The following is a 67793-nucleotide window of genomic DNA, read 5'->3' as shown; positions in this document are numbered from 1 at the left end:
CCTTTAAGTTTTCATTTATGTGTGTAAATAACTGATTTGTTTTGAGAGTATTTATAATGCTTTCTGCATCATCTGGAGATGCACAGCGTTCCAAGCAGGGGGAGTAATTGGTGAAAAACAGCACACAAGTGTTGCGGTTCTGGGTCCTTTGTTGAACCTCGTCAGCGTTATGAAAAAGAACCCAGCGTTCAGCGTGGATGCCACGATCAGGCCTCGCTGCAATTATATTGTCTGTGGTGTTGACCCCTCGCTCATCCATTATTACAAAGAAGTTGTAGATTTGATCTAGTTGTTCCTGAAGTGTAGTTTGAAATGTATTGCTGTTACGACACACTTCTGGGGTCGTGGTGATGAGGAACGAATATTGACCATTCAAGTTGATCCTGTACACAACACAGAAACACTGTAACAGTTACAGCGAATCAGGTCACACCTGTGAGCAGTAGAGTTTAATACTTTCCTTCTATTGGAATTTCACAAGTGGTCTGAATACATAACAGTCGAAAGGAATTTGCTTACATGTTTCTTGCAAATCTAATATTTTCCTCCAGAACACCTGGATCAATGGCATCAGCTGTGACTGAGAGCAGGAAGACTAGGAGCAGACTTTTTACCCCGGCACACACCTGAAATGCAGAGAAAGAAAGGCAGAGGCCACTGTTGTTTTACTAAACTGAGGATCCCGTTCAGAGTCACAGGGTTAACACTCATATCGTGACAGTGATCACACAGATACAACAAAAGCAGAGGTCTGGACTTAGAATCCAAATTCCCATCCAGAATTGTCTAATTATTGGTAGGTAATATGGTGATTTGCCTGATTAGGTCCATAAGACAACAGAATAACCCAAAAAACAAAGAACTGCTAAACCAGAACCTGCTTCATTTCTAGATTGAGTCCCTTGAGTTAAGTTCTTTCAGAAGAAACAATCAAAGTTATGTGGAAAAACAAGGAGAGGCTTACCATGGCTGCAGGATTGGTGGGTTGTGTTGGAGTTGAGTGGCGCTTCAGCAGTAACCGGATTGTAAAGTGGGAGGCTTTTTAAGGAAGATCAACCTCAGACCAACCTACCAGTGTATCACATGACCCCCATGAATTACCTGTTACCAGTAGATGTATAATTACAGCATCTCTTGAACATATGTAGTTCTGTATTTCAGCTTAATGAAGTTAATAAATTGCATAAACTATATTAAATAATTTTTGTATATGTTAATATAATGGAAATATGTTTGTTTCAGGCACACAGATGTCAATTTTAAAAACATCAGACTTTATGGAGGATTGAAAAAGCCCATTTGGAAACGATTCAGGCCTTTTTTAAGAGAATGTATTTGAGTTATCCTCATACACAAAAAGTCATTCAATGTGCTATACAGAACTGGAATGCAAAATAAAAATAAAATAATTTATTTTATTATAAAATCAGCAAAAGAAACTGAAAGTGCAATAGGAGTGCAAAGGTTTCAAAGAAGGCGGAGGAGAATAGTGCAGTTTGCAGATCTGATATTGATGAGCAGTTTGTTCCAGCAGCGAGCAGCATAGTGACCAAACGTCGTTTCACCATGTTCAGTTTTGGCTTTTTTCACCACTAGCTGAGCAGTTCCTGCAGATCTGAGAAACCTACCAGGAATATATACTTCAAACATATCAGAGATGTATTTAGGACCAAAACCATTGAGGGACTTATACACAATGAGTAATGCTATGAAATCAATTCTGGGAGCCACTGCAAGGACCTGAGAATTGGCGTGATGTGATCTCTTTTCTTGGTTTTGGTTAGAAGGCTGCAGCATTTTGAATGAGCTGGAGCTATCTAATGAACTTTTGGGGAATCCCGGTGAGGTGATCGTGCCCCCAGGACCACAAGAGCAGAACAGAGCCGTGCAGACAGGACAAAAGACACAAGAACACAAGAACAACAATACAACAAGACAAGACAACATTTGGTGCAATCGACAGTAGTTACAGTCTGGATGAATACAGTAGTAACGTGCAAAAATATGCAGAACAGAGTTAAACAGCAATAAACATGATTGTGCAATTATAGCATCAACAGGACAGAGAATGTGCAGTGAAATAAATACAAGAGCATTTAAACAGGTAATTAATCTCTGAGTTGTTTTGGAGGGGGAGTGGGGGGTGTTTGGGGGGTACAGTTTTATGTTTCAGTTTTGGTTGAGGAGTCTGATGGCCTGAGGGAAGGAACTGTTCCCCATTCTGGCAGTCTGGGCCCATATGCTCTCCTCAGACTCCGCAAGAAGTAGAGATCTTGCTCAGCTGGTGTTAATGGTCCACTTGAGTCTCTCTGTGATTTGAACATCAAGGAACTTTGTGCTCTGGACCATCTCCACCGAGGAGCTGCTGATGCTCAGCAGGGAGTGATCATGTTGTCCCTCCTGAAGTCAACAACCATCTCTTTTGTTTTATCCACATTCAAGGACAGGTTGCTGGCTCTGCCCCAGTCCGTCAGCCATCGCACTTCCTCACTGTCTGCTGCCGCATTCTTGCTGATCAAACCCTGCACAGTTGTATCATCGGCAAACTTAATGATGTGGTTTGAGCTGTGCATTGTTGTAGGTCAGCAGCGTGAAAAGCAGAGGGCTGAGCACACAGATGGGTGAACTGATCACCATATGGGGAAAAGTTGGATGATGGGCCAATGGCAAAACCCCGAATGCGGACCCTGTTTCATGCTCTGAGCTGGTGGATGCCCCCGTCCACGCCTCCACAAAATCCAGTCGTGTACCACCTCCACATGGAGCAGAGGAAACGTCATTCACAGCCCTAAGATGATAAAGATGGTAGGAGCAAGAGAAGGGAGAGACAAGGATGCACATTATTTACATGGGGGCCGCCTTAATTCTGCTAGCATGAATCCAAATTGGACAGGAATCAGTAAGAATGGCGGTTCGGGTAACAACGACAACAGAACGGACATCTGGTCCCCAACTTTCCCAGATTTCAAGCATTTGATTAGTACTTGGATTGAAAGGGTGTGTCGGCAAACCTGTGCGGAGAGGGAGAGATGCAGATACGTCAGCATGTACTTGTATCAGTTTTTCTACTAATGCTACCACATAGTCTTATAAAATGGCGTTAACCGTCCCCGGAAAGGATTGCTTTGGGTCTGCCCTTCACCCATGGGGTTGGGGAAGGGTCTAACCATTAGTACTTCAAAAGAAGATAATTTGGCTGTCAAACTAGGAGTCATTCTCATTTCACAGAGGACTGCAGGGAGTAATTCTACCCAATTGCGCTTTCCTGTCTGCTGCATTGCCTTTGTCAGCTGATCCTTGAGGGTTCTGTTTGTTCGCTCCACAATCCCAGAGGATTGTGGGAGGTAGGGAATATGAAAGTTCCATTCAGTGTTAAGGTACTTACACAATTGTTAAATAACCCATGAAGTAAAAGGAGTTCCCTAGGCGCTATCAATGAAAACTGCTATTCCAAACCTCGGAATCATTTCTTTGGCTAAAATGCGGACCACTGCCTTGGCATTCTTGAGCTGTCCTTTGGCAGGCATGTGTGTAAAATCCATTTGTAGAGGCTGGAACGGGGCTTCAAGTGGGGGTGGCGCGTCATGCTTGGATTTTTTACCCCTGGAGTTATTTTTTGAGCAAAATTAAACATGAATTTAAAATAGTGTCCACTACCGTTTTCATGTGCCTTATGCAATACCGTTCTTGAAGATTGTCCTTTCGTGCGACTTGTGAAATGCCATGAAAAGAGGAAGTAGGTGTGTCATGTCCCTTAACCTTAACCACAACCTGTCCATCCTGTGGCTTTGAGCACAAGCCATAGACAAAAACATGATCACCATCTAATGGATGAGTCACAAGATCATCCCTGCACACTGACTCCTCCACAATATGCTGTGTGCAGTCCTGAGTACCGGGCACAAAATCAGAATCTGGAACGGCCAATAACTGATGAAGTAAGAAAGCTGCTGATGACGCCGGAGTAATTTCAGCTATGAGGTTCTCTGTGAAAATGTTTTCAAATCCTGGCCTGCGTTGGGTGGTCATGTGTGTAGAGAGGGTATGTAGCAACGAAACAAGCTGGTGTGGAGTATACAGTATCAAAGGGTGACCCAGAACAATTTTTCAGCATCCTGTACCAACAAAGCCGCTGCCCCCCCCAGCATGTAAGCGTAATGGCAGACCTCGAGTGACAGGATTGAGGGTTTTAGACAGATAAGTCACAGGTTGTCAGTCACCAGTGTGTTGCTGCACCAGTACACCAGTCAGTACCTCACCGTGATTATTTGTGTATAAATGAAAGGTTTGAGTGTAATCTGGTAGACGAAGAGCAGGGGGTTTGGTCTTTACTGTTGTCATTCTATTTCTTGTAAGAGTCCCTGAGCCAATGACCGGGCTTGCCAGAGTAGTGCTCAGTCCCTGAGCCAATGACCGGGCTTGCCACAGTAGTGCTCAGTCCCTGAGCCAATGACCGGGCTTGCCACAGTAGTGCTCAGTCCCTGAGCCAATGACCGGGCTTGCCACAGTAGTGCTCAGTCCCTGAGCCAATGACCGGGCTTGCCACAGTAGTGACAGTTGCCAGGCTTTGAGCGACCGTCCCCACCTCCCCCGTTATGTTGCTTATTTTGTTGCTCAGGCTTAGGCTGTTGCTGGTAATGGGTGGGTGCTCAACATTGCGCCCAGGGGGTGCGTTGGGAAAGGCATCAGCACTTTCCAGTCCTCAAATATGACCGAGAAGAGTTTTCGAGTAACAGTTTCGCTTCCTGTATCTGGGATGTGATGTATAAATACAGCCATGGAAAAAAAACGAGACCACTTTTCCCTTTTTTTCTGTTCAATGTTTGTACAATTTGTAAGTGCAATAGTGTTTGTATAGCAGCTATTCTGAATATGAATATGAATATGGGAGTTGAATGCAAAGTTGGACAGTAAAGAGGGAGACAAAGACCTGAACCATCTAGGCAGAGCGACCGAGCTGGGAAAGTTGTGCAGCAGGTTTGGATGATAACCGATAAAGATGAAAATCTGCTCACAAGTGAGGAAAGTGTGTCAAAAAGATGAAAGAGGTACTTTAAGGGGCAGATGAATGAAGCAAATGTGAGACAGAGAGGGTTGGATGCGATGTGGGGACAGTCAGTCAAGAAGTGTAGAGAGTTAGCAAGGAGGAAGTAAAGACAGAGAGGGTTGGATGCGATGTGGGGACAGTCAGTCAAGAAGTGTAGAGAGTTAGCAAGGAGGAAGTAAAGACAGAGAGGGTTGGATGCGATGTGGGGACAGTCAGTCAAGAAGTGTAGAGAGTTAGCAAGGAGGAAGTAAAGACAGAGAGGGTTGGATGCGATGTGGGGACAGTCAGTCAAGAAGTGTAGAGAGTTAGCAAGGAGGAAGTAAAGACAGAGAGGGTTGGATGCGATGTGGGGACAGTCAGTCAAGAAGTGTAGAGAGTTAGCAAGGAGGAAGTAAAGACAGAGAGGGTTGGATGCGATGTGGGGACAGTCAGTCAAGAAGTGTAGAGAGTTAGCAAGGAGGAAGTAAAGACAGAGAGGGTTGGATGCGATGTGGGGACAGTCAGTCAAGAAGTGTAGAGAGTTAGCAAGGAGGAAGTAAAGACAGAGAGGGTTGGATGCGATGTGGGGACAGTCAGTCAAGAAGTGTAGAGAGTTAGCAAGGAGGAAGTAAAGACAGAGAGGGTTGGATGCGATGTGGGGACAGTCAGTCAAGAAGTGTAGAGAATTAGCAAGGAGGAAGTAAAGACAGCTTTGAAGAAGATGGAAAGGCTGTTGGTCCAGATGACATACCTGTGGACCAATTTTCAAGAATTATGGTGATGTGCTAAACTGTTGTAACTACAGTAATGATTAGTGAGCAGCAGTATGATTTCATGCTGGCAAAAAGATCTTTACAGTTGCAATGTTTGCTCTTAGACTGTTGATGGATAAGTATAGAGAAGGTCAAAAAGAGTTGCATTGTGTCTTTGTGGAGTTGTGGTGCTTGTATGAGTGAAAGGACATTGAGGGCAGTGTGACAGTGATGAGGTCTGCAGTAGAAGTGATAGATGTGTTCAAGGTGCAGGTGGGATTACATCAAGGATCAGCTCTGAGCCCTTTCTTGTTTGTGTTGGTGATGGACACGTTGACAGACAAGATCAGAAAGGAGTCCCTGTGAACTATGATGTTTGCAGATGACACTGTGATCTGTAGTGAGAGTAGGGAGCCAGCTGAGGAGACCCTGATGAGACGGAGATGAATGAAGGTCATTAGGAGTCAGACAGATTACATGAATGGATGGTGAGGATGCAGAGAGTAGAGCTGGCAAAGGTGGAAGAGTCAACAGTTCAGAATAATGGTAAGTACAGAAGAGAGGTGAAGAGGAGAGTGTAGGCAGGGTGGAGTGGGTGGAGAAGAGTGGCAGGAATGATTTGTGACAGACAGGCACCAGAGAGTGTGAAAAGGAAGGTTTACAAGATGGTAGTTAGACCAGCTACGGAGATGGTGGCACTGATGAGAAGACAGGAGACAGAGCTGAAGGTGGCAGAGTTAAAGATGAGAGTGAGGAGGATGGACAGAACTTGGAATGAATATATTAGGGGGACAGCTCAGGTTGGACGGTTCAGAGACAAAGCCAGAGAGGTGAGATTGCGTTGGTTTGGACGCGTGGAGAAATGCTGAGTATACTGGGAGAAGGATGATGAGGATGGAGCTGCCAGGGAAGAGGAAAAGAGGAAGGCCTAGGAGCAGGTTTATGGATGTGTTCGGAGAGAACATGCAGGTGGTTTGTGTGAAACAGGAAAATTCAGAGGACAGGATGAAATGGAAAGAGATGATCAGCTGTGGCGACCTCTAAAGGGAGCAGCCTAAAGAAGAAGATTCAGAGTGGTTTTGATGTAGAATGGTTCACTGACAAACTTACAAACTTATAAATTTCTTTATAGTGACGGTAAATAGAACCAGGCATCAAGTCTCCAACACAAATAGTTGCTGTCACCACCACTGTAAACAAAAAAAGCAGACCCAAGTTTCTCTAGACAGGCACAGTTCATGACAAACCACTCTAATGAATTTATTTACATCTTAACAATGGAACTAGACATGTTGATAAATTCTTCTTTAACAAAGACCAGGAATGCAAAGAAGTCTATCAAGTACACACAACGTCCATACCAGATAATTTCATGATCTCCCAGTTACCACAGTTAGTACAGTGTTTGTGTTCAGAGAAAACGATAATGAGAAAAAAAGTGTATTTATGTGCATTATTACATGCAGGTTACATCATCCCACAATGGGCCCAATGCTAATAAAACTGGCAAATCTAGCTAAACATTCTAGAAGACACTAGATAAATATTATAGAACATATTGGACCTCAGCCACTAGCGTGCTTGGATTAAACTTTTTTTTTTTTATTAAACACATTTATTGGAACATTTTAGTAAAAATAAAACTTGCAAACTGGCACATTAAAACCCCTCCAAATCTCAACCAGAAATAAAATGAGTTTCAGATTTGTAAAAAAGGAGTACTCTAACTATTTCAGTCTCTTAAGAGATTTACAGTGTCTTAATGCTTGAAGCTACATCCCGCAGGGTCCCTTTCCTTTCACAGACACAGTGAGGCATTTTCCCGCCTCCTGTCTGGCTTAACCAATCCTTCAACTTAACTTAACTTCAACCAACCCTAATCAGCTTAACAAAAAGGAAACCTTTCCAGCTTGAATGGCAGGTGTTATGTCTGGCTCACGTGGCGAATGTGTGACTTCTGTGTGGCACTTGTGGAATGATTCAAGAGCTTGATATGCGCTGTCACCCCATCGTCATCCACCAACCTCTTCATCCTCTTGTATGACTGACCTGTGGAAGCCTGTGGACCTGGAGCTTTCCTCCGAGAGCAGGATTTTACTGTGACGGTGATGTGCTGCCACTGCTGCTGGGCCCAAGTAACAAATCACAGCGTTTTGGAGCGAGCAAAGTGGACAAAAACAGAAGCAACCTAACGTTTTGATTTTATTGATCTTCAAATAATAAGGTCAATGAACTAAAATGTAACTTTTTTTTTAAGTTAAAACAGCAAATATTTCTATACTGTAGTTTACCATACTGCGCTGAAAGTGGCTTGTATGTTCCTGTAGGTGTTCTTATGGTTACTCTTATGGTTACTCTTATGGTTACTCCACTGCAGAGATGGAGGCGGTTTAGCCCAGGGAGGCCCTGGGAGACCCCATTGTTTTACTAGCCCCCTTGTTTATCTTCTCATGGAATTTTACGCCCATAGTTCATGGAAAGCTACGATAACTCAATAATACGCTACAATAAGACAAACAAGTACAGAATAAACACATTCGCAAATAACATTCATATAATTTAATTCATATATAAGGTCAATTCTGTCCAGAATTTTCTTTTTTTTTACTGGGACCCTAGATCCTTGATATTACACTGCTCAGTTGTGTCTTTCATAGTTATTTTTTGGGAGCATTGGTAGAGATCATGTTTCTGGAGCGTGTTATATTCATTTTCTCTGTTTGTCTCTTTGACAAATTTCTTGTTTTGTCTTTTTCATCAGTTTTTAATACTTTCAAAGATTGGAAGATATCCAATACTTGAAACGTCCACTGTTTCTGCAATCTGATGAGTGCTATGAGTGGTGGATCCATCTAAATCAGGTGTGTAAAGGATAACAGCTGTGTGATCTCTGACACTTAATCACATGTCATTCAGACATGGCGGATAACTTCAGTCATACAGTGGATGTGTTTTCCTCTAAAGCTCATTATGAAACTATAGCTCTTAAACGTTTCTTGGGGCCTGCTGTGATTTGCATTGCACATCAACAAGTGTGCTTTTGTCCAAACAGTATGGATGATGTCCCTCTCTTTGACAGAGCCCCCAATTATCAGCTAGGTAACGGTCCTCAGGCCATCCCACTTTTCACAGTGAGAGGGAGAGTAGAGGCTTGTTGTGTACAACCCATTTACTTTAAAAGACTTTAATTGGTTTAGAGAAGTTCATGACTGAGGATTAGAGACCTTAAATTAAACAGGGATTTCCTAGTATGACATCTGTTGCTGTGACTGTTTTAGTATTTGCAAGATGCATGCGTTTCTTATTCCACAACTGACTCTAGCTAACATTTCGCCGTCAGTGAAGCTGCTTGTGGACTACAAACATGGCGCCGTTTAGCCAGAATTAGGAAGGAGGGTCTCAGCTCTTTATTGGTCTATAGCTCTGTCAATCAGAACCCTTAAATAAAAGAAAATAACCAGGGGACAAAGCAGGGTTTCTTGCTTAGCCAGAGAACTTGTCATACTTATGATATTCCGGGCTAAATGTAAGTGAACGAGGATGAAGTCCATTTAAATTTGGGTACCTGAAATCCATCAAGTTACGGGAATAAGCAAGAAATCCAGCTTTGTGATACAGATCTCTGTACTCCACTTAGTGCAGGGTCCCTGAGTATCAGCCAATTAGGCTACAGTCACTCAGGGCCACTCCCCCCCAGGAGGGTGTGAAATTTACAGCAGGAGGCGTGACGGTGATGCTCCAGGTAACTCACCCTTTTTGTATCCCTGCATGTATATGAAAACAGAGAGGCGCATGCAGAGCAGAGCTGCAGTTACAGTGACCACTGGGATCCACGGGTATAGCTGCGGGCAAACACAGTGAGGCGCAGTGGTGCTTGTGGAGCCACCTGGAGGGAAGGCAGGAGAAGTACATTAAGGTAGATGCTTTACCACACAAACCCCATCACAACATGGTGACAGGAATCACTAGGGGGCGCTGTTGAGCTGCGGGAGAGGCAGGATTAAGCTAAATGTGGACGCTGGTATGAGATATTATGACATGATTTTGGCAACATCTCAGTGAAGCACCAGGGTCTTAGAAATCAAAACAGAGAAGTGAAGGCAGAGCAGAGTACAACTTCCAGTGAAGATGATATCCATGGAAATTCCACATACATTTTTCCTGGTGTTCAAACACAGGGAGGCATGATGTTTATTTGGGTCCATCTAGAGGGCAGGAGGCAGAAGCATATTAACCTTGATCTGTGCTTTAACACAAATCCACACACATACACACACACACACACACATCATACACAGTCTGTTTTAGGTGCTAAAATAACTTCCACATAAATGACTGGAAGAATCAATGTTACATTTATATAGCGCTATTCAAGACACCTAAAGCGCTTTACAGGACAAATGGGGGACCACTTCAACCACCCCCATTGTGTAGCCCCCACCTGGATGATGGGACAGCAGCCATTCAGCACGAACACGCTAACTACACAGTAGCTAAGGTGGTGAAGGGGCAGGAGAGGATTCACCAGTTAGATATAGGGGGTGATTAGGAGGCCAGATCTGAAAGGGCCACAGTGGGCAATTTAGCCAGGGCATCGGGGTACCACCCCTACTCTTTCTAATGATGCCCAGGGATCTTTTATGACCTCAGAGAGGCAGGAGCTCAGTATTATGTCTCATACAAAGGACGGCACCATTTTTACAGCACAGTGCCCCCGTCACTGCACTGGGACTTTGGGGTCCACACAGAGCACAGGATGGGTTAACCTGTCAGCCAGAACAACATCTCTACCAGCAGCAACCCGGCTATCCTAGGTGGGCTCCAACTTAAGTACTGGCCAGACCCAAACCTGCGTAGCTCCAGATGGATTTCCTGATCTAAACGGCAAGTGGTACAGCTGCTGACAAAAATTACAGGTAAAATGCTCACACATGCATGATTATTTGCACATCAAACGTTTCTGCTCCATAGCTCTGTCTATGTAGAGCCAGCCCTGTATGTCTGCAAACTTTCTGCAGATGAGCAGATCTAGTGCTGCATCTCTGAGGCTGGGGACCTGCTGCAGGCGAGTGATGACGCCCTGATGCTCTCGTTCCACCACACAGACTGAAAGATATTTAGAGAAGCAGACCACAGACCTCAAAGAGTCTGCAGCCAGAGTGACTGGCTACATCAACAGGCGCATTGAGGGTGTCACAGTCACAAAAACAATCACCACACTTTCCAACCAGAAGCCATGATTTACAGCAGAAGATCACAAACTGCTTAAAACCCGAGACGCTGCATTCAGAGCAGGAGATGAGGCAGCATCAGGAAGACAAGAGCCAACCTGTCCTGAGACATCAGGCCAGTGAAGTGTGAGCATGATCAAATAAATCAACACTCACTTCAGCAACATGAGACACACGGAGCATGTGGAAGGGCCTCCAGACCATCACAGACTGCAGACCATCACAGACTGCAGACCATCACAGACTACAGACCATCACAGACTACAGACCATCACAGACTGCAGACCCACACCACACACCTGTGATGCTGACCACACACCTAACTCACTGACACACTGAACATCTTCTGTGCACAACTTGAAGGTTGGGGACCTTCTGCAGGCGAGCAATGATGTGTGTATTCTTTCCTTTCTGCACCCCCACGAGACCACAAGCACGGCAGATGTACTGCTAGATATTTCTGTGGGTTTTTACTCTGCTCTTATGCTGTAAATGCCTCTGCTTGTGGTTCACAAGGGACAAGTTCTTAGGTCAGGGCTTGTTTGGTATGTAAACAACTAGAAGTTCATTAGATTTTTTCACTAACTATCTATCTGTCTAATAGCAATCAGTGCCCATATGAGCATAAATATAAAAACATATATATTCACATATTGCCAGATATTTAGCTGAAATTATAGGCTAATACCAATAATACTCAATAGAAATAAATAAATAAATATATAATATATATATATATATATATATATATATATATATATATATATATATATAAGGAATTATATATATATATAATTATAAGGAAAACACTATGGAACACACCCTGAGGGGCAGAGCCTGCCAAGGTGACGATGGGTGACAGCAGTTACCAAAGCAGATGTTCTTTAATGCACGGGTTTACCCAGCCTGAAGCCCAGGGGCCTCCGCTAATAAAGGGCCGCAATGAACCTTATTTAATATTCTGAGGGGGTGTCGACTAAGGAAAATGGCGTCCCTGTTGCCAACATAACCCGGCCGCCCCCGTCAACAAATTTCATCATCACGCCCCCCAAAGCCTAGGGCACTACATAGGCTTCTATCTCTTTTGCTGCGTCAGCGTAGGAAAAACTGGTGGGGGGGGGAGGGGGGGGGGTTTCTGAAACCTCAAATAACCCAGGGGCCTCTGACCATGTTCACCACGTTACCTAACAAGTGTCACACACGTTCCACGTTAAAGTGCAAACTGTCTACTTAAATACAAACTATTGGAATATTTACACTTGCCATATTATTTCTTTAACCATAAATAAACCATGAAACTGAAATGTGCTTGAACTTCTAAAATGTTGAATTATAGTACACAAAGTATCTTCTGAAGGTATAAACATTCAGCTTGCTGGTATTCAGATTAAAGTTCTCACCGATGTGTTTTCAGTTTAAACTCTGCTGTGACAGTAGGTGACGCCTCCATCTCTGTACATCAAAGGTAGCATCTGAAGACCCTCCCACTGGGTGACAGTCAGTCATGGACACGACGATCTCTCTGATCGTTCTGTTCTGTTAGTGTCTGATTACTGCAGAAAGGGAACTGGGTCATTATTTCAAGGCCAACAGCAGATCCTGCTGAAATGAGTCATTTCTTTGTGTGTCTGATATTTGTATTAAAGTTCCTCCCAGATTTGTCATTCCACAATTTACTGAGTGTGATCAATTACACTTTTAATTTGTATTTCACATGTAAATGAATATAAGCTAGACTAAACAACTGTGTTCTTAGTCTTGACTTGAATATTGATAGTGAGCCTGAATCTCGCACACCTGCTGGAAGACTGCTCCACACCTGAGGAGATGTATATGAGAGTCATCTGCAGCTCTTTCTACCCTATAGGTACTAACAGATATCTAACTGCAGCTGACAGTCACGTCACAAAAGATTGTGCTTCATCTAATTTCTGTTACTAAATTCAGAATATACAAAATTCACACTCTGCTATACTAAGCACATGTGAGTGTGGTACGTAGGTCAGTAAGGTATGAATCTATGTCCATATCCAGAAGGCTGTCGGTTTGAATCCTGACATTTGCAGAGTGCAAAGGGAAAATTAAACATAATGTAAATTAAGGATGATCAAAAACATGAAACCTATTTTTATCTAAAAATACATTTTATAACCTCTTTTATGCATGCTTACCTCGTAATATTATAAAAACTTTAAGTTTCCGTAATGACTACAGTAACATAGAATGTAAAATTTAATATTTATTTATGATTCTCATGGCAGTGATGGGGGTAGACGAGTAAAAGCATCTTTTCACATTTGGCCAGACCTTATTGTTTATGTTTGTAGAATATTATTACAGTAAATTTGGTGCTTCGTAGTTTGTTTGCATGGTAATCAAAGCTTAAATTTCCTAATGAGAATCTATTATAGAACCCCAAAAAATGTAAAATTGATTCTTCCAGTCATTTATGTGGAAGTTATTTTAGCACCTAAAACAGCCTGAAATGACCAACTGCTGGGGTCATCATTGCACTGGGCGTTTGCATGGCCACCAGGCAGCAGCACTGTGGTCTGCAGAGACACGCGCCTCAAACTGATACTTTTGCAATCTTCTACAAGTCGGGTGACCAAATAATCCATGTTAGGGAGGACACTTTGAGCTAAGATGGGACAAATAACAGAGAAATTCACAGATTTCAGCCACAAGCTGGAAGTTAATATTGCTTGCATCTCATTCATTTCCAAGTCCTCTGAATATATTCCGGATTATTGATTGATTCCTTATTACATCATCAGACCTGAGGGCTGAAAGCAAAAACCAGGGTCAGATTCCAGCCTCCAGCACCCCAGAGCAGCTGGGTTTAAGGCCCATGCTTAAGGGCCCAGTGGTGATATGATTACTCTGCAAGGCACAGGACTCAAACCTACAGCCTACTGGACATGGACACAGAGTCATAACCCACTGAGCTACATATCACACTGACATATGTATAATATTGTGGCGTGTGGAATCCGCCACTCACCAGCAGGGGGCGATCAGTAGTATGCAAGCCAACTGTAACTATGGTTTCCTCACGGTCGGCTGCAGGATTGCTAACTGGGGAGGAAAAAGGCTAAGTGTGCTGCTAATGCTAACTGTGCTGGGAGACTGGGAGACGCCTGCCCAGAGGGCGCCCCCTCCTGACCAACCCAGACGAAGCAGGTGGAATTGTCTATATCAGCTTACAAAGATGGTTTACATAACAATTTAGGGCACATCTTCCAGTACAGGTGGTGAATTGGAGCCCATCCCAGGCAACACAGACTGGGGACTCCATAGTCCCATAGGATGGGAGAACATTGCAGGACATACTGGTTAAGATGTGGATTATATGTATTTATATAATTCAATACCTAATACATCATACTGTCCCAGAAAATGACGTTTTTCCTTTCAATGGCAATTAATGGAAATTTACTTTGTAGAAATTATGGGAATTTTATATATATATATATATATATATATATATATATATATATATATATATATATATAAATTTATAATATAAATGATGCTAGCATATACAGTATAGTATAGCTATTATATAATACTATATTCATAATTATATATTAGAAAATAAAAAAATATATAAATTATGAAATAGATTAAATAATAGCACTTAGGTACATTTAATAATACTTGCGTAAATTTACATGCACAAATACTTGAGTTTGGGGGTTTACATTCAATAAAAAACATTGTGGGACATCAAGGGACGGGGGGTGGTGGTGGGTGGTCTTCAGAGGCTCCGAGCTCAAACGGGCCTTTTTGCAACCTTCTGAAACTCGCTTGCAGTTATATGATGAATTTAAACAGTAAAACGATGTTAATCAGATCACTATGTGACAGTAAGCCTGCTGGTATTTTTCCCATTTAGGCTATATATTTATATATATATAAATACACACACACACAATACCGTAGGTTTGTTCTGTTTCCCCTGCATAAAGACTCCCGCAGCACTGAGCACTGAAGGCGTCCTTTGTCTTTCTCTAAGCATAAACCCACCCAGATGTGGGATAAAGAGTGACAGACGACCCATCAGACTATATAGGTTTTGGTGCAGGTTTTGTTCTCCTTACATCAGCTTTGATGACTTTATACATTGGCCTTCTGCATGAGACCCATGATGTATCTTGCTACTATATGAAGCTCACAACATACAGTTTCTGTTGAGACTGGATCTCAGGGGGGCTGTTTCAGTTCAGCAGTTTCAAGTCTAGTAGAGTTATGAGGAAAACATTTTCCATCACGTCATTGAACAATGACGATCTGCACAGAAAAATGATTCAACGAAAGGTATTTTTCAGAACCAAATAATAGCAACATTTTATCCGTTAATAAGCACTGAAAATAAAGCAGGTTACACCTTATACAGGTCAACTAGATTTTAATGTAAACATGAAAATCAAAATTATAACTGAATGAGAACATTGAGCCCCTTATGTTTGAAAAGGAACTCATGTAGGAGTGTGTGGTTAAGGTGTGTAACCCAGTCTTGGAGGGTGTGGTTATCTGGGTCACATGACCTGTGGAGGTGTGGCTGAGGTCAGAGGTCACAATGGGCTGTAGGTGACCTCTGTGTAAATGTCAAGCAGTTGTCGTCTGTCAATTTTGTCCTGTATCACAGATTAATAAGACATTTATTAGACATGATGTCATCTAACGTAACGGGAAAATTGTTGACGGCCAATCAAGCAGTGAAGTACCTGGTTCCCATGCGCACCAGCAGGAAGCCGCTGTCCCTCCTCCATAGTCGTATGAAGCACAGAATTCTTCAAACCTGAAATTAAATATTACTACTATTGATAGATATGATTGATATGACTTAGCATAGAAGGGCTAAAATAACAATTCAAATTTTATTTATCGTGGTTTGTCCTGTGTTGTGTTTATGGTTTTATATGGGGTTGGGATTAAATACAGAGGCAGTGTGTTAGTTCAGTTTGATTTGGGGCATAAACAGAGATACACAGTAACCCAATGTGAGGGACTGTGTGACTATTGGCCTATCAGGCAGCTACAGCAGACAGGCAGAGGCCGTGACAGTGAAGCGCTAGGTGACTCACCCTTTTCATATCCCCGCATGTACATAAAAACAGAGAAGGGAAAGCAGGTCAAAGCACAAGTTGCAGTGACGGTGATCACTATGATCATAGGGAATCCCATGGAGATCATCGTTGTTTCTGGTGTGGAGACACAGAGAGGCATCGTGCTTTATGTGGGTTCACCCGGAGGGCAAGAGGCAGAAGCATGTTAGCCTTGATGTGGGCTTCAATACACACAACAATAACAACAACAACAAGTTTATTTTTGTATAGCGCATAATCACAACATTACATCGTCTCAAAGCGCTTTACAGCATCCCCACCCAAAGCCCCCAGTGAGTAAGCCATAGGCGACAGTGGCAAGGAAAAACTCCCTAGAAGGAAGAAACCTTGGGAGGGACCAGACTCAAAGGGGGAGCCCATCCTCCAGGGGCCGGCAGGGAGAGTCAAATAGTCAATAGTCACTGGGGGGCCCTGTTTAGCTGCAGAATTTTAGTGCATGAGGCAGAATTAGGCTGCGTGTGGATGCTGGTATGACATACTGTAATATGACTTTCAGCAAAATCAGGAAAGGATTTTGATCATAATATGATCTGTGTGCTGACAACTTCCTCTGATGGCAACAGAGTTACTGAGATCTTCACTGCACAATGCAGGCCCATTTCAGGACAAAATATTCAAAAAAATGAATCTAATTATCTGCGTACTTGTGTTTTCTTAACTTTGGGCTTTAATAAATGTTTCTCATTAGGAGATTTTACCTTTGATTACTATGCAAAGAAACTACAAAGCACCAAATTTACTGCAGTGTAATATTCTACTAACACCCACAATAAGGTCTGGCCAAATGTAAAAACATGCTGAGCATTAACATGCTTTTAGGAGTTCTGATCTGTCACGTCCCACATTCTTTTCCCCTCGTTGTCTCCGTTGTGTGGCTCTAATGAGCCACATCTGTTACTTGTTTAATCTTCTCTCTCATTACAGCCCTCGTGTGGATCACCCCAGGTGCCTCTCGTCTGCTCACTCGTCAATGATGTATATAGTGCCTCCCTGTCTTGATAATTGATGTTGTCGCCTGTGTGAGCACCCCCAGTGGGCCCTGTGCCTGTTCTTGAGTTCTTCCATCTAGTCCATTGAAAGCAGATATTTTCTGGACCAACAGTAAAGTCCCAGATCAGACTCTTTGATGTTTGTAAGCCAAGGACTATATGAAGTGAATGAAGAGTTCCACAGGAAAGCGTATCGAAGAAGAGGAACATGCAGAAATTCTAAGCCAGTAGAGGCTGATTCTTATGAGAGCATTGTCTGTACCACAAGGCTGGTCTGTCACCTTCATCACACATTTCCACAGATCATTAAACAGAATTAAAATGCATTAAAACAATTTAGGGAAAAAAATAAGGTTTTAAATAGCATTTGATGTCGTAAATACTATTTCTGTAGGTATTAAATATTTTCTCTTTTTTTCAATTTAATCAAAGTACTTGTTTAAATTCAGAAACATCATTGGTTACATTGTTTAATGTCAATTTCGATTGTTCCATTTGCTCACATGTCGCTGCGGGGAGCCTTATAACTGTAGATGGAAAAAAATTAATGTAACACACAATGTGCCTTACTGCAGTAAAGTTAGCTTTCTGTTTGAAATTCAGATTTCAAGCTTTAGCTTTAGTGCTAACCATCCATCTAGGTCATTCTGCTGGGAGTTATTAGCCATAGAAAAGTCAGTTTTCTCTCAAATATAATGGGACTGAATCACATTCTTTCTGTGGAGATTAAAATGCCAAAAATATACATTTGAAAAATCCAACAGCAATGTCTCTTACCAGGAATCACGACCAAGTTAATGAAGATAATCCACAGAGTTCTTAATGAGCAGTTTAATGTAGGGACAGTTTTATTCTACTGAACTCCACACGCCAATCGTATCAGTGAGAAGACATCGCCAGGGTGCTCGTATCTTCGCTGTAATTTATTCTGTTGCACTATAAATAGATAATATTTAATAATTAATCCACAGTTAATAGTCTAATAATTCCACAGTTAATTATGCTGTTTAGAGGAATATCCATATAGCGTTTTATTTCATGCTTTCGTGCTTTTCTTTGGTAAAAGAAAAACAAAATTAAGTGGCCGCTTCCTGCGGGTGTTTGTACGTGTCTGTGTTTGTGTGTCTGTGTTTGTGTGTCTGTGTGTTTGTGTGAGTGTGTGTGTGTGTGTGTGTATCAGGGGCACCGCTAGAGATTTTGGGTCCAATGAAAGCGTATCATATTTTCCCCCCTTTATGGTGCCCCTGGTGTGTGTGTGTGTGTGTGTGTGTGTGTGTGTGTGTGTGGGCGGGTGTTGGACGACAGTATTATTGTTTATCCCAATATTTTCCAATTAGAATATCACATATTTTAAAAATATTTTTCTATGCCTGGAATAAACGCTATAGTCACTCAGACTGCATCTCTGATCAAAAATCTTGCATATAAATCGAAAATCTATTTAATTTAGTTCTATAATTTGCCCAGAGCTTCTTTCTAACATAACCAGACAGCACTGAGTTTGAATGTTACTCACAGAGTAAGATGATCAGAGAGACGCATTTTCTTCTTGTCATTAAGGATCTCGGCAGGTTCCTTTATCACGGGCGACTTTGAAGGACAGAAGCGTGGCTGCAATTTACCAAGAGTTACAGGGTATCAGTGAGAAGGAGGTACTTCCCTGATAAATATCACCATGACACACCCACTGAGCAAGAGGATTGTAATTTTGTTAAAGTTGTTGGTATTAAACATTATTTGTGTGTTAGAAGTGTTCAGACAGAGGGTTTCTTTGTGATTTGTGCTTGTTGTGTGTATCTCAAGCTGGGATGTGTAACAGGTTGTATAGCCCAAACTCGGACATGATAGACGGAAAATAATGTGAAAATAATACAGTTAGCAGAATATTCCAGTTACAGTTGTATCATTGAAAGCTACAAAAACGCAGGACCAGAGTAAACCCACAGTGCTCTGCTGTGAGAGCTATAGTAACAGTAATAATGCATACAGGTACAATCACATTGATCTGGGAAGTAAGGTTCCAGAATTAGGGTGAACTAACACTGTTGTGTTATTGTTGTCTTCCATGGCTGGACAACAAACCTATTTCACAGACAAGAGACAATTAAACAGACAATTATAAGCTACTTTTTCTCCAGAGTGGCATATAAAAGAGAAAAGTCTCAAGGACCCGTGAGCATTGAGTTGAAGGTCCCAGTGGTAATATTATTACTCTGCAAATGTTAGGATTTGAATCTACATCCTTCTGGATAAGGATATATACTCATACCTTACTGACCTACATACCACCCTCACATGTGCTTAGTATAGCAGAGTGTGAATATTAGTAACAGAAATTGGATGAAGCACAATCTTTTGTGACGTGACTGTCAGCTGCAGTTGGATATCTGTTAGTACCTATAGGGTAGAAAGAGCTGCAGATGATTCTCATATACATCTCCTCAGGTGTGGAGCAGTATTCCAGCAGGTGTGCGAGATTCAGGCTCACTCTCAATATTCAAGTCAAGACTAAGAACACTGTTGTTTAGTCTAGCTTATATTCATTTACATGTGAAATACAAATTAAAAGTGTAATTGATCACACTCAGTAAATTGTGCAATGACAAATCTTGGAGGAACTTTTATACAAATATCAGACACACAAAGAAATGACTCATTTCAGCAGGATTTGCTGTTGGCCTTGAAATAATGATCCAGTTCCCTTTCTGCAGTAATCAGACACTAACAGAACAGAACGATCAGAGAGATCGTCGTGTCCATGACTGACTGTCACCCAGTGGGAGGGTCTTCAGATGTACAAAGATGGAGGCGTCACCTACTGTCACAGCAGAGTTTTCAAATTGAAAAGATGTCGGTGAGAACTTTAATCTGAATACCAGCAAGCTGAAGGTCTATACCTTCAGAAGAGACTTTGTGTACTACAGTATAATCAAGCATTTTAGAAGTTCAAGCACATTTCAGTTTCATGGTTCATTTATAGTTAAAGAAATTATATGGCAACTGTAAATATTTCACTAGTTTGTATTTAAGTAGACAGTTTGCATTTTAACGTGGAATGTGTGTGACACTTGTTAGGTAACGTGGTGAACATGGTCAGAGGCCCCTGGGCTATTTGAGGTTTCAGAGCCCCCCCCCCGCCAGTTTTTCCTAAGCTGTCACAGCAAAGGAGATAGAAGCCCATGTGGTGCCCTAGGCTTTGGGGGGGCGATGATGAAATTTGTTGACGGGGGCGGCCGGGTTATATTGGCAGCAGGGACGCCATTTTTAAGTCGACACCCCCTCAGAATATTAAATAAGGTTCATTGCAGCCCTTTATTAGCGGAGGCCCCTGGGCTTCAGCCTGGGTAAACCCGTGCATTAAAGAACATCTGCTTTGGTAACTGCTGTCACCCATCGTCCCCTTGGCAGGCTCTGCCCCTCAGGGTGTGTTCCATAGTGTTTTCCTTATAATTGTGATTCATTTATTGCTCTTCAACTTATATAAAAATATGTTTTATATGTATGTGTGTGTGTGTGTGTGTGTATATACACTCACCTAAAGGATTATTAGGAACACCTGTTCAATTTCTCATTAATGCAATTATCTAATAAACCAATCACATGGCAGTTGCTTCAATGCATTTAGGGGTGTGGTCCTGGTCAAGACAATCTCCTGAACTCCAAACTGAATGTCAGAATGGGAAAGAAAGGTGATTTAAGCAATTTTGAGCGTGGCATGGTTGTTGGTGCCAGACGGGCCGGTCTGAGTATTTCACAATCTGCTCAGTTACTGGGATTTTCATGCACAACCATTTCTAGGGTTTATAAAGAATGGTGTGCAAAGGGAAAAACATCCAGTATATGGCAGTCCTGTGGGCGAAAATGCCTTGTTGATGCCAGAGGTCAGAGGAGAATGAGCCGACTGATCAAGCTGATAGAAGAGCAACTTTGACTGAAATAACCACTCGTTACAACCAAGGTATGCAGCAAAGCATTTGTGAAGCCACAACATGCACAACCTTGAGGCGGATGGGCTACAACAGCAGAAGACCCCACCAGGTACCACTCATCTCCACTACAAATAGGAAAAAGAGGCTACAATTTGCACGAGCTCACCAAAATTGGACAGTTGAAGACTGGAAAAATGTTGCCTGGTCTGTTGAGTCTCGATTTCTGTTGAGACATTCAAATGGTAGTCAGAATTTGGCGTAAACAGAATGAGAACATGGATCCATCATGCCTTGTTACCACTGTGCAGGCTGGTGGTGGTGGTATAATGGTGTGGGGGATGTTTTCTTGGCACACTTTAGGCCCCTTAGTGCCAAATGGGCATCGTTTAAATGCCACGGCCTACCTGAGCATTGTTTCTGACCATGTCCATCCCTTTATGACCACCATGTACCCATCCTCTCATGGCTACTTCCAGCAGGATAATGCACCATGTCACAAAGCTCGAATCATTTCAAATTAGTTTCTTGAACATGACAATGAGTTCACTGTACTAAAATGGCCCCCACAGTCACCAGATCTCAACCCAACAGAGCATCTTTGGGATGTGGTGGAATGCATCCCACAAATCTCCATCAACTGCAAGATGCTATCCTATCAATATGGGCCAACATTTCTAAAGAATGCTTTCAGCACCTTGTTGAATCAATGCCACATAGAATTAAGGCAGTTCTGAAGGCAAAAGGGGGTCAAACACCGTATTAGTATGGTGTTCCTAATAATCCTTTAGGTGAGTGTATATATATATATAATATATATATTATATATATATTTCTATTGAGTATTATTGGTATTAGCCTATAATTTCAGCTAAATATCTGGCAATATGTGAATATATATGTTTTTATATTTATGCTCATATGGGCACTGATTGCTATTAGACAGATAGATAGATAGTTAAAAAATCTAATGAACTTCTAGATGTTTACATACCAAACAAGCCTTGACCTAAGAACTTGTCCCTTGTGAACCACAAGCAGAGGCATTTACAGCATAAGAGCAGAGTAAAAACCCACAGAAATATCTAGCAGTACATTTGCCGTGCTTGTGGTCTCGTGGGGGTGCAGAAAGGAAAGAATACACACATCACTGCTCGCCTGCAGAAGGTCCCCAACCTTCAAGTTGTGCACAGAAGATGTTCAGTGTGTCAGTGAGTTAGGTGTGTGGTCAGCGTCACAGGTGTGTGGTGTGGGTCTATAGTCTGTGATGGTCTGCAGTCTGTGATGGTCTGTAGTCTGTGATGGTCTGCAGTCTGTGATGGTCTGTAGTCTGTGATGGTCCGGAGGCCCTTCCACATGCTCCGTGTGTCTCATGTCGCTGAAGTGAGTGTTGATGTATTTTATCATGCTCACACTTCACTGGCCTGATGTCTCAGGACAGGTTGGCTCTTGTCTTCCTGATGCTGCCTCATCTCCTGCTCTGAATGCAGCATCTTGGGTTTTCAGCAGTTTGTAAACCATGGCTTCTGGTTGGAAAGTGTGGTGATTGTTTTTGTGACTGTGACACCCTCAATGCGCCTGTTGATGTAGCCAGTCACTCTGGCTTCAGACTCTTTGAGGTCTGTGGTCTGCTTCTCTAAATATCTTTCAGTCCGTGTGGTGGAACGAGAGCATCAGGGCGTCATCACTCGCCTGCAGCAGGTCCTCAGCCTCAGAGATGCAGCACTAGATCTGCTCATCTGCAGAAAGCTTGCAGACATACAGGGCTGGCTGTACATAGACAGAACTATAGAGCAGAAACGTTTGATATGCAAATAATCATGCATGTGTGAGCATTTTACCTGTAATGTTTGTCAGTAGCTGTACCACTTGCCGTTCAGATCAGGAAATCCATCTGGAGCTACGCAGGTTTGGGTCTGGCCAGTACTTAGGTTGGAGACCACCTAGGATAGCCGGGTTGCTGCTGGTAGAGATGTTGTTCTGGCTGACAGGTTAACCCATCCTGTGCTCTGTGTGGATCCCAAAGTCCCAGTGCAGTGACGGAGGCACTGTGCTGTAAAAATGGTGCCGTCCTTTGTATGAGACATAATACTGAGCTCCTGCCTCTCTGAGGTCATAAAAGATCCCTGGGCATCATTAGAAAGAATAGGGGTGGTACCCCGATGCCCTGGCTAAATTGCCCACTGTGGCCCTTTCAGATCTGGCCTCCTAATCACCCCCTATATCTAACTGGTGAATTCTCTCCTGCCCCTTCACCACCTTAGCTACTGTGTAGTTAACGTGTTCGTGCTGAATGGCTGCTGTCCCATCATCCAGGTGGGGGCTACACAATGGGGGTGGTTGAAGTGGCTCCCCATTTGTCCTGTAAAGCGCTTTAGGTGTCTTGAATAGCGCTATTTACTGTAAATGTAACATTGATTCTTCCTGTCATTTATGTGCAAATTGTTTTAGCACCTAAAACAGACTGAAATGACCAACTGCTGGGGTCATCATTGCACTGGGCGTTTGCATGGCCACCAGGCAGCAGCACTGTGGTGTGCAGAGACACGCGCCTCAAACTGATACTTTTGCAATCTTCTACAAGTAGGGTGACCAAATAATCCATGTTAGGGAGGACACTTTGAGCTAAGATGGGACAAATAACAGAGAAATTCACAGATTTCAGCCATAAGCTGGAAGCTGTGTTAATATTGCTTGCATCTCATTCATTTCCAAGTCCTCTGAATATATTCCGGATTATTGATTGATTCCTTATTACATCATCAGACCTGAGGGCTGAAAGCAAAAACCAGGGTCAGATTCCAGCCTCCAGCACCCCTGAGCAGTTGGGTTTTAGGACCATGTTGAAGGGCCCAGTGGTTATATGATTACTCTGCAAGGCACAGGATTCAAACCCACAGCCTACTGGACATGGACACAGAGTCATAACCCACTGAGCTACATATCACACTGACATATGTATAATATTGTGGCGTGTGGAATCCGCCACTCACCAGCAGGGGGCGATCAGCAGTATGCAAGCCAACTGTAACTATGGTTTCCTCACGGTCGGCTGCAGGATTGCTAACTGGGGAGGAAAAAGGCTAAGCGTGCTGCTAATGCTAACTGTGCTGGGAGACTGGGAGACGCCTGCCCAGAGGGCGCCCCCTCCTGACCAACCCAGACGAAGCAGGTGGAATTGTCTATATCAGCTTACAAAGATGGTTTGCATAACAATTTAGGGCACATCTTCCAGTACAGGTGGTGAACTGGAGCCCATCCCAGGCAACACAGACTGGGGACTCCATAGTTAGGATGGGAGAACATTGCAGGACATACTGGTTAAGATGTGGATTATATGTATTTATATAATTCAATACCTAATACATCATACAGCCCCAGAAAATGAGGTTTTTCCTTTCAATGGCAATTAATGGAAATTTACTTTGTAGAAATTATGGGAATATATATATATATATATATATATATATATATATATATATATATATATATATATATATATATTATTTATAATATAAATGATGCTAGTATATATAGTATAGCTATTATATAATACTATTTTCATAATTATATATTAGAAAATGTAAAAAAATTATAAATTATAAAATAGATTAAATAATAGCACTTAGGTACATTTAATAATACTTGCGTAAATTTACGTGCACAAATACTTGAGTTTGGGGGTCTACATTCAATAAAAAACATTGTGGAACATCAAGGGACGGAGGATAGTGGTGGATGGTCTTCAGAGGCCTTCAGAGGCCCAATGTGAGGGACTGTGTGACTATTGGCCTGTCAGGCAGCTACAGCAGACAGGCAGAGGCCGTGACAGTGAAGCGCTAGGTGACTCACTCTTTTCATATCCCCATATGTACATCAAAACAGAGAAGGGAAAGCAGGTCAAAGCACAAGTTGCAGTGAAGGTGATCACTATGATCATATAGGGAATCCCATGGAGATCATCGTTGTTTCTGGTGTGGAGACACAGAGAGGCATGGTGCTTTATGTGGGTTCATCCGGAGGGCAGGAGGCAGAAGCATGTTAGCCTTGATGTGGGCTTCAATACACACAACAATAGTCACTGGGGGGCGCTGTTTAGCTGCAGAATTTTAGTGCATGAGGCAGAATTAGGCTGCGTGTGGATGCTGGTATGAGATACTGTGATATGACTTTCAGCAAAATCAGGAAAGGATTTTGATCATGATATGATCTGTGTGCGGACAACTTCCTCTGATGGTAACAGAGTTACTGAGATCTTCACTGCACAATGCAGGCCCATTTCAGGACAAAATAAACAATATATAACATAATAAACAAGTGAATCTAATTATCTTTGTACTTAAGTTTTGTTTTACTTTGGGGTTTAATAATTGTTTCTCATTAGTAGATTTAACCTTTGATTACCATGCAAACAAACTACGAATAATATTGTAATGATAGGTGTGTGTGTGTGTGTGTGTGTGTGTGTGTGTGTGTGGAGGGGGGAGGGATTGGCATGGAAGGTTAATTAAGTGGCGACACCTGGGTTGTTAGGGATGTGGGATTAAAAGAGGGAGAGCCGCGCTGAATGGGAGATTTTGCTTGTTAAGTACAGCACTCGTTGGTTCTGGGAGGGAGGTGCCGCTCGTATGCCGTTTAGGGCTGCCGGCGGTGAAGCCACATAGCGGGCTGCAGGGGCAGGTTCCGGTGTTGTAGGGATAGGAGAGTTAGGACGGGGGTAGTTAGGAGTGCATGATCGCTGCAGAATTGAGAGTGTTTGATAGCGGTGAATAGCGGCATCCCCATAGTGACGTAGCGGTGGGGGAATTCCCTTTCCGCGTGGTGGCTTCGATTGTGGACCTGGGTGAATTAATGTTCTTTCCACGTGGGAGGATCTTGAGCCCCGGGGGGGGGGGCGCTATGTTTTAATCTTGTCCGTGTATGTTTGTTTGTGTTTTTTAAAGTAAGCAGCGTAGCCGCTAGGAGTCGGGGCGGGATTATAGAGGTGGTACTGGGTCCGTGACGCTTGCCTGTGCCCGAAGTGTGGGGATTACTGAGTATTGCAGTGCTATTGGTGGGCCGTGCCCTAATAGGGATGTGGTGTGGTTCGGGATTTACTGTGTGGTAACGTGGATTAACACACGTTTGGAAGGGTTGGTTTGCTACGAGGAGATAGCGGGGCCGGACCCTTTGTGAACCCAGACCCGACCCGATAGGTCGCTGTATGAATTGTATTGAATAAAACTTCTTGTAATTGTAGTAGAAGTCTTGTGGTGGTCTATTCCTCCCTTACAGCCTCCAATGCTATTTTAGGTTCATTACTATATACACTCACCTAAAGGATTATTAGGAACACCATACTAATACGGTGTTTGACCCCCTTTCGCCTTCAGAACTGCCTTAATTCTACGTGGCATTGATTCAACAAGGTGCTGAAAGCATTCTTTAGAAATGTTGGCCCATATTGATAGGATAGCATCTTGCAGTTGATGGAGAATTGTGGGATGCACATCCAGGGCACGAAGCTCCCGTTCCACCACATCCCAAAGATGCTCTATTGGGTTGAGATCTGGTGACTGTGGGGGCCATTTTAGTACAGTGAACTCATTGTCATGTTCAAGAAACCAATTTGAAATGATTCGAGCTTTGTGACATGGTGCATTATCCTGCTGGAAGTAGCCATCAGAGGATGGGTACATGGTGGTCATAAAGGGATGGACATGGTCAGAAACAATGCTCAGGTAGGCCGTGGCATTTGAACGATGCCCAATTGGCACTAAGGGGCCTAAAGTGTGCCAAGAAAACATCCCCCACACCATTACACCACCACCACCAGCCTGCACAGTGGTAACAAGGCATGATGGATCCATGTTCTCATTCTGTTTACGCCAAATTCTGACTCTACCATTTGAATGTCTCAACAGAAATCGAGACTCATCAGACCAGGCAACATTTTTACAGTCTTCAACTGTCCAATTTTAGTGAGCTCATGCAAATTGTAGCCTCTTTTTCCTATTTGTAGTGGAGATGAGTGGTACCCGGTGGGGTCTTCTGCTGTTGTAGCCCATCCGCCTCAAGATTGTGCGTGTTGTGGCTTCACAAATGTTTTGCTGCATACCTCGGTTGTAACGAGTGGTTATTTCAGTCAAAGTTGCTCTTCTATCAGCTTGAATCAGTCGGCCCATTCTCCTCTGACCTCTAGCATCAACAAGGCATTTTCGCCCAAAGGACTGCCGCATACTGGATGTTTTTCCCTTTGCACACCATTCTTTGTAAACCCTAGAAATGGTTGTGCGTGAAAATCCCAGTAACTGAGAAGATTGTGAAATACTCAGACCGGCCCGTCTGGCACCAACAACCATGCCACGCTCAAAATTGCTTAAATCACCTTTCTTTCCCATTCTGACATTCAGTTTGGAGTTCAGGAGATTGTCTTGACCAGGACCACACCCCTAAATGCATTGAAGCAACTGCCATGTGATTGGTTGATTAGATAATTGCATTAATGAGAAATTGAACAGGTGTTCCTAATAATCCTTTAGGTGAGTGTATATATACTATATATATATATATATATATATATATATATATATAGTCTTTTTTAACCAAAACTATTAAATGAAAAATAAACCTAAGAAAATATATTTTATTTAGCAGTAGCTCTTAAATATGTTGTATATTACATATAATATAAAAATGACAATACGTATTATTATTATTATTATTATACATTCCCTTTTGTGAGTGATGCATGTATGAATTAAAAATTGAATCCCCTTTACCCAATCACTGCCATAAGGATCATTTATAAATACTATAATATACTAAGGGTGTCACGTTTTCGATTATAAATCGAAATCGATCGAAATTCATGCTCAATCTCGATTATCGAATCAAAAAATGGAATCGTCGATGCTGCCACGCTCCCATGTCACTTCAGCTTGGCTTGCCAAGCGAAAAAAAAAAACACGCTTGTTGAAGTGCTGCGAGTCAACCTAACAGCTACAACAAACGGCTAAAAGATAGCATAGCAATTGCAGACGCAGGAGACCCGTCGACAGAACTTGAACCCCCTCCTCTTTCACTGAAGTCGCCGGTGTGGAAGTATTTTGGATTTCCAGTGAGTTATGTTGACAACGTTCGTGTTGTCGACAAAAAAAACACAGTTTGCAAGCTCTGCTATGTACGTATACCACATTATTCCACCGGCAGCACGACTAACATAACAGGGCATCTCCGCAGGCACCACAAAAACATAGATTTATCTGTTAAACCGACAAGTGTAACACAAACTACTCTCCCGTCTTCATTTGGAATTAAACTTCCAAGTAACTCAACACGTGCAAAGGCAATTACAAGCGCGGTAGGAGTAGTTATAGCCGCGGACATGCGACCTTATTCAGTGGTAGAAAACTCCGGTTTTAGGCATTTAATTAGCGTGCTAGAACCGCGCTACGAAATCCCAAGTAGAACGCATCTCACAGCTACAGTGATACCCTCCATGTACAGTAATGTGAAGGAGAAAGTTATTGAAGGTCTTAGCAGTGCACATTTAGTAGCCTTGACTACAGATTGCTGGACCTCCAGAGCAACACAGAGCTTCATGACTGTCACAGCACATTACATTAATGATGACTGGGAAATTCAAAATCCAGTACTTCAAACTCGCCCCATATATGAAGCTCACACAAGTGAACATTTAGCAGAAGTGCTGAGGGAAGTGGTACTGGAATGGAAGTTGAACAGACAAAATGCAACAATTCCTGTGACAACTGATAATGCAAAGAACATTGTCAATGCCTCACATGCAGCTGGATTGTCTCCACACATTGGATGTTTTGCCCACACTGTGAATCTGGCCTCCCAGAAGGGTTTGGGAGTACACCAGATTTCCCGTCTTTTGGGCAGAGTCAGGAGGGTGGTCACTTTTTTCCACAGAAGCACCACTGCAGCAGCCGCCTTAAAGTCAAAACAAGACATGCTTCAGCTTCCTCCTCACACTCTGGTTCAAGATGTCAATACAAGGTGGAACTCCAGCTATGACATGATCACACGCTATTTAGAGCAACAAGCTGCTATCTATTCTGCACTTGCAGAAAAAGACATAAAAAAAAATGCTAAAGACCTTATCACCCTCTCTGATCAAGATGTGACTGTTCTGGAAGATGTATGTCAGGTACTGAAGCCCCTAAAACAGGTACACCCTTAATGAGTTCCGAACAGCAGCCTACTGTGTCTATGGTCATGCCCCTACAACACACCATCCTGACATCTTTGAAACACAGTGACACAGATTCAACAATTGTAAAGGATGTTAAATCTGCTATAGAGGCAAATTTTGAAGAGAGGTATTCAGACCCAAGACTTCAACAGTTCCTGAATGAGAGCACTGCCTTGGATCCTAGGTTTAAAACTTTACCCCACCTGGATGACATATCTCGGAATGAGATCTTCAATTGTCTGGAGGAGAAAATCTTGCAAGAGCATTCCACACAGGTATGTGATGCTAATAGGCTAATGTGATTAAGTTAAAGTAGTTTGTTTTTTGTATTTACGTAATTTCACATTCATAATATTTCATGAATAGGACTAATCACAATATCTTTTCTGTTTGTTGTTGTCACACTTAAATATAATTTCTGCCTGTTTATTACCTTAAACAACAGTGTTTTGTGTGTGACTATTTCAGTCTCATGCCTCAGGAGAAGGATCCAGCCAAAACCCTGCTGAGGATACAGTCACTGTAGCAACCAGTGGAGGCAGCCCCCCAGCAAAGAGAACAGCACTCAGTGAACTGTTTGGTGATTTTTTTCAGCACAGCCTCCACTGCATCATCATCAGAAACCAAACCATGGCCTGATGTTGTAAAAGACGAGATTCAGCTATACAAAATGGTTAAAGTAATTTCTGTGGATTCAAATCCACTGAAATGGTGGAAAAATAATGAGAACCAGTACCCAAATTTGTCCAAGCTTGCCAAACGTTATCTTGCTGTACAAGCAACAAGTGTGGGAAGTGAAAGAGTGTTCTCAACAGCTGGGGACATTGTGACATCTCAAAGAGCAGCCCTCTCCACAGAGAATGTGGACATTCTCATTTTCTTAAAGAAGAACATGAAACTTTAAAAAAAAAAATCTGCCCATATAAATGTAAATAGTTAATATTTTTGACAGTATTTTTGCAATATTTTTAGCAGTTCTCTTTTCACATTCCTCTTTAACAAGAACTCGAAACTGCTATTTTTTTTTTGTGAACTTGAATGTCATCATCTGTGAAGAAAACTGCAGTTACAAAAGAGAAATTAGATGGCAGGTTATTTTGTATAAGTTTCCAATTGACTGAAGATATAAGTTATTGTTACATTATATTGTTAATAAACATTTTAAATTTGACAATGTAGTGTGTGGTACATTGCGAACAAGACAATATTAGTCTAAATACTAGAACTCGTGGCCATAAGTGGAAATTAGCGGGAGAACATTTTAAAACAAATTTGAGGAAGCACTTCTTTACACAGCGTGTAGTTAGAGTATGGAATAGTCTTCCTGCTAGTGTAGCGGAAGCTAAAACCCTGGGTTCCTTTAAATCAGAGCTAGATAAGATTTTAACAACTCTGAGCTATTAGTCAAGTTCTCCCCAAATGAGCTTGATGGGCCGAATGGCCTCCTCTCGTTTGTAAATTTCTTATATTCTTATGTTCAAAGGTCAGATATTATTATATTGCATACAAGTCTTAAAATGGCATAGCTTGTGCTTTCAAATTTTTCTTTTTTAAATCGAGAATCGAATCGAACCGTGACTTTAGAATCGAAAATGTAATCGAATCGAGAATTTGGAGGATCGTGACACCCTTACTAATTAAATGCCGTAAATGACTGTAGTGCTGTTTGTGACTGAGGGCGCAACAGTCTTTGAACGTGTCTACAAACATATTGCCTCGATATTGAAAGAACTTTTAAGTTTTTGTACTGTGGTATGTTTACTTACTAAAGAGTTTTGGAAAGGTTAAACAAGTCTCGCGTCAATGACTTTATTTTCCTACCAAGAAGAACGCGGAATATTAGGAACAGCACTAACAAAGCTGGAAACTGCTTTTACAGTTCAGCCAGACTACAATGCGTGCATGAAAATTAAAATCACAATTATATCTGAATGAGAAAATTGAACCCCTTATGTGTCAAAATGAAGACATGTAGGAGGAGGTGTGCAAGTGAGTCTTGGAGGGTGGGGTTATCTGGATAACATGACTTGTGGAGGTGTGGCTGAGGTCAAAGGTCACAGTGGGCTGTAATTGACTTCTGTGTAAATGTCAAGCAGCTGTCGTCCGTCACTTCTGTCCTGCACCTATGATACAGTATCACAGATTAATAAGACATCTATGATGTACAGTATGATGTCATCTTATGTAAATAGGAAATTGGTGACAGCCAATCAGACAGTGAAGTACCTGCTTCCCATGTACACCAGCAGGAAGCTGCTGTCCCTCCTCCACAGTCTTATGTAGCTCAGATTTCGTCACACCTGAAGTTAATTGTTATTGACACATAAGACAGATACTCAGTATATGCAATTTTATTTATCGTGGTTTGTCCTGTGTTGTGTTTATGGTTTTATATGGGGTTGGGATTAAATACAGAGGCAGTGTGTTAGTTCAGTTTGATTTGTGGCATAAACAGAGATACACAGTAACCCAATGTGAGGGACAGTGTGACTATTGGCCTATCAGGCAGCTACAGCAGACAGGCAGAGGCCGTGACAGTGAAGCGCTAGGTGACTCACCCTTTTCATATCCCCATATGTACATCAAAACAGAGAAGGGAAAGCAGGTCAAAGCACAAGTTGCAGTGACGGTGATCACTATGATCATAGGCAATCCCATGGAGAACAAAGTTATTCCTGGTGTGGAGACACAGAGAGGCATGGTGCTTTATGTGGGTTCATCCGGAGGGCAGGAGGCAGAAGCATGTTAGCCTTGATGTGGGCTTCAATACACACAACAATAGTCACTGGGGGGCGCTGTTTAGCTGCAGAATTTTAGTGCGTGAGGCAGAATTAGGCTGCATGTGGATGCTGGTATGAGATACTGTGATATGACTTTCAGCAAAATCAGGAAAGGATTTTGATCACGATATGATCTTTGTGCTGACAACTTCCTCTGATGGTAACAGAGTTACTGAGATCTTCACTGCACAATGCAGGCCCATATCAAGACAAAATAAACAATATATAACATAATAAACAAGTGAATCTAATTATCTTTGTACTTAAGTTTTGTTTTACTTTGGGGTTTAATAATTGTTTCTCATTAGTAGATTTAACCTTTGATTACCATGCAAACAAACTATGAATAATATATTATCTTTTTTAACTAAAAACTATCAAATAAAAATGAAAAATAAACCTAAGGAAATATATTTTATTTAGCAGTAGCTCTTAAACATATTGTATATTACATATAATATAAAAATGACAGTACGTATTATTATTATTATTATAAATTACTTCCTTCTTGTGAGCGATACATGTATGAATTAAAAATTGAATCCCCTTTACCCCATCACTGCCATAAGGATCATTTATAAATACTATAATATACAGTTACCTATGTTCCTATTATCGAAACTTAACATTTATAATATTACAAAGATAGCATGCATATAAGAGCTAATGAAATGTATTTTTGGATGTGATTTTAGAAAAATGTGTTTAATGTTTTTGATCATCCTTAATTTACAATATTATGTTTCGTTTTCTTTCTATTATTCTTCTACTGTTATTTGAGTTATGTGCATACGCACATTACTGCAATGAATCTGAGACGGATGATACCTGCACTCTTAGCTGTTCTTGAGGTCTTCCATCTGGTCTATTGAAAACTGAGATATTTTGTGAAACAACAGTAAAGTCCCTGATCAGACTCTTTGATGTTTTTAAGCCAAGGACTATATGAAGTGAATGAGGAGTTCCACACGAAAGCGTATCGAAGAAGAGGAACATGCAGAAATTCTAAGCCAGTAGAGGCTGATTCTCATGAGAGCATTGTCTGTACCACAAGGCTGGTCTGTCACCTTCATCACACATTTCCGCAGGTCATTAAACAATATTTAAAAGCATTAAATCAATTTGGAGAAGAAAAAGCAAGGTTTAAAATAATATATGGTGTCTTAAATGCGATTTCTGTAGGCATTAAATACTTTCTTTGATTTTTTTTTCCAATTCTTCTTTAAATTCAGAAACAACATTGTTTATACTGTTTAATGCCCATTTCGATTGTTCCATTTGCTCACATGCCACTTTGTCTGCGGGGAACCTTATAACCGTAGATGGAAACAAATTAATGTAACACACAATGTAGCTTACTGCGGTAAAGTTAGCTTTATGTTCAAAATTCAGATTTCCAGCTTTAAAGGGGCAGTTGACCCCGAAAATGAAAAAAACATATTTTAGTGGAGCTTTAGTGATAACTATCCATCTGGGTCATTCTGCTGGGAGTTATTGGCCTTAGAAATGTTGGTTTTCTCTCATATAATGGGACTGAATGGCATTATTTCTGTGGTGATTTAAGCGACAAAAATATACATTTGAAAAAGTCAACAGCAATGTCTCTTACCAGGAATCATGACACAAGTTACTGAAGATAATCCACAGAGTTCTTAGTGAGCAGTTTAATGTACAGTAGGAGCTGCACAGTCCGCAGAAGCCAGGGTTCTCCTGCTTGTATCTTCTGCACAATGACGATACCTCAAAAAAAAGACTCTGAGTCTCTAAAAAGATTTGGTTATATGTGCAGTGGAAGTGGGTGAGGACTTTTCTGAGAACTGATACTTATAAATAGGCTGGACAACAAACCTATTTATGTCACTTAGAATCAACGTACAGAGTGACATAAAAGAGAAGAAAGTTTGGAGTCAGAGAGCAGTGTCAGCTTCCGACACCCCCGAGCGGTGGGTTGAGTCCTAATTAAATCACGAGACCTAAAGACTCCCACTGAACTGCGGGCTAAAGGCATCCAAGCGAGGAAAGCCTGGACTCAAAGAACAGGGTCAGCATCCAGCCTCCAGCACCCCAGAGCAGCTGGGTTTAAGGGCCATGCTTAATATCTGGCAATGTGTGGACATATATTTTTAAATTTATGCTCATATGGACACTGATTGCTATTCTGATAGATAGATAGATAGATAGATAGATAGCCAGTTAAAAAAAATCTAATGAACTTCTAGATGTTTACATATCAAACAAGCCCTGACCTAAGAACTTGTCCCTTGTGAACCACGTCTCGCTGAAAGCAGAGGCATTTACGGCATCAGAGCAGTGTAAAAACCCACAGAAATATCTAGCAGTACATCTGCCGTGCTTGTGGTCTCATGGGGGTGCAGAAAGGAAAGAATACACACATCATTGCTCGCCTGCAGAAGGTCCAACCTTCAAGTTGTGCATAGAAGATGTTCAGTGTGTCAGTGAGTTAGGTGTGTGGTCAGCGTCACAGCTGTGTGGTGTGGGTCTATAGTCTGTGATGATCTGTAGTCTGTGATGGTCTGCAGTCTGTGATGGTCTGCAGTCTGTGGTGGTCTGTAGTCTGTGATGGTCTGCAGTCTGTGATGGTCTGGAGGCCCTGCCACATGATCCGTGTGTCTCATGTTGCTGAAGTGAGTGTTGATTTATTTGATCACGCTCACATTTCACTGGCCTGATGTCTCAGGACAGGTCGGCTCTTGTCTTCCTGAGTGCTGCCTCATCTCCTGCTCCGAATGCAGCGTCTGGGGTTTTAAGCAGTTTGCCCACTTCTGCTGTAAACCATGGCTTCTGGTTGGAAAGTGTGGTGATTGTTTTTGTGACTGTGACACCCTCAAAAAACTTTGTGAAGCAAAATGGCACAAAGCTGCTACCATCGTAAAATTTGCTGTGAAGCGTAATTCTGTGCATAAACACGCACAGACGCGTGAGGTACAAATAGGGAAGGTGGCACAGATCAGTCCAGATCAGCAACCAGATGATGTCATTAAGCGAGCGCCAGTCAAACATTACATGGTAGAAAACAATGTGGAAATTCATGGTGTCCTTCTGATCCAAAGATGATGTTTCATGACTACAATTCATCTGTGTGCTCTGAGGAGGCTCTGCAGCCCCAATCTGGAGGCGCAGAATCTGGAACAGTAGGGGCACTGGAGGTCGGGGGTTGTGATCTCTGCTGGTGCTGCACTGTGCTGCCTCATCCCGGCTGCGATGACCTTCATGACCGAGTCTTTGTAGTGTTTCTAGGCCCTGCGACTCATGAAGGTCTCCTGCAATACATCAGGATTAGCAGTCGCACTTAAGTATGCTGGTTCCCCATACAAATATCATGCAAACCCATCAGAAACAGCCTGATCTTGCAGTCTGACCAGGTCCAGCCTCATTCTGCTAGTAGGTGGTAGCCTACTGGACCGAAGCTGAATTCACAAACTGGGTACTTCTGTCGACCTTGCAGTTCTGTCGGAGCCTCCAGCATCTGCCCATGAGAATGTGATCGATCTCCTTCGCCGCACCACCAGTACTGGAGAACCAAGTCCAATGACGTGGCTCAGGGCACAGGAAGCAGGATCCAGCGACCCCCAAACCCCTGACCTTTTGCAAAGTCAAAGAACGAGGAGCCACTTTTACCAGGGTATCTAGACTTGTGGGGACCGACACAATCCTCATATCCAGCCCTGTCAGTGCCAGTTGGTCGCATTGAAGGACGTCACCTCATGGGCTCCCATCAACCACTGATTCAAACATTCAAAGCGTTTATTGTCATATGTACAGTAGAAAAGTGCATTTCTCTGTGCAATGAACTTCTTATGTCGCTGTACACACAAAATACCATACAATATAATAGAAAAAATAGAAAAATAAATACTTTGAAGTGTAATGTGCAAAAGAGCTACAGTATGAGGTAGTATGATAGTATGGTAGTATGATGCCCATTAATCATACTCCTGTCAGCTGTGAAGGAGTCTGATGGCAGACTGAGCGAAGTTGAAAATACAATGGCTTCACACCCCTGCTGGATGGGCTGCCTCAAGTTAGGACCTGTGAACGGCCGCAGGAGAACCGCTTGCAGGGCAGGATGCAGTTTAACGTCATTCCTACATTTTGCATATGGACGCATTACTTATATGGATCAAAAATACTTCAACTGTAAAGTTTCTGCGCTGCCAATATGATTATGTGGTTTGTTTTGGCATTAAAAGCAGTCTGCTCAGCCTGTCGTGGTTGAGAACAAAGTGATTTCAAAGATATATGGTAGCACTCAATACAAATCTTGAAAAATATCTTCAGTCTGGGTGGCGTTTGGTCAGTATTTCCCTCCGTAAGTCCACTTTCCTCAGTCTTCAAAACTAATAAATGTGTAAATAAACACTTTACTTGTGTTCAATTGTCGTTTTCTACTTTCCATTTCTGGATTAATATATATTTATAGTAGCCAGACGAATAGCCAGACGAATGATGGACCAGCGCCATTCAAGCTCATTGTACCTGTAGCTCAACCACAAAAGTAAACGGTTCTTTGCTGACACCTCGTGGCTGAATATTGTATTACACTAACGGGAAGTAGCACTGATAAGGAAGTTCAGTTTAGTCCGTGACATTGTTGGGCAGATCGAAAATGTGACACAATCCCTTCACATAATTCTACAATTTGGCATCATCTGTAAGTAAAAAAGTTCCTTTTATTATACAACATTTATTATAGTACTATAATTTGAGTAGATTAATGCAAAATGTAAAGTTAGTTATTATTATAATCATATAATATTTCCATCAATATTTCGATCATAAAATATTTCCATTGTGAATATTAGCTTGGTTATTAGTATATCTCCTTTTTAATTTCCAGTTTTACACTTTTTCCTAGTTAAACTTGCCAGCTACAACAATTATTCTGTTTCTTTGGGGGACAGTTGCGGATTGTTTAGCTGCCTTAATTACCGGGGTACACATCACGAGGACCTGTGCTCCGTAATATGACAAGCCGTTTTAACATTAAACATTAGACGGAATAGGAATTTTAGATATCTTCATTGTAGTTCTTATTAGTACAAACTGGCGTTTCAGATATCTCTAGTTCATTCTTACGAGTACAAATGAGCATGTGAGACATTCAGAATTCAGTTATGTGCACTGGTATATATATATATACTGTACACACTGATTAAAAGTCATATGTTTATTATTTCAAATATCGACAACATACTGTATCAGAACATGTAACAATAGGCCTGGAAGTTATGTTGAACTGATTAAAGCAAGATTATTGAATAAAATGCACTTGCCGAAACACATTAACGTATTTATTAATTTAAATATTGTTAATAGGACTAAATGAAACGCGATCATTCAACGACATTCTGATCTGAAAGCAACTTCCTGGTGACGTATGTGTGCCTTTTTGGTACGTAGCCTATGCATTAATAAGAGAATTGAAGTAAGGCAAAGGTTATGCTCCCTAATTACTTTTATATGCAAACATTGGTAAAGTAATTGAATTACTTTTGAAGTTACTGTTACTAATTACTAATTTTCAGTAACTTGCACAATAATGTTGATTAGGGACTGATTCATAATTCAGTAATCAGCCCTAGAGACTCCCACAGCACTGTGGACTGAAGGCGTCCTTTGTCTTTCTCCAAGCATAAACCCACCCAGATGTGGGATAAAGAGTGACAGACGACCCATCAGGCCATATAGGTTCTGCATTGCTCACTGGTCCAAGTTTTGAGCTCCTTACACCAGGATTGGTGTCTGTTTGCATTGGCTTTCTGTATGAGAGCCATGACAAAAATTGCTAGAGTGAAGCTCACAACATACAGTCTCTGAGACTGGGTGTAAGAGGTGCTGATTCTGTTCTGTGGTCTGTGGGCCCCTGTTTTAGCCTGAGCCTTGTGTAGAGGTTCGAGGTCTGTGGGTGTGCTCCTCCTTTAAAGCTCTTGGTTTTTAACGGCTTGCATTTAAGGTGACATCTTACCTGTTTTAATGACCATAGTTCTCGGCGGTTTTAGGTCATGCTGAGTTATGAGGAAAATATTTTCCATCACGTCATCGAACAATGATGTTCTGCACTGAAAAATTATTCAACTAAAGGCCTTTTTCAGAAGCAAACAAAAGGAACATTTTATTGCTTAATAATCATCCAAAATAAACTGGATACCCCTTCCACAGTTCAACCAGACCTCAATGTACATGAAAATTATAATTAAAAGATAAAAGTTGAATGAGAAAATATGTGTCAAAATGGAAGTTTTGGAGGGTGGGGTTATCTGGATCACATGACTTGTGAAGCTGTGGCTGAGGTCAGAGGTCACAGTGGGCTGTATTTGACCTCTGAGTAAAAGTCAAGCAGTTCTCCTTCATCGCTTCTGGCCTGCCCCTATAACACAGTATCACTGATTAATAAGACATTTATGGTCTATGATGTCATGTGACTTTGTCATCTGATGAAAATGGAAAATCAGTGACAGCCAATCAGACAGTGAAGTACCTGCGTCCCATTTGCACCAGCAGGAAGTCGCTGTCCCTTCACCATAGTCTTATGAAGCTTCAAACCTGAAATGAAATATTATTACTGTTGACACATAATATTGATACTCAGTGTAGAAGGGCTAAAATCACAATGCAATAATTTTATCATGGTTTGTCCTGTGTTGTGTTTATGGTTTTATATGGGGTTGGGATTAAATACAGAGGGAGTGTGTTAGTTCAGTTTGATTTGGGGCATAAACAGAGATACACAGTAACCCAATGTGAGGGACTGTGTGACTATTGGCCTGTCAGGCAGCTACAGCAGACAGGCAGAGGCCGTGACAGTGAAGCGCTAGGTGACTCACCCTTTTCATATCCCCGCGTGTACGTGAAAACAGAGATGGGAATGCAGAGCAGAGCACAAGCTGCAGTGAAGAATGCCACCAAAATTATGGAAAACTCCCCACAGACTGCCATTGCTTCTGGTGTGGAAACACAGGGAGACATGATGGGTTATTTGAGGACATTCGGAGGGCAGGCAGCCCTTGATCTGGGCTATAATATACATGCCATACCTCAAAATGGCAACAGGGATCACTAGGGGGCGCTGTTTAGCTGCAGGACATGAGTGGGAGAGGCAGGATTAAGCTGCATATGAACACTGATATGAGATGCTATGACATGATTCCCCGCAAAATCAGGAAAAGATTTTGATCATGGCACAATCCATGTGCTGACAACTTCCTCTGATGGTAACAGAGATACAGTGGTACCTCAGAACTCGAACTTAATCCGTTAAGATCTCCGGATCGAATCCTAAAAAGTTCAAGTTCTGATCGAATTTACCACATAAGAAATAATGGAAAACCAATTAATTGGTTCCCGGTAAAACAAATTACACCTAAATATGTTTTTTTTTTAGCATTTAAACACAAAATGAACCGGATAAAACAAGAAGAGCATATACTGTACTAAACACATCTAAGCACATTTATCAAAACAGTAATTTGTAAAGTAAGAAAATAAATGTATCCAAACAATGTGTCCTGCCCCGATCGTCCGCTCCTTCCATCCCCTGTCAGCACGACAATATTATTATAATTAGATGTATTAATGGTTTATTATTAATATTAAAATAAGAAATCTTTATTTTTCAATGCATTTTATTATATAATAATAATTACTGTTACTGTCTATCATTGTCTAAATGTATTTTTACTGTCTAAATATATGTATTCAGTTAGTATAAACATGCATGCACAGTGCTATCACAGCGAATGCGAGGCTGAGACTGAAGCGTTACCCTTTGTTTCCACTGAGAGACGTGCCGCATGACTCATTTCCCCGCGCGAACAACTTATCTTAGGTCGGCGTTCACGGTTTGACTTCTGAGATTCAGATCGATCTCTAGGTAATTTTTTTTTCAAACTGGTTGGTTCGACTTTTAAGAAATTCGAGTTCTAATGAGTTTGAGAACTGAGGTACCACTGTACTGTGATCTTCACTGCACAGTGTTAGTCCAAATTAGGCCAAAATATTCAAACAAGGGAATCTAAGTAATCCATGTTTTTCAACTGAAAATTAAGTATCAAATAAGAATGAAAAAATTGTCACACATTAAACATTATTAAAAAGCATTTAATCAATTCAGGGAAATAAAATAAGGCCTTAAATAGCATGATTCCATTTTAAATACTATTACTGTAGCTATTAAATATTTTCTTTACCATTTTTTTGCAATTTAATCAAAGTACTTGATTCAATTCAGAAAGAAATTTGGTTATATTGACTAATGACCTTTTTGATTGTTCTATTTGCTAACATGCCACTTGGACTATAGGGAACCGTAGATGGAAACAAATTAGGGTAACACACAGTGTAGCTTACTGCCGTAAAGTTAGCTTTATATTTGAAATCCAGTTTTCTGGTTTCTTTCAGCAAAAGTAAGCAGGCGGTTTTTAATCACGGATTTTGATGTCAGGCAGAAATGCACACGAAACAAATTATTGTAACACACAGTGTAGCTTGCTGCAGTAAACTTAGCTTTACATTCCAGCTGTAATCATAGCTGTCAAGTCTCCCGTTTTGGCCGGGAAACTACCGTATTTTACCCCTCTTTCCCGCCGTCCTCCCGCATTAGTATTTTCCCGTAAATCTCCCGTATTATAATGTCATTATAAAAAAATTCCTCTGCCTTTCCAAACTGCACTGCCTCTGATCAAAAGTCTTGCAAATAAACAGAAAATTTAGTTCTAGAAGGTGTCTAGAGCTTCTTCCTTACACAACCAGTCAGCACTGAGTTTGAATGTTACTCACAGAGTAAGATGATCAGAGAGACGCAGTTTCTACTTGTCATTAAGGATCTCGACAGGTTCCTTTTCTGCCATAGGCAACCCTGAAGCGTTGGGGCGATTTACCAAGAGTTACAGGGTATCAGTGATAAGAGAAGGAGGTACTTCCCTGATAAATATCACCATGACACACCCACTGAGCAAGAGGATTGTAATTTTCAGGTTGTTGGTGTGAAACATTATTCGTGTGTTACAAGTGTTCAGACAGAGGGTTTTTTTTTGTGAAGTGTGCATATCTCAAGCTGGGATGTGTAACAGGTTTTATAGCCCAAACCTGGACATCATAACCAGAGAAAATAATGTGAAAATAATACAGTTAGCGGAATATAACAGTTACAGTTAGGCCAGTGAAAGCTACAATAACGCAGGACCAGAGTAAAACCACAGTGCTCTGCTGTGAGAGCTATAGTAACAGTAATAATCCATACAGGTACAATCACATTGATCTGGGAAGTAAGGACAATGAATTAGGGTGAACTCACACTGTTGTGATATTGTTGTCTTCCATGGGCAAGCCCACAGATTTGTTCACTCAGTAATAATTTAAATCTGCAGTTAATCATGCACCTTATCACCCTAATTTAGCTTACATCCATCAGTCTTTACTTGCTCTGTATTGGTCATTGGATTTACAGTACCTGCTCAATATTGAGATTCTCGCTTTTGATCTGTGTCTGTTCTCTTGATTTCTTGGTTCTGTTTGGCTTAGCAATTAAGATTGGTTCTGTTTTATAGTCTGGGCCGATACTTGGCAGATGAAATTTAACACAGATAAATGTAAGGTAATCCATGCAGGGAGCAGAAATATAAAGTACAGATATTTTATGGGTTCCACTGAAATAAAGGTAGCGGATTACGAGAAAGATCTCGGTTTGTATGTTGATGCTTCCATGTCCCATTCATGCCGATGTGGGGAAGCAATAAAAAGGGCCAATAGAATGTTGGGTTATATCTCTAGGTGTGTGGAGTTTAAGTCAAGGGAGGTAATGTTACATTTATATAATTCCTTGGTAAGACCCCACCTAGAATATTGTGTGCAGGTTTGGTCACCATACCTTAAGAAGGACATTGCTGCCTTAGAAAAGGTTCAACGGAGGGCTACGAGAATGATTCCTGGTCTTAGAGGAATGTCTTATGAGGAGTGGTTAACGGAACTGAATCTGTTTAGCCTTGAGCAAAGGAGACTAAGGGGGGATACGATTCAGGTCTATAAGATTCTAACGGGTCTGGATGCTGTTCAGCCAAATGGCTACTTTAATATTAGTTTAAATACTAGAACTCATGGCCATTGGTGGAAATTAGTGGGAGAACATTTTAAAACAAATTTGAGGAAACACTTCTCTACACAGCGTGTAGTTAGAGTATGGAATAGTCTTCCTGCTAGTGTAGCGGAAGCTAAAACCCTGGGTTCCTTTAAATCAGAGCTAGATAAGATTTTAACAACTCTGAGCTTTTAGTTATAAGTTCTCCCCAAACGAGCTTCATGGGCCGAATGGCCTCCTCCCGTTTGTAAATTTCTTATGTTCTTATAAGACCTGTTTAAGGTCATGCCAAAGCATCTCAATTGGATTTAAGTCCGGACTTTGACTAGGCCACTCCAAAGCCTTAATTTTTTTTTTTTTTTTTTTGAGCCATTCAGAGGTGGACTTGCTGGTGTGTTTTTGGATCGTTGTCCTGCTGCCCAGTGCACTTGATTTCTTGATTGACCAGGTCTGGCAGTAATCAGGCCTGGATGTGGCTAATAACATTGAACTCAGCTTTCCTGTAATTGTTGTTGATCACAATTAATTCATGATTTACCAAGTTCTTGCTGCCAAAGATGGCACAACCAGTTATTAGATTTAGGGATTTAGGAATTACTTTTCCACACAGGGCCAGGTAGGTTTGGATAGCTTTTTTCCCTTAATAAATGACATCATCGTTTAAAAACTGCATTTTGTATTTACTCTGGTCAATTTGTTTGATGATCTGAAATATGTAAGTGTGACAAATGTGCACAAAAATAAGTATTTGGGAGATTACAGTTTTGTATGATAAGTGCAGTGGAAGCGGGTGAGGATGTGATTGTGGCTTTTCTGAGAACTGACACTTAAAAATAGGCTGAACACCAAGCCTATTTATTTCATTTGGTGTAAGAACAGCGAAAGACAGGGCATGAAGGCAGCAAAATTCTTTATTAGGCTGTCTGATGTACCAAATAAGCCGTGACTCTGTGTCCGCATACAAGAGCCCGCAGTTATTTTCTCACGCAGCTCCTGTGTAGTTCTGCTTCATGTTTATCATTCTATGCCATAAGAAAGAAGGTTCACAGTTACTGTCTTCTCTGCGTGCAAGCAAACAGAACGGGTCAGAACCAGCTCTGTAATTGTCGGTGTCACCTTCCTCTTGGTTGGTTGCTAAGCGGCCCCCGCCTCTCACGCAGACGGACAGTACTTTGCAACACAGTTTTTGTACCTTGTGATCATAGTAAATATTTCCCAAGGAAGCGTAGCATTTTACACTATGTCTAAATGTCCACTATATCTCCCCCTTTTTATTAGACATTAATAATTATGAACATAAAGCATAAAGGCACATAATCTCAGAGAGAATATATCATCCATTTCTGAGTCCCACAATGGAGACTCAGTCAGTCTATAACTTTCAACACTCAGTAATGGTTTCACTGGGGAAATTGCTCCCATCATAGAATGGGGGAATCCACTTTGGTCTGTCCAGCCTCTTCATCTGCCGTCACTCGGACGAATTGGTATCCAGTAAGGTGCACATGTCTAGGTAGGTAGATGGGATTGAGGCGAGACTGGTGATTGGTGCCTTTCTTGCAGCTTATTGGTGCTCAGAGTGCGGGCACGCCCAATCAGCACTTGTCCCACCTCTTCCAATCACGTCGTCACCTAATGACACTCCTCCTCCTGCTGTCCCTGCGGAGCCCCACAGCGCTCTGATCTTCCCCACGTGTCAACTTAGCATAGTGAGGAAGCAGGTATTGAGATGGACACGGTTTGTTCGGACCAAACCACACCCCGTCTCTCACTTCACACCCCGCTCTCTCACAGCTGCTTCTCCTTTTGTGTTGCCTGCAAATCTGAAGCCTCGGGGTTAATTTCACAGCCGTTATCTGCGCACCGTCGTCTGTCGTGGCAGCCGTGTTGCTGCTGCCTCGGCTGCCACGTCTGCAGCTGCATTTCCTTTGCAAACACAATCAATAGCATTAGTTTGATCTTCACAGTTACATGTTGCTAGACTTTTAGGCAAATGAAGAGCCTGCGGTAAATCAGATATTAGTTGGTGGTGCACAGTTTGTTTTCCTATAGATGTACGAAATCCCCCTGAGCTTCCACAGGGCTCCGAAATCATGTGTCACTCCAAAGGCATATCGGCTGTGTGTAGATCGTCGCTGCTCCCCCTTCTGCCAGCTTACGTGTCCCCGTCAAGGCCGCCAGCTCCGCAGCTTGGGCACATCCAGGCCTTCAAGGTTTTGTGCACAGAGACAACTGCAAATCCCATTTTGTTGGTTCCCCCTGACTAAACTGGGAAAAATGGGCATTCTTACCGGTGAGTTTTCACATGGCACTATTACTGTAAGCCCACTTTTAATAATAACTGGAATGCAGGCCTGATTCCCTCTATCACCTCTGGTTTCAGCGAGTATTGTGGTTTGCACGGTCCAATAAGTATAATAACCGCATTTTTTGCCTGGCCAAGTCATTTTTACTGCCAGTTGTACGCCTCTTTTAGCGATCACTGTGTAATTTATATAAGTCACATATATGTCTTTGGGGAGGGGCTGAACTTCACTGTCGGGTCACACCAATACTCCTCACCTGCACTCATACATCGTCTCACCTATGGGCCCAGATGCTTCCACTCATCCTCTGTACCTTTGGCCAGTGACACATGCGGCTGGCCACAGAACTTTAAAAAAAGAGATTTTATGAGACCACTAAACTGCTTCAGTTTGTTGCAGAATTGCTGCCCTCCATTTGAACTCGTAACTCGAAAAAAGTTCTTAATTAAAAATTGAAACTGGAACACCCACTGAAGTCGGAATTCCGACTCATGAACAATCTACACAACCCCGACCTCAGAATTCAAGACGGCTGCACCCTTTATCAACAGAAGTTAAAGCTGTGGTTTTACACCATTTATTAGCACTTAATTTTTATTTGTGACTCATTAAATCAGTCATGCACATTATAAATGTATGTGCATGGCTGCTATCTGTGGATGTGTTGCTATGGTGTTTTTATGTGCAAAATACCAATTAATGTGCTGTTATCAACTGATATTGCTAACAATGGGCACAGCCGAGCAACTTGTCGGATTTAAGGTAGTCTGGGCTAAATGTACAGTAAGTGAACAAAGACAAAGGCCATTTTAATTGGGGTAAATTCAATCTGTTAAGTTATCTGGCTAAGCAAGAAATCTTGCTTTTTGAAACTGGTCCCTGGTATTGCTAAATGGCTTTGTAACTTGCTGCACTGGAACGCAGTTAACTTGCATGTGTCATCATTCCCAGTTCTGAGTTCTGACCTCCGAGGTGAAAGGCCAACCCCAAATTCCTTTTTTCACTACTATTGATAGACTGATTAACCCCTCCCAACACATCTTATTTGAGCTTCTTACACTTGATAGATGCAATGAGTTTGCAGATTTCCTCAATGATAAAATTGGGGCTATAACAGAAAAAATAGGGAATATTCATCCCCAAAACCTGAACGTTAATCTACCACATTGTATTGTTCATCCGTCTGTGTTTTCTCCTATAAATCATAATTCATATTCAGTTTGATTTATAATGATATTGCTTCTAAACTCATCAAGCTCACTCTTAACTCCCTCCCCAAAATTAAACAAATTCTAAGTTCATTGTTGGCAGATGTTCTGAATAATAATACAGTGGTACCTCAGTTCTCGAACTCATTATAACTTGAATTTCTTAAAAGTCGAACCAACCAGTTCAAAAAAAAATTACCTAGAGCTCGATCTGATTCTCAGAAGTCAAACCGTGAACGCCGACCTTAGATAACTTGTACATGCGGGGAAATTAGTCACGCGGCACGTCTCTCAGCGGAAACAAAGCATAAAACTTCAGTCTCAGCCTTGCATTATCTGTGATAGCACCGTGCATGTTTACACTAACTGAATACATATATTTAGACAGTAAAAATACATTTAGACAATGATAGACAGTAACAGTAATTATTATTATATAATAAATTACATATTAAAAATAAAGTGTTAAATAAAATATGTTTAATTATAATAATACTGTCGTACTCAGCAGGATGGAACGGAGACAAAGGCGCAGACGTCAGGGTATCGGGGAATACGGGGTTTAATCACAGGTAAGGCAGGCAAAACGCAGACGGACAATACAATGACCGGAATGGTGAAGCAAACTGAAACGCGGACTAAATACAGAGGACTCATCACAACAACCAGAAACAGCTGATCACATGGGGATTCCACACGGGGTTAACAAGGGGCCGTGGCACACGGAAGGAGCGGATGATCGGAGCAGGACACTTTGTTTTTTTTTAACTTTACACATTGGATACATTTATTTTCTTACTTTACAAATTACTGTTTTGATAAATGTGCTTAGATGTGTTGAGTACAGTATATGCTCTTCTTGTTTTATCCGGTTCATTTTGTATTTAAATGCTAAAAAAAACATATTTAGGTGTAATTTTTTTTGAGCCGGGAACCAATTAATTGCTTTTCCATTATTTCTTATGGGGAAAATTCGATCACAACTCAAACTTTTTAGGATTCGATCCGGAGATCTGAACGGATTAAGTTCGAGTTCTGAGGTACCACTGTATCTCTGTTACCATCAGAGGAAGTTGTCAGCACATGGATTGTGCCATGATCAAAATCTTTTCCTGATTTTGCGGGTTCTGAACGGATTAAATTCGAGTTCTGAGGTACCACTGTACTCTTTTTCACAATATCTTAAAACTGTTGTTGTCAAGCATTTGCTGAAGAAAAGTAATTCTGATGGTACTGCGATGACTAATTTGTCATGACCTGCTCGTACGATCCTCGTGTGTGCCACGCCCCCCTTGTTACCTCGTGTTAATTCCCGATTGTAATCACCTGTTGCCTGTTCTGTTCAGCCTGTCCTGTGTATTTAGTCCGCGTTCAAGTCTGTTTTCCCAGGTCTGTCATTGACGTTGTTCACTGTGAGCTCCCTGTCTGCCTTGTTACCCAGAATAAATCCTGTTTATAAAGAAAATGGAGGGATGACTATTACGTATGTGCATAAATAAAATATATGAACAAGATAATATCACTTAGATGTATAAGTAAATATACAAATATTTGAGTTTGGGGGTTTCTACGGAGCCCCTTTGCTGTCATGTTAGAAAAATGAGTATTTCATAGTACATAGCGGTTTCAAGTCTTGCAGAGTTATGAGGAAACTATTTTACATCACGTCATTGAACAATGACAATCTACACTGAGAAAAAAGATTCAACCACAGGCCTTTTTCAGAATCTGTCCTGGTTCGCTTGGGCATGGAGCAGCACCTGAGCCGGGAAATCAGGTGAACGAGGACTTTAATTAGGAAACAGCGCGGAACACGATAAACCACCAAAGGACGGACGTTAGTGACCGGACTGGGGAAAACGTACCTAACACAGGCTTAAATACATGGGACTTATGACAGTAACAAGAAACAGCTGGTAAACACGGGAATTCCACATGGTGTAGATGAGGGGGCATGACAGGATCAATCAAAAGGAACATTTTAATGCTCAGTAATCCTCCAAAATAAAACCTGGTACCCCTTTTACATTTCAACCTGACTTCAATGCATGAATATGAAAATTAAAAAAAGTATAACTGAATGAGGAAATTGAACCCTTTATGTGTCAAAATGAAGACATGTAGGGGTGTGTGGTTAAGGTGTGCAAGTGAGTCTTGGAGGGTGGGGTTATCGGGATCACATGACTTGTGGAGGTGTGGCTGAGGTCAGGGGTCACAGTGGGCTGTATTTGACCTCTGTGTAAATGTCAAGCAGTTGTCCTTCATCTCTTCTGGCCTGCCCCTATAACACAGTATCACTGATTAATAAGACATTTATGATCTATGATGTCGTGTGATCATCAAAATCAGTGACAGCCAATCAGACAATGAAGTACCTGGGTCCCATTTGCACCAGCAGGAAGTCGCTGTCCCTCCTTCACTGTCTTATGAAGCTTCAAACCTGAAATTAAATATTATTCCTGTTGACACATAATATTGATACTCAGTGTAGAAGGGCTGCTGTCCTTCTTCTACAGTCTTATGATGGTCTGATTTCTTCATACCTAAAAATTTATTTTTATAAGACTGACACTGAGTTCAGAAGGTATAAAATAACAATGCATTCTTTTTATCGTGGTTTGTCCTGGGTTGTGGTTATGGTTTTATATGGGGTTATGCATAAATACAGAGGCAGTGTGTTAGTTCAGTTTGATTTGGAACATAAACACAGATTCACAGTAACCCAACGTGAGGGACTGTGTGACTATTGTCCTGTCAGGCAGCTACAGCAGACAGAGGGAGAACAGTGAGGACCCCACTCTGTGAAAGGTGGCATGCAGTCAAAGGAATAACTGCAGTCACTCAGGGTCTCTCCCCCCCAGGAGGGTGTGAAATTCACAGCACGGGGCGTGACGGTGATGCTCCAGCTGACTCACCATTTTTGTATCCCTGCATGTATATGAAAACAGAGAGGCGCATGCAGAGCAGAACTGCAGTTACAGTGACCACTGGGATCCATGGATATACCTGCGTGCAAACACAGTGAGGCGCAGTGGCGCATGTGGAGCCACCTGGAGGGAACGCAGGAGAAGTACATTAAGTTAGATGCTTTAACACACAAACCCCATCACAACATGGTTGCACGAATCACTAGGGGGCGCTGTTGAGCTGTGGGAGAGGCAGGATTAAACTACATGTGGACGCTGGTATGAGATATTATGACAGGATTTTAGCAACATAGGGAAGCACCAGGGTCTTAGAAATGTCTTCCCAGCCTTTTCCAGACTAATAGGTAAAAATGAGCTCAGTGTTTCGGAAATGATTTTGATCACATCATGATCCATGTGCTGACAACAGTCTCTGACTGTAACTAAATAATTGAGATCTTCACTGCACAGTTCAGGTCCAAATCAGTCCAAAATATTCAAGTGAATCTAGTGAGCTATGTACTAGGATTTTCTTAACCTTGGGGTTCAATGAATATTTTTCAATAGGAGTGTTACGATCCCCAGTCTAGGGTTGGGGATCGCCAGAAAGGTTAGGGAAGGGAGAGGGGGAGACGAGACAAGCGGGGAACAGGGAAAGGGAACACGGGAAACAAGAGGGATCTTTTTTTATGTTTTTTTATTTTTCACAAACACTTTCACAAACACCAGGTGTAACAGACTTCGGGAGTGACAAGGCCAAAACAACAAACAGAACACCGCTACTGAACGAACCCAATCTAAACTAATCCTGCGTGAAATAAACAAGGTATAAACAAAACAACAATACTACCACCTAGCTCCCTAACCAAACCAACAATAAATCGTCACGACTCGCAAAACAAAAAGGCGGTCACTCCTTACACACACCTGGTACGAACACACTCAGCAAGCACACAAAAACACAAGCAACAGTACCGAAGGGAGAAGGCAAAGAGAGTAGGCGAAATCAAGCGAGAGATCAAATAAACCGGGAAAGAAATCAAACCAAAGCGACAGTACTGAAGGGCGAAGCGAGAAATCAAAATCCAAAAACCAAAACCGTCATACACTAATAATCAAAACCAATAAACAAACAAGAAATGAGCAGAGCTCCCGAAGCGTGTGAACTGTGGCCTTTTCTGTTTCACCTTTGATTACCATGCAAACAAACTAATGAACGAAACACCAAATTTACTTCAATGTAATATTCTACTAGCATCCACAATAATGTCTGGTCAAATGTAAAACATGGTTAGTATTAACATGCTTTTAGGAGTTCTGATCATTCTTATTGTTTTATATTTAAAAGTATTTGAATGATCATTAAGATTCGGCACCTAATTGATTCCTTTCTTTTTCAGTACTATAAATTGATCAGTGAATTATTATTTTATATTATTATATATTTCTATAAAAGAGTAATACATCTTTTTCAACTAAACATTAAGTATCAAATAAGAAAGAAAAATAAACCACAAAATATGAATGTTGTCTAATAAAATATATTTTATTTAGCAGTAGCTTTATTATATATTATATATATATGAAATATAATATAAATTATTACAGTAGTTTTTTTTAGTTACTTCCCTTTTGTGAACTATTCATGTATAAATTAAAAATTGAATCCCCTTTATCTCCTTTTATCACTGCCATAAGAATCATTTATACATACTAATATATACAGTTACCTATATTCCTATTATCGGAACTTACAATGGATAATATTACAAAGTTAGCATGCATAAAAGACGTAATAGAATGCATTTTTAGATGAAAAAATTTACGTTTCATGTTTTTGATTATCCATAATTTACATTATTATGTTTAATTTTCTTTCTGTATTTCTTTTACTGATATTTATTGGTCCCAGATTATCAGGATTGTCATCCCAGTCAGAGCAGCATATGCACATTACTGCAATGAATCTGAGACGGATGATACCTGCACTCTTAGCTGTTCTTGAGCTCTTCCATCTGGTCTATTGAAAACTGAGATATTTTGCGGACCAACAGTAACGTCCCTGATGTTTTTAAGCCAAGGACTCTATGAAGTGAATGAGGAGTTCCACACGAAAGCGTATCGAAGAAGATGAACATGCAGAAATTCTCAGGCTGATTCTCATGACAGCATTGTCTGTACCACAAGGCTGGTCTGTTACCTTCATCACACATTTCCGCAGGTCATGAAACAGGATTAAAAAGCAGACAAACCCAGAGAGAGATGAAGAAAATAGCTGGATTACAAGGGTCCAGATGATATACCCGTGGAAACAGGGAGGTGTTTAGGTGAGATGGCAGCGGAGTATTTAACCAGATTCTTTAACAAGGAAGTGAGAGAATGCCTGAGGAGTGGAGAAGAAGTGTACTGCTACCGATTATCAAGAATAAGGGTAATGTGCAGAGCTGTAGTAACTGCAAAGGGGTGATGGTGATCAGCCACAGCATGAAGTTATGGGAAAGAGTCGTGGAAGCCTGGTTAAGAAGAGAGGTGATGATTAGTGAGCAGCAGTATGGTTTCATGCTGGGACAGAACACTAAAGATGTGACGTTTGCTATGAGGGTGTCGATGGAGAAGATGCAGCAGGAGTTGCATTGTGTCTTTGTGGACTTAGAGAAAGCATATGACAGGGTACCTAGGGAGGAGCTGTGGTATTGCATAGATAGACGTAGATGGAAATAAATTAACGTAACATACAGTGTAGCTTACTGCAGTAAACTTAGCTTTACATTCCAGCTTTCTGGCTGTAATGTCTTTTAGCAAAAGTAAGCAGGCAGTTTTTAATCACAGATTTTGATGTCAGGCAGAAATACACACCGGTCATTTTTGCATTTCCAGCCCTTTGCATTGAGCACCGATTTTGAATTGAATTGAATTCATTTTTATATAGCGCCTTTCACAACAGAGTCGGTCCAAGGTGCTTTACATGGATGTGTTGTGGTACATTAAACATCATCAGAGAGAGTAATACAGAATTGGGAAAAAGGAAGGAAAGAAATTAAATACAGAAAGCCAGATGACAATGCAGGAGAGGGACCAAAAACTCCCAAGTAAGGAGAAACCCCCCCCCCCCCCCCCGGGCATACTAACATTACTGAAAACAGAAACAAAGTTGACATGATTGCTAAAAGGTAGATATAAGGTGTGATTAAGAATCAAGGCAAAATCCATCAATGAGTCTGTTACATAATGTTAATATCTACGAAAAGAGCTGATTTCTGCTGTAATTAGATGCTGGTTCAGCATTCTGGGTTGGTAGCTACTCTTGTGCATCCCTTGGTTTTCCCTGTTTCTTTACAGGCAAATATTAAATTGGCTACATATAATTCCAGGACTGGTCTGCCGCCGCGGGGGGGGGGGGGGACGCTCCCCGCTTGGCAAAATAGCTGCCACTCCCAATGGACAGTGCAGTTATTTCTAACACAAACAGGCAACACCGAGTTTAAATGTTACTCACAGAGTAAGATGATCAGAGAGACGCACAGTGTCTTCATGTCATTAAGGATCTCGGCAGCTTCCTTTATCACGGGCAGACTTTGAAGGACAGATTTACCAAGAGTTACATGGTGTCATTGAGAAGGAGGTACTTCCATAATACATATCACCATGACACGCCCACTAAGCAAAATGATTTTCATTTTGTTAAAGTTGTTGGTGTTAAATATCATTCGGGTATTAGGAGTGTTCATACATATAAATATAAACTGAATTTGCCTTTTAAGCTTTGTAAAGAAAAATTGTGCAGGGCAGATGTGATTTTAACAAATATGAAGTTAAGCGCCTCAAGATAAACAGTTAGTGTTGTCACTACCCAGTCTGTACAAAATGCCTGATTTTTCCTCACACGTCTGCACAGTCCCATCCGTTCATACAGCCATTTTAGGGCAAACCATATTGTCTACATTTACAACAACCTAAGCCGGATAACTTATAGGAATTAAGGAAGGCTGGGGAACATATAAGTGAATGAAGATAAAATCAATACCCACGTTTGTATCGATTCTATCGATATTTGGGTCGAACCGCCCACCTCTAACAAGAAATTATCCATTTTAACTTTTCTATGCTCAAATGCCCGGCAATTATTTATCTTAGCAGCGCAAACGTGCAGAAGTATGCAAGAGATGTTCTTGCATTTTAAAGTCAAGAAAAATGGTGCCACTTTCACCACGGTGAAATCACCAGAGTAGTGGCTCCTCGTTGGGCACCATCAACCCAGATAGCATGCGGATGTGGGCCACTTCTTGGTGGTTAGGATGCTTGCCTCTGTACCAAGAGGTTATGGGTTTGAGTCCCATCTATACTAGCATTGGCTCCCTGAGCAAGACCCTTAACCCCAAGTTGAAAATGGGGGTTACTCTGTATATGAGTGACTGCTAAATGCAGTAAATATAAAGGGTGTGTCCCACTTTTTATTGGAAAGTGTGGTTGTTTTTGTGACTGTGACATCCTCAGTGCAGCTGATGCTACAGCCAGTCACTGTGGCTGCATGTGCTGAGGTCTGCGGTCTGGTCATCACTGGCGGCTGTTTTTGCTGGAACGCGAGCATCAGTGCATCGTTGTTCTCCTGCAGCAGGTCTCCAGCCTCAAACATGCAGGGCTGCCTCTACGAAGACAGAAATGAAGGGCAGCAGCTTTCCATGCATGAAGTGACATGTATGTTCATGCATTTTTATCAGTCATTTTGCAAAAGACAGAATTTACCAACTCGCTAGTCCATCAGGCAGTCCTCCATTGTGTGGGGTGTTTGCATGAACATCAGGCTGCAGCATTGTGGTCTTCAAAGTCACGCGGCTCAAAGAGGCCATTTTGCAATATTTTGCAAGATATACTGAAACTCATACGTGCTTACAACACATACATCCACACTCCCCACCAAAAAGAAAAAGCTCTATGGGTTATCAATTGATTCCTATTTAAATCATCAGACCTAAAGACTCCCACAGCACTGCAGGCTGAAGGCATCCAGGAGAGGAAAGCCTGGACTCAGGCAGGGTCAGCATCCAGCCTCCAGCACCACAGAGCAGCTGGGTTTAAGGCCCATGCTTAAGGGCCCAGTGGTGATATGATTACTCTGCCAGCCACAGGACTCAAACCTACAGCCTACCAGACATGGGCACAGATTCATGTCCCACTGAGCTACATACCAGACTGACATGTGCTTAATATCGTAGAGTGTGTAATCTGACACACACCAGCAGGGGGCGACCAGCACCATGCAGGCCAACTGTAACTATGGTTTCCTCACTGTCGGCTGCAAGAGTGCTAACAGGACATGGCTGTGGAAAAGGCCTGGGGGAGGACAAAGGCTCAGCGTGCTGCTTATGCTCTCTGTGCCCCCAAATGTAGACAGACTGGGAGACGACTGCCCCAAGGGCAGACCACCTCCTGAGCAACCCAGCCGGAGCCAGTGGAACTGTCTATATTAGAGACACAGGAACATTTTCAGTCATATTTTCTTTGCTATTGCTTACAAAGATGGTTAACATCACTATTTATGACACATCTTCAGTACAGGTGGTGAACTGGAGCCTAATACAGGCAACACAGACTGGGGACTCCATAGTTAGGATGGCAGAACATTGCAGGACATACTACTATTATGTCATTGTGGGGTTTTCTCTGGGTACTCTGGTATCCCCCCACAGTCCAAAATCATGCTGAGGCTAATTGGAGATTACAAATTACATGCATGTGTGAGTGTGTGTGTGTGTGTGTGTGTGTGTGTCTGTGTTTGTGTGTGTATATATATATATATATATATATATATATATATATATATATATATATATATATATATATGATGTCATAGAGAAATCACCAGATTAATAAAACTGGAAGTTTTTTCTTCCAGTATTTTAACTCTAAAAGAGCTCTAAAAGTTGAAATTACTAATCTGCAGGATTAATTGAATTGAAATTGAAATTGAAAACGACATTGATATAGTAAATGAGTTCAATGATAGTTTTGCACGGGTATTCAGGGTTCCCGCTGCCGCTCGTCACTCTCGTCATTGACGAAAACGGAACCCATGGTGACGAAGAAAAACGGCATCAAATCGTCACTCTGGCGAATTCAATTTTCAAATGACGAATTTTGAATTTTTGAAAAGTCGAATTTCATTTTTCCCCAATTTTCAACCGTAGCACCCGTAGGGCCTAATTAAAACTGGCCCGGCGCCCCGGACACACGATCGTCTATCATCCATGTCAAATGAGCATGGGCCGTTCTAAAAGTAGCAAATGTTATCGATCGGTGTGGGGACATTATAAAACGCTTAATGTGGTTTAATGTACCAAAATAGCGACCAATAATCACCAAATTTCACACACACACATCTGGTCATAAAGACTTTCACCTGACAAAAAATCAAAACCGAAATACAAGGAATATGGACTTTATTTTACATTAAGCCTTTTCCTTATAATGGGCGTCAATGGAGGGGAAAACGCTTAACGTAAAATAAAGTCCATATTCCTTGTATTTCGGTTTTGATTTTTTGTCAGGTGAAAGTAATTATGACCAGATGTGTGTGTGCGAAATTTGGTGATTATTGGTCGCTATTTTGGTACATTAAACCACATTAAGCGTTTTCACATTAAGCGTTTTAGAATGTCCCTCTCAAAGGTACTATGAAACACCGGGAAAGTATTAGCTTACCTTATATATATAGTAATTAGAACATTATTTCCGAAATGCGTACTATACATCATGTTTTCATCACGCCAGCACGCAAATTTTTACACAGTATTCACGATTCTCCCAACCTTATCAAGTAGACTCGTGACTCGCCCATGCCGTTAGTTGACCAATCACAGTGTGGCTTGTTCCAAATATGGAAAACGGGATTCCCCATGCTTTGTACCCGGATGTACTTTTTTAGTATTTCCCCGCCAAGCTAGCACCTGTCAGATGAGTGAATCATGTCGAAACAGCCTGGACTTTTAGCATTCGGGTTCTCTAAGGCTGCAAAAGGTGCTGATAACGGTGCACCTCGCACTGAACGGTCGTGAGTTTAATGATTAATTTATTAAGAAGCGGCGAGAGAGTGACTATAAAAAACGGATGCTTAAAAAAAAGTGAAGAATTTGATTAGTAGAAGCAAAAATACAAAGAAAAGTGAAGAATTGAAATCAAACTCCAGGGGGAACCCTGGTATTCACTGTTGAGGACACTAGTAACTTACCAATTCTTATTACTAATCCAGCATCGTCTATAACTAATATATATATAACTGAAGCTGATGTTTTGCAAAGCCTAGCTAAGCTCAAAATAAATAAATCTCAGGGCCCTGATGGCATCTTACTGTACCTATAGTGTTAAAAGAGATGAGGGATATTATTTGCCAACCCTTAACTTTACTGTTTCAAAAATCCTTATCTGAAGGTGTGGTACCTTCTGATTGGAAGCATGCCAACATAACGCCCATTTTCAAAAAAGGGGATAGAAGTAATTTGTCAAATTATAGGCCAATCAGTCTAACTTGTTTAACTGGTAAAGTTATGGAGGCTATAATCAAAGAGAAAATGGTAGATTACCTGGACTCAAATAACATTTTGAGGGATAGCCAGCATGGATTTAGGAGAGTTAGATCCTGTTTAACAAATCTGTTGGAGTTTTTTGAGGAAGCTACTCAGGAAGTTGATGATAAGAAGGCCTATGATGTCATCTACTTAGATTTCCAAAAGGCTTTTGATGTTGTCCCCCACAAGAGGCTCTTACTTAAACTCAAAGCGACAGGTATTTTAAAGAACTGTAGCGACCTGGATTGATAACTGGTTAACAGATAGGAAGCAGCGAGTAGTTATAAGAGGCACAATGTCACAGTGGGCCTGCGTTCATAGTGGGGTACCGCAGGGTTCAATTTTAGGACCACTATTGTTCCTAATTTACATAAATGATATAGACACCAATATATACAGTAAACTGGTGAAATTTGCAGATGACACCAAGGTGGGTGGTGTAGCAGATACTGAACTAGCGGCTCAGCAGCTACAGCGGGATCTTGATTTAATTAGTGACTGGGCCGATACCTGGCAAATGAAATTTAACATAGACAAATGTAAGGTACTCCATGTAGGGAGCAGAAATATAAAGTACGGGTATTTTATGGGACCTACTGAAATAAAGGTAGCTGATTATGAGAAAGACCTTGGTGTGTATGTTGATGCTTCCATGTCTCATTCTCGCCAGTGCGGGGAAGCAATAAAAAAGGCCAATAGGATGTTGGGGTATATCTCCAGGTATGTGGAGTTGAAGTCAAGGGAGGTAATGCTAAGATTATACAATTCCTTGGTGAGATCTCACCTAGAATATTGTGTGCAGGTTTGGTCACCATATCTTAAAAAGGACATTGCAGCCTTAGAAAAGGTGCAACGTAGGGCCACAAGAATGATTCCTGGTCTTAGGGGAATGTCTTATGAGGAAAGGTCAGTTGAGCTAAATCTGTTCAGCCTCAAGCAAAGGAGACTGAGGGGGGACATGATCCAGGTCTATAAGATTCTAACAGGTTTGGATGCTGTTCAACCGAATAGTTACTTCAGCATTAGTTCAAATACAAGAACTCGCGGCCATAGGTGGAAATTAGCGGGAGAACATTTCAAACTGGATTTAAGGAAGCACTTCTTTACACAGCGTCTAGTCAGAGTATGGAATAGTCTTCCTGATAACATAGTGCAAGCTGAATCCTTGGGTTCCTTTAAATCAGAGCTATATAAGATTTTAACAACTCTGAGCTATTAGTTAAGTTCTCCCCAAGCGAGCTCGATGGGCCGAACTTTGTATAGTTCTTATGTTCTTATATATATATATATATATATATATATATATATATATATATATATATATATATATACACTCACCTAAAGGATTATTAGGAACACCATACTAATATGGTGTTTGACCCTCTTTCGCCTTCAGAACTGCCTTAATTCTACGTGGCATTGATTCAACAAGGTGCTGAAAGCATTCTTTAGAAATGTTGGCCCATATTGATAGGATAGCATCTTGCAGTTGATGGAGATTTGTGGGATGCACATCCAGGGCACGAAGCTCCCGTTCCACCAGATCCCAAAGATGCTCTATTGGGTTGAGATCTGGTGACTGTGGGGGCCATTTTAGTACAGTGAACTCATTGTCATGTTCAAGAAACCAATTTGAAATGATTCGAGCTTTGTGACATGGTGCATTATCCTCCTGGAAGTAGCCATCAGAGGATGGGTACATGGTGGTCATAATGGGATGGACATGGTCAGAAACAATGCTCAGGTAGGCCGTGGCATTTAAACGATGCCCAATTGGCACTAAGGGGCCTAAAGTGTGCCAAGAAAACATCCCCCACACCATTACACCACCACCACCAGCCTGCACAGTGGTAACAAGGCATGATGGATCCATGTTCTCATTCTGTTTACGCCAAATTCTGACTCTACCATTTGAATGTCTCAACAGAAATCGAGACTCATCAGACCAGGCAACATTTTTCCAGTCTTCAACTGTCCAATTTTGGTGAGCTCGTGCAAATTGTAGCCTCTTTTTCCTATTTGTAGTGGAGATGAGTGGTACCCGGTGGGGTCTTCTGCTGTTGTAGCCCATCCGCCTCAAGGTTGTGCGTGTTGTGGCTTCACAAATGCTTTGCTGCAAACCTCGGTAGTAACGAGTGGTTATTTCAGCCAAAGTTGCTCTTCTATCAGCTTGAATCAGTCGGCCCATTCTCCTCTGACCTCTAGCATCAACAAGGCATTTTCGCCCACAGGACTGCCGCATACTGGATGTTTTTCCCTTTGCACACCATTCTTTGTAAACCCTAGAAATGGTTGTGCGTGAAAATCCCAGTAACTGAGCAGATTGTGAAATACTCAGACCGGCCCGTCTGGCACCAACAACCATGCCACGCTCAAAATTGCTTAAATCACCTTTCTTTCCCATTCTGACATTCAGTTTGGAGTTCAGGAGATTGTCTTGACCAGGACCACACCCCCAAATGCATTGAAGCAACTGCCATGTGATTGGTTGATTAGATAATTGCATTAATGAGAAATTGAACAGGTGTTCCTAATAATCCTTTAGGTGAGTGTATATATATATATATATATACACACACACGCACACACAGCGTTTTTCCAACGTTACACTGTATCTAAGTGCTTATTGTAGTTTTGCTGCTGCATTTAAGTGGCTTGTGTTTGGCGGTTTATCATAAGCTTTGATGGGTCTATATTTGTCATTGAGAGAAAATTCCCACCGTGTTTTCTGTGCACGCAGCATTAACCTCAGTAGTTAGTCAGAAGCAGACAGGCTACCGCAAGGCAAAGTAGGGCGATCAAAGTAAAGTGAAGCTGAAGGCGTCCTTTGTCTTTCTCCAAACATAAACCCACCCAGATGTGGGATAGAGAGTGACAGACGACCCATCAGGCCATATAGGTTCTGCATTGCTCACTGGTCCAGGTTTTGTGCTCTTTACACCAGGTTAGGTGTCATGCATTGGCCTTCTGAACGAGAACCATGACATAAATTGCTACAGTACATATGAAGCTCACAACATACAGTTTCTGTTGAGACTGGATCTCAGGGGGGCTGTTTCAGTTCTGTGGTCATTTGGAGTCTGACACTAAGACCAACAAACTGAATTTATCAGCGGTTTCAAGTCTTACAGAGTTATGAGGAAAATATTTCCATTCCCATTCCCCTGCAGTGCGCACTTCGTGAACGACCCATTACCCTACAGTGCGCACTTCCTGAATGGTGGCAAACTGCGCGCATTTTTTAAAAATGCCACCCGAAATGCATTTAGATAGCAGATAGCATGTTGATGGTTATTCTGCAACATGTTTGTTTTAACAAGAAGCATAAATGATGGAAGTAATAATTTTTGTTGTGATATGCATTACATTAATTGTTTTATTCAAAATGGTAAAATGCCTAAATGCTATCGCTGCTTTGGGTGTTTGCATGCTACACTAAGCTAGGATGCCTTCCGAAAAGAGGAGGATTTTGGAGAGAGAGATGCAGCTCAGGGAGGCAGCAAAGGGGAGCACATCCTTGCAGATGGCCCCCAATAGGAGGCTTTAAAGTAAATTTGGAGCAAGGTATACTAATAAAGACTTAATCAATAAAGAAATGGTATATTTTTCAGTTCTCCATACAGTCTGTGATTTTTTTTTTTTTTGGGGGGAGGGGGTGCCCTTTTTCAGGTCAGAGCAATGGCCCCTTAAAATTCCTGTGCACGTCCCTGGATGATATGCACTAAAAATTATTCAAATAAAGGCCGTTTTCAGAATCAAATTAAAAGAAACTTTTTATTGCTTAATAATCATCCAAAATAAAGCTGGAAACTGCTTTTACAGTTCAGCCAGACTACAATGTGTGCATAAAAATTTAAATCACAATTATATCTGAATGAGAAAATTGAACCCCTTATGTGTCAAAAATGAAGTCATGTAGGAGACATGTAAGGTGTGCAAGTGAGTCTTGGAGAGTGGGGTTATCTGGATCACATGACTTGTGGAAGGTCAGAGGTCACAGAGGGCTGTAGTTGACCTCTGAGTAAATGCCAAGCAGTCGTCCTCCATCACTTATGGCCTGCGCCTATGATACAGTATAATAGATTAATAAGACATTTATGACGTATGATGTCATCTGACAGCCAATCAGACAGTGAAGTACCTGCTTCCCATGTGCGCCAGCAGGAAGCTGCTGTCCCTCCTCCACAGTCGTATGAAGCACAGATTTCTTCAGACCTAAAGTTATTAAATTATTATTACTATTCACACATATGATTAATACTCAGCACAGGTCAGGTCAGGTTGGGGAGCATAGGCTGATGCAGTGCGTTGCCGCGCCAACCACACGGCGATACTCCTCGGGATCCCGGCTGGCGACCCCCCAGGCAGACACATGGTCCAGTCCTACCCTCTGGAAATGCCCATCAATCTGCCACAGCCAAGTGTTACGTGGGCGTCCCCTTGGCCTGGTCCGGCTGCTTGGGTCCCCAGCAATGAGCATCCTGCGAGTCGGATCACCCTCAGGGAAACCCGCCACATGGGCGACCTCATGACCCCCCATTCTCTTCCAATCCGTCTGCTGACTTCATAGGAAGAGTGACCAGAGACATGAATGTCGCTGCCGAGGTAAATCTCTCGACAAGGTCGACATTCTCCCCGCAGACAGACACACTACTGATGCTGTGCGTAAGAAGTCATTAAATACCTGGATCTTGGTCTTTATCCAGGACACTCGCAATCCCAGACAGACTCTCGAGAGTCGCGATCAGAGCCTCGATTGACTCCGCTAAGATCACAGCAACGTCGGCAAAGTCAAGATCAGTAAATCTTTCTTCACCCCACAGCTGCTGGACCCCACGACCCTGCCCAACACCCAGTCCATACAAGCATTGAACAGAGTAGGACCAAGAACACAACCCCGGCGAACCCCAGAATCAACTGGGCAGAACGCAGAGGTTCTCCCTTCACTCTGCACAGAACTCACAGTACCAGTGTACAGGCCGGCCATGACGTCCAGCAACTTCGGGGGGATCCCACAAAGTCTCAGGATGTCCCACAGGGCAACTCGAACGCTTTATGGAAATTGACAAAGGCTGCAAAGAACCTCTGCTGATTTTCACGGTTGTGCTTGATGAGAACTCTCAGTGTGAGGATACGGTCTTCTTAGGGGTAAAAGCAGACTGCTCCGGTCACTGACAGGTAAGCAAGTGATCACAGATCCTGTTAAGAATGACCCTAGCAAGGACCTTACCCAGCACTGAGAGCAGTGTTACTCCCCTGTAGTTGCCACAATCCAGGTGATCACCCTTCCATTTCCGGAGAGGGGATTAAAAGTCCCGCTTTCCAGTCAGTAGGGATGACGCCTGACTCCAAAATGGAAGCAAAGATTGCCTGTAATGCCAGGAGGACAGCCTTACCACCAGCCTGGAGAAGTTCACCCCGGATACCACAGATCCCTGCGGCCTTCCGTACCCCCAGCTGATTCACCACTCGTGCAATCTCAGTGAGGTTGAGTGGTTCACAGCTGGTCGGAGGATCAGCTTCAAGAACCGTGGACCCAGAGATGTCCAACATCCTTGCTAGAGGATCAGCTTTAAACAACTGCTCAAAGTAGCCGGCCCAGCGGGTCGCAGCTGCAGTGTCATCCGGAAGGACCGTTCCATCACCTGCTCTGACTGCAAGATGTGCATAATGCTTTGATTCCTCTATAAACATTAGACCACAGATGGTGTGTCACCTGCTCACAGATTCATCTAACAAACTCCTCTTTATTTGCCCTCAGAGCCCTCACACCCGTCTTTCTCAGCTCCTGGTACAGACTGGAATTGCCACCAATTCATGCCCTGCAACTCCTCTCGATAATATCCAAGGTGCCCTGCGAGATGAAACACCTCCTTCTGGGAACACCAGCAACACCAGCACAGCCCTCGGCAACCTTTAGAGTCTTATCAAGGTCTCCCACATCACATTAGAGTCAGCAGTCGTACCCAAGTCTGCAAGTACCATCCAGCGACCCGCAGCCCCTGTCCTTTCGCAAAGTCAAGGAACATGGACCCACTTTCACCCAGTCTCCAGATCCATGGGGACCGACACAATCCTCATAGCCAGCCCTGTCAGTACCAGTGTTCACATTGAAGTCACCCATGACCAGAGGAGTGTCACCTCGTGGGCACCCTTCAACCACCGAGCAAAACTGCGAGTAAAATGTCTCCCTCAACAAGACATCACTCATCGCGGTCGGAGCATACACTGAGACAACAGACACACCCAAGGAGTGCCTTAGCCTGAGTCTCATAATACGCTCGTTGAATGGAGTGACATCAGACACCATTGGAAGGAGTTTACGAAGCTCCCCCAACAGTGGAGGAAGATAGTAAACTTGCTGGAGATAAGATGTTCCACGTCCCTTCATGGGCCACCTCAAACTGGGACCCAAGTGCCGCCATGCAGCAGGCGACTCTCAGCACCACACCAGCCCTGATCCCCAACAGGCCTGACCCTATTAGCTCTCTGACGGTTTCGACCCGTCCGGGGATGGGGCTCCCGAAGGCTTTCCCCCATCTCCTTCATGGTGCGTGCAGCCTTCCTGCGGGCAGCTGCAGCAGAGCTACTCCCACAGAGAGCAGAAGGGTATCGTGCCAGTTTATTTTGAGCAGTTGTGAGTTGTTTTATAGTGGCTGGAGTACCAAAAATTGTCTCCCTGCAATTTGGAGGACTGCTTGCAGGGCCAGATGCAGTTTAACGTCATACCCAGGACAGAAGGGCTATAACAACAATGCTTTTTTATCATGGTTTGCCCTGTGTTGGGTTTATGGTTTTATATGTGGTTATGCATACATACAGAGGCAGCGTGTTAGTTTAGTTTGATTTGGGACATAAACAGAGATACACGGTAACCTAATATGAGGGAGTTTGTCACTCTTGGACTGTCAAACAGCTACAGCAGACTGGCAGCTGCCGTGACGGTTATGCACTAGGTAACTCACCCTGTTTGTATCCCCGCATGTACATGAAAACAGAGAAGGGAAAGAGGAGCAGAGCACAAATTGCAGTTAGGATGAAAACCACAGTCAATAGAAATCCCTCGCCGATCCACATTGTTTCTGGCAATGAAACACAAAGGGGCATGGTGGTTGATTTGGGTCCATCTGAGCAGGCAGCAGAAGCACATTAACCTTGATGTGGGCTTTAATACACACACCACAGCACAAAATGGCAACAGGGATCACTGGGGGGGGGGGCTGCTTAGCTGCAGTGTTTGAGTGGGAGAGGCAGGATTAAGCTGCGTATGAACACTGGTATGACATGATATTAGTTTGACAACGTCTCAGTGACGCTCCAGGGTCTTAGAAATGGTTTCGCAACCAGACTAACAGGTAAAAACATGCTTGGTGTTCAAGAAATGATCCATGCGCTGACAACTTCCTCTGATGGTAACAGAGTTACCGAGATCTTCACTGTGCAATGCTGGCCCAAATCATGCCAAAATATTCAAACAAGTGAATCTAATTATCTATGTACTTGGTTTATTTTCATAATTTTTTTTTTTAATTTTTACATTTTTTTATAATTAATAAATGTTTCTCATTGGGAAATTTAACCTTTGATTACCATGCAAACAAACTACGAAGCACCAAATCTACTGCAGTATAATATTCTGCTAACACCCATAATAAAACATGTAAAAACATGCTTAGTATTATGTGTCACACCCTGCATTCTTTTCTCCTCGTTCTCTTCATTGTGTGGCTCTAACGAGCCACACCTGTTACTTGTTTAATCTCCCCTCTCGTTACAGCCCTCGTGTGGATCACCCCAGGTGCCTCTCGTTACAGCCCTCGTGTGGCTCACCCCAGGTGCCTCTCGTTACAGCCCTCGTGTGGCTCACCCCAAGTGCCTCTCGTTACAGCCCTCGTGTGGCTCACCCCAGGTGCCTCTCGTCTGCTCCCTCGTCAGTGATGTATATAGTGCCTCCCTGTCTCGAGCTCCCCAGTCCAGTCATTGATGTTGCTGCCTGCATGTGCTCCCCCAGTGGGCCTTGTGTCCTGTACTCTCACCTGATCCTCCTTACTCTGTTTTAGGGAGGGAATTCTATGATTATATAAGACCCCACCAAGAATATTGTGTGCAGATTTAGTCACCATATCTTAAAAAGGACATTGCGGCCTTGGAAATGGTGCAATGTAGGGCTACAAGAATGATTCCTGGTCTGAGAGGAATGTCTTATGGGGAGAGGTTAGCTGAGCTGAATCTGTTTAGCCTTGAGCAAAGGAGACTAAGGGGGGACATGATCCAGGTCTATAAGATTCTAACGGGTCTGGATGCTGTTCAGCCAAATGGCTACTTCAATATTTTGTTTAAATACTAGAACTCTTGCCAATAGGTGGAAATCAGTCGGAGAACATTTTAAGATCGATTTGAGAAAACACTTCATTACTTAGCGTGTACAGTATGAAACAGTCTTCCTGTTAGTGTAGTGCAAGAAAACCTTGGGTTCCTTTAAATCAGATCTAGATAAGATTTTAATAACTCTGAGCTATTAGTTAAGTTCTCCCCAAATGAGCTTGATGGGCCGAATGGCCTCCTCTCATTTGTAAAATTATGTTTTGACCTCTCATGGTCTGTTTCCTTTTTGCCCTGCGGTTATTTCAGTTAATAAAGCCCCCTTTGGTTTCCCACACCTGCCTTCGCCTCTGTCCTTGCCCATGATGTGACATGGTCTTTCTAATTGTTTTACATTTAAAAGGACTGAAAAGGAATGGTCCTTAGGATTGGGCACTTTTTAAACAAAAAATTATCAAAAAAGTATCAAATGACAATGAAAAATAAACCTAAGACAATATATTTTATTTAGCTATTAAATATATTATATATTACATATAATATAAAATTACAGTACATTATATTATTATTATTATTATTAATTACTTCTGTTTTGTGAATGATGCATGTACGAATTAAAAATTGAATCCCCATTATCCCATCACTGCCATAACAATCATTTATAAATGCTAAAATATAGTTACCTGTATTCCTATTATCGAAACTTAACATTTATAATATTACAAAGTTAGCATGCATATAAGAGCTAATGAAATGTATTTTGTTTTTGATCATCCTTAATGTACATTGTTTATTTTTCTTTCTGTAATTCTTTTACTATTTATTCTTTTATTGGTCCCAGATTATCAGGATTGTCATCCCAATCAGAGCAGCATATGCACATTACTGCAATGAATCTGAGACGGATGATACCTGCACTCTTAGCTGTTCTTGAGCTCTTACATCTGGTCTGTTGAAAACTGAGATATTTTGTGAAACAACAGTAAAGTCCCAGATCAGACTCTTTGATGTTTTTAAGCCAAGGACTATATGAAGTGAATGAGGAATTCCACACGAAACGAAGAAGAGGATCATGCAGAAATTCTCAGGCTGATTCTCATGAGAGCATTGTCTGTACCACAAGGCTGGTCTGTTACCTTCATCACACATTTCCGCAGGTCATTAAACAGTATTAAAAAGCATTAAATCAATTTAAACAAGGTTTAAAATAATATATGACGTCTTAAATGTGATTTCTGTAGGCATTAAATACTTTCTTTGATTTTTTTTTCTCTAATTCTTCTTTAAATTCAGAAACAACATTGATTATACTGTTTAATGTCCATTTCGATTGTTCCATTTGCTCACATGCCGCTTCGACTGCAGGGAACCTTATAATCGTAGATGGAAACAAATTAATGTAACACACAATGTACCTTACTGCGGTAAAGTTAGCTTTATGTTCGAAATTCAGATTTCCAGATTTAAAGGGGCAGTTCACCCCAAAACTGAAAAAAACATGTTTTAGTGGAGCTTTAGTACTAACTATCCATCTGGGTCGTTCTGCTGGGAGTTATTGGCCTTAGAAATGTTGGTTTTCTCTCATATAATGGGACTGATTAGCATTATTTCTGTGGTGATTAAAGCGGCAAAAATATACATTTGAAAAATCCAACAGCGACGTCTCTTACCAGGAATCAGGACCAAGTTACTGCAGATAATCCACAGAGTTCTTAGTGAGCAGTTTAATGTAGGAACTGCACAGTGCGCAGAAGCCGGGGTTCTCCTGCTTGTATCTTCTGCACAATGACGATACCTTCAAAAAAAGACTCTGAGTCTAAAAACATTCGGCAATATGTGCAGTGGAAGTGGGTGAGGACATGGCTTTTCTGAGAACTGATACTTATAAGTAGGCTGGACAACAAACCTATTTATGTCACTTAGAATCAACATACAGGTTTGAAAGCAGCTTCAGAGAGTGCCTAAATGTGACATTCTGAATAAGAAAATAGACAGTTATAAGTTGCATAAGTTTTGTCCAGAGTGACATAAAAGAGAGGAAAGTTTGGAGTCAGAGAGTAGTGTCAGCGTCCGACACCCCCGAACGGTGGGTTGAGTCCGAATTAAATCACGAGACCTAAAGACTCCCACGGAACCGCGGGCTAAAGGCATCCAAGTGAGGAAAGCCTGGACTCAAAGAACAGGGTCAGCATCCAGCCTCCAGCACCCCAGAGCAGCTGGGTTTAAGGGCCATACTTAAGGTCCCATTGGTGACATTATTACTCTGCCAGCTACAGGATTCAAACCCACAGCCTTCTGGACATGAACACAGATTCTTAACTTACTAAGCTACATACCACATTCACATGTGCTTAATATTTTGGAATTTAGTAACAGAAACTGTCATCTGTGCACCAGCAGGGGGCGACCAACACTACACAGGTAAACGGTAATTGTGGTTTCCTTACTTTCAGCTGCAAGAGTGCTAACAGGACATGGCTGTGACGGCCGGGGGGCATGGGGGGGGGGGGAGCTAAACGTGCTGCTTATGCTCTCCGTGCCCCCAAACGTAGACAGACTGGGAGACAATGTGTTTGTTTTTGTCTTGAATGGTAAGAGGAGGTTAATCCAACAATTTTATTCTGTAAAATTTGACTGAGGTAAAGGCCTGTGGTATATATTACTTACGCCAGTCAATAACTGCCTGTGTTGTCATCATTTCATACTGTATCACACGAATCACATTTACCATTTTAATACAATATCTGAACAATAAATGATTCAGTAGCAAAGAGGTTAACCTATAACGCCACACTGCTTACCTCATCATCAGTAATTCTTGTAATTCTTAGTTTAGCTGCGGCCTGTTGTAACCTTACAGAAATAAACATCAGAGCAAGATCAGCCGAAACATCCAAAGGAGTGTCTAGAGCAGGTCAGGAATAAACAGCATAGAGCATCTCAGCAATACCCCAGGCTCTCAGACCTGAACATGCAGGTCATCTTTGGTGACCCAGGGGACTCACCCTGTCTTCTCCCCAGCCAGTAGGTACCGACAGAGAGAGGAGCACAGAGCAGAACAGCCGCAGACACACTGACCACCAGCATCCAGCTCTGGATCATCCCTGCTGTAGAACCGCTGGGGGTCGTTATGGTGCCATTGGAACCGTCTATATCAGGGACAGTGGGACATTTTCATGGTCATATTCGCTGTGCTGTTGCTCACAGAGACGCATTTAAAGTATTTGACTGCAATTCTGCTCCTTTCCTGTAGATGGCAGCCAAAGGCAAAACTTCTGCAATTAATGATGACGTTCGTTCGGGATGAGTCACTCTGTTTCATTTCCTCATTTTCATTTTTATCATTTTGTTTCAGCAAAT

At 41.9% G+C, this 67793-nt stretch overlaps 6 long non-coding RNA genes across 7 annotated transcripts in view; 1 reads left to right on the top strand and 5 right to left on the bottom strand.

The window, feature by feature from the left end:
• Window positions 1–1059, bottom strand: part of LOC140583013 (uncharacterized) — a 1746-nt gene extending 687 nt beyond the window's left edge. The window contains exons 1-3 of the long non-coding RNA XR_011985801.1: window positions 965–1059; window positions 520–626; window positions 1–383 (exon numbers count right to left, since the gene is read on the bottom strand). The exon at window positions 1–383 is cut by the window's left edge and continues 687 nt beyond it. This is a non-coding gene — a long non-coding RNA (uncharacterized lncRNA). The remainder of the gene's footprint in view (window positions 384–519; window positions 627–964) is intronic.
• A 14250-nt stretch (window positions 1060–15309) lies between these two features.
• On the bottom strand, window positions 15310–40863 carry LOC111853156 (uncharacterized). Of its 2 annotated transcripts, none has more exons than XR_011985640.1 (5): window positions 40833–40863; window positions 17908–18066; window positions 16100–16216; window positions 15740–15813; window positions 15310–15649 (listed from the first exon to the last, which is right to left on the bottom strand). It is a non-coding gene; the product is annotated as an uncharacterized lncRNA (long non-coding RNA). The 2 variants fall into 2 exon arrangements; XR_002840400.2 differs by lacking the exon at window positions 40833–40863 and adding an exon at window positions 18647–18723.
• Window positions 31052–33812, bottom strand: LOC111853048 (uncharacterized). Its single transcript, XR_011985637.1, has 4 exons — window positions 33646–33812; window positions 31815–31931; window positions 31483–31556; window positions 31052–31379 (listed from the first exon to the last, which is right to left on the bottom strand). It is a non-coding gene; the product is annotated as an uncharacterized lncRNA (long non-coding RNA).
• On the top strand, window positions 36628–64768 carry LOC140582849 (uncharacterized). The gene is made up of 2 exons (XR_011985638.1): window positions 36628–36708; window positions 63889–64768. It is a non-coding gene; the product is annotated as an uncharacterized lncRNA (long non-coding RNA).
• Window positions 38215–39002, bottom strand: LOC140582719 (uncharacterized). Its single transcript, XR_011985556.1, has 3 exons — window positions 38882–39002; window positions 38536–38600; window positions 38215–38424 (listed from the first exon to the last, which is right to left on the bottom strand). It is a non-coding gene; the product is annotated as an uncharacterized lncRNA (long non-coding RNA).
• On the bottom strand, window positions 59898–67570 carry LOC140582850 (uncharacterized). The gene is made up of 6 exons (XR_011985639.1): window positions 67439–67570; window positions 67235–67286; window positions 66104–66228; window positions 63077–63193; window positions 60253–60326; window positions 59898–60174 (listed from the first exon to the last, which is right to left on the bottom strand). It is a non-coding gene; the product is annotated as an uncharacterized lncRNA (long non-coding RNA).
• Between the last annotated feature and the right edge of the window lie 223 nt (window positions 67571–67793).

The sequence above is a fragment of the Paramormyrops kingsleyae genome, chromosome 25, assembly GCF_048594095.1.
Source record: "Paramormyrops kingsleyae isolate MSU_618 chromosome 25, PKINGS_0.4, whole genome shotgun sequence".
Taxonomy (NCBI): Eukaryota; Metazoa; Chordata; class Actinopteri; order Osteoglossiformes; family Mormyridae; genus Paramormyrops; species Paramormyrops kingsleyae.
Note: the sequence above shows the minus strand (reverse complement) of the source record. Positions and strands in the feature narration are given on the sequence as shown.